Consider the following 63,553-nt stretch of genomic DNA (forward strand, 5'->3'; position numbering starts at 1 on the left):
GTAAATCTATTATGTAAAAGCTTTGCTTAGCTCCCAAATAGCTGATAGTAAACATATTCAGCAATTTATGAATAAAATAGCCCTTTTTCTAAATTTCAATTTTAAATTATTATTTTTTAAACAAATATGTTGAAAAAAAGCTTGCAATTAACCTCAAATTTGAAATTTATAGAAAAAAAAACTTTTTAAAAACCACTGGAATTATTTGGCAAATTAAATTCAGAAAAGATTAATATCTCATGATTTAATTAGATGAAAACTACAGTGCAAATGGACTTTTCTAGTATTACCAGTTTTAAATATATTTACTTGAATGGACAAATTTAATGAGGATACAGTGGACAGTGCAATAAAATATTCAAATGATAGAACTGATAGGAATAGACTAAATCAACTTGAAACCAGCAAGTGAATGAACTTTTAAAATAATGTGACCAGTATTCATGTGGATGGACAGTGCTAGTGGGATATTATACTGATAAGTCCCCCAGATTCACACCACAACCAGGTCTGATGCTTTTACATGCATAAGAAAAGGTAATTTTACATAAGCATATTTTTTATATAAGCAATTATGTTCTTGTTGTGTTAATTTACATGTCTGGAACTATTTTCTTTATTCAACAACATTAGGTAATACACAGAGCACCAAACATATACATTGATTTCTGTTTTAGTGTAGAAAATATGAAGACATTTTCTAAGGAAGCTGCATCCCAAAAATTACTATCCAGAAAATTAGTTTGAGTAACATGAACCCCACCAAAATGGAGGGTTAACATAAGTGCTCCAACAAGAAAAGGAAGGGGGTAGGGCAGTTCCTGTTCTACTAGTAGAAACCATTGTGATAAAATTAATCATAAGTAAAAATTATCTATTTAAAAATAAGTTGTAGTATTATTACCCATGAGACAACTCCACCAGAGACCAAATGATGTAGAAAGTTATCAACTAATAGTCACAGCACAGCCTTCAACTATGGGCAAAACCAATATCGCATAGCAAGCTATAAATGACCTCTAAATGACAAACTTATGTACATAACAATAAATAAAAAACAAATAGCATATACAGTTACATTGAAGACTTGTTAATAGATTTAAAAAAAGACATTTTATCACAATTGTTCCAATTCAAGGGGAGATAGTCATATATTGAAATATGAAACTATTCACAAAAATTATCAATTCTTTATGAATCTTTAAAATAATATTTACATCATATATTTTGAATGCATTGATTATCAAATTATTTTACAATGAATTTTTAATGTTATTAATTTATAGAATATTTACTAACTAAGAATTTGCGAAAAAGTATTTCCTCCAAATTCATCATATAAGTGATCAATGAAACATACATTTAGATGCTGAATATAAGATTCCCCATATATATAGTAATAAGGAGATGTAGAATGATTGCCGATGAGACAACTATCCACCAGAGACCAAAGTTAGCTACCACAATAGTTTCAAGACATATAAATGATCTGTTGACGTTAGATCTAAGGAAAGTAGGACCTGGAAGTATGATTTTACCAACTTTTAAGGTAAGTTAACTCAGTCAAATTAATGATAAAAAATGGATCTAGTTTATTGCTCTTGTTATAATACAATTGATACTGTAAGTGTTAAAATCGTCTGTCTTTCCATTATACTGTTTTGGTTTCTGTTCATCTTGACCAAATTATTTTGAAAGTTTGAAATTTTGATAACCAACATTAATACTAGCAAGTTTTAACTCCTTATTTCCATTTTAGTTTTATGTTGGATAATTTAAGGAAGGAAACATGAGAATTCCTAATTTGAATATATACAATTGTTGACATCTTTGTCCTTTGATTTTAATGGACAAGTGTCTTTGTGACTCGTGCAATCATACCTCATATTCTTATTTTTATAGTGAAAACAATGAATTTTTTTTTTAGTATTGAGGTAAGGGGTATTCATCAATATGACTGCAACCCAATGACAAAACAATACCCAAAATGCTAGAGGTTGATTATTTCATAATGTTATTTGGTCAGGTAATCTATTTTGAAGCCCATTAATTTTTAATGTATTTTTCAGCACATACAGTATGATAGAGACATTCAGGTTAGTAATTTTCATATTAAATCTTTTTAATAGAAAAGTTTTAATTCCCTGCTACCATCAAAAATACATATGTATGTTAACACAAAAACTTCGATGCAAAACTAAAAATGAGAGTCCATACATGGTGGGTGGCATTTCATATTTGAGATGCTTTAAATAAAATGCATTGACTTCTTATGAAAAATTGTTACAGCCTCTGTCTCATGGTTACACTATATATGGATAGGATGTAAATATCTTCTGACATATCAAACATTATACATATAAATTTGTCAATTTAATTTTCATGTTTTAAGTAACATTTTGTTTTCTATTTGTAGGATACTTTGTGCTTCAAAATTTACAAATCAACTGATGCAGAAGAAGGGATTTTGTTGATGGAGGAACTTGGAAACATTTAATGACAAAAATAAATATAGTATAACAATTATGTTTAAACAAAATAGAGAGAGAGAGAGTCAGTTGTAAAGATTTATTCTTTTTAACCAGACATATTGATTACATTAGAAATTCACAGGCCTAAAGTCCTCCCTTAAATGATCACAGTTAATACATGTAGTGTTTTGAGTAGTTTAATATGACTTTGGTGTGACCCATGAGAACAAGTGAGAACAATGCGACAGTTACCCTTGGTTGAATCCTTTTTTCTGAAATATGTTTCTATGTGGAAACAAGACAGGTATTAGATATTACTAAAATGTAAATTGAGCAGAGTCAGTTAAAAAAGAATAAATCTGAGTGGAATGAAGAAAAAATTGTAATATTTTATCTTGAACTTTGTACAATTTCATCTGGCAATCCTGAATACATTTAGGTTCACTATAAGATAAGAGTAATTATGTTCATGTAATAAAAAGTGACTATAGATAAGTATAATAAGTATATTAAACATTTATATATTTCCATCAAGCTATATTGAATATATTTTCTACGAATGAAGGACAAACAGGGAAAAAAAGTCTGGAATCTGATGTTCAGTAGTTGTCGTTTGTTGATGTGGTTCATAAGTGTTTCTCGTTTCTCGTTTTTTATATAGATTATACCATTGGTTTTCCCGTTTGAATGGTTTTACACTAGTAATTTTGGGGCCCTTTATAGCTTTTTGTTCGGTGTGAGCCAAGGCTTCGTGTTGAAGACCATACATTGACCTATAATGGTTTACTTTTATAAATTTTGACTTGGATGGAGAGTTGTCTCATTGGCACTCATACCACATCTTCTTATATCTAAAAGCTGCTAATTTATTAACTAAAAAATTGTATTTATGTACATTTCTTGATTGTTTTGTTGCAGAGGGTCAACTAAGTATTCAGCATAGTACAAAATTCAAAACTGTTTAGGCAGTACTGCAAGTGTATATTATCACTATAGTTATCATCACAAACATGTCCCATTTAGATGTACAGCACTTTTTTTTATAGTGTTTTGTAAATTTTTGAAAATGTTCATATCAGATGTATAAATTTTGTCGAGTTGTTATTTGGAGCTCTGTTTAAAAGAAAAAAAGAAAGAACAAAAAAAAAAGAAAGAAAAGAAAATAAATAATGTAAACTGAGTTCTAGGTAATAACTGGGTGGTATAAATTGTGGGTTATCATTTTCTGGTATATTTACAATGGCATTTTTTTTTTTAAATGCATCTGATATTTTTTTTTGTGTATGAAATGTTTTGTTTGTATTTTACAGCATTGCTTTAGTGGCCTTAAATTACATGAACATCAGTTTTAAAGAACGGAGAGACTAGCAGGCTGAGATTTAGGGGTAAGGGGAGGGACTACCCCTGCTTATCTCTTCATACTGATTAGTTCTGTCACTGCATGGAAGGCCAATAATTTAGAATCTATTAGTTCTTTTGTTGTGTATTTTTTGTTAGATAAGTTATATCAGATGTATATAATGTAAGATGAAAAGTATTATTTAGAGCTCTGTAAAAAAAAAAGCTTGTAAACAGAGGTCTAGATAATGCAATAAGGGGTTTGGTCTGACATGGAGATTTCAAATTTTATTTACAAGTCATCATCTACAAAAATGCATCTGATATTATATGCCCCCTTTCCCTTTTTGTGTGTCCTGTCAAATATAATGACTAGAGAATAATGGGTCATGTCATGATAGCTTGGTCAACACCTTATTTTTAAAGTTTTTGATTGAGCCCCCCCCCCTTTTCCTCCATTTTATAATTAATTATAATACAGTGTTGACATTTGGTATAGAAATGCATCCTATCTTCTTTTTTATATCATAATTGTATGCAATATATGAGGCCTTGTCTCTTTAGTCCAGGGACTTTAAAATTTAATTGTTAAGGCTTCAGATTGGGAGTATTGATTTGATTGATTGTTGATTGCAGCTTCACCTGGTGGGATTATGAAATTTCAATAATATAGAGTTATATAAATTTTTAGTGCTAACATAAGTTATCTCCCATAATTGAATGTACTTTTGATGAAGGTTCGTCAAGCCCAAAATGTTTTTACTATATTATAGTTAGTCTTTAATATATGCAAAGAGGAGACCGCTCACATTTTTGAGAATTAACTTTGTTTTGCATTTAATTGTTAATTACCAGACTATTCAATAGCTGTTAAAACAATATTTTAACCCCTCTCTGTCCAGGAAATTGATTAAAGTGAACATTACCCATCTTGATTTTAGTCAGTTATTTCTTTTAAAGAATATTGCAAAAGTTTAAAGGTAATGTCAAATAGTATTATTGTAATGCATTAAAAGAAAAGGTATATTTTATGGAATGCTACTATTGTTTAAATTGTACATTTAATAGTCACAAAAAATGTAAAATATTATTATTTGTTTTACTTTTTATTAAGTAGAATTACATAAACTAATTTCCCTGTTGGTTAGTTCATGATAATTGTAAAGTTGAAATTTCTGTCACAATTACACACCCATGCTTTTTCCCAATAAAATATTAGGGTTTTTTAATGCAGGGTGCATGTTTTTCAATCTTGCCATATTTTATGTCACATATATATATGTAGTATAAGTCAATAGCTACATAATTAATCTTCTCTTTTTAATAAATAACAATTTATTTGAAATTGTTTTTGTTTTCTTAAAAATACAAAAACTCAATGAATAGTCCATTTTTGAAGATACAAGTTTGCTTCCAAGTTATCTTGGCCCAAGTGTAAGAGTTTTGAGTTTCGATAACTGACTTGAACAACAACTTAAGACTAAAAACTGGTATTTGCTGCTTATCTTCCAAAAACACACCATTTAGTAGCATGAACAAAGACTGGTTGGCTTGGAGTCAGAATAATATTTTAAGGTATGGTGATCCCTGTCGATTTTGAGGTTAACTTGTTGAAGGCCAGAGAATGATATTTCAAGCTATGGTGATCTCTGTTAATTTTGAGGTTAACTTGAAGGCCAGAGAATAATATTTCAAGCTATGGTGATCTCTGTTGATTTTGAGGTTAAATTGTTGAAGGCCAGAGACGTCAGGAGCCTGTAATTAAGTGGTGGTTGTTCCTGTATATAATGTTTTTCGTTGAATGAATCAAGTGGTCGGTTTTCTTGTTTGCCTTTTATTACTTGCTATGGGTTATGAGTTCTGCTCATTGTTGAAGGCTATAAGCTAACCTATAGTTGCTAACATTTTTTGTTATTTGGTCTTTGTTGGATAGTTGTCTCGTCTGCAATCATACCACATCTGTCTAATCCTGGCCAGGTCAAACCAAGACTTTAAAATTGGTATTTGCTGCTTCTCCCTATAAATGACATGACGTCCTGCAGAATGTTACTTTATAAACTAGCATGTTAAAATTCCAGCTCAGTGTGTTGGTCTAGTACAAAGAGGGATATATTTTTTGGTGAACTTTAGAAATTTTACAGTAATTTGAATCAAATTTTGATATTTGGTTGTTTAATGAGGAAGATCCTATTTAATTTGAAGTCGACAGGTCTAAGTTGAAGGTCATATATAATGAAAATAGACCAGAAACAGTGCAGAGAGTTGGGGTGCTGTTACTGGCGATGTCAACAATGTATTAGTTTGTGATTAGGTAAGGTTTATGGGGAACCATGAATGGCAGGTCAATAATATTGGTACGCAGTTGTATTATCATTGGCACTTCTGTTTCAATGGATTTTTTTTTACCCAGCTCCCTCAGTCATGGTCTATTGACATTTAAAGTTTTGTCTATAGTTTACATTTAAAAGTTTGTGATTAGGTCAGTTCAATGGGAACCATTAATGGTAGGTCATGGATATCTGGTATGCTGGTGTATTAGCATTGGCTCATTTCATTTCCATGGAGATTATATGGCATCGCTTCTCAGTCATGGTCTAATGACCTCAAACATTTTGCATAGTTTACATAATAAAGTTTGTAATTAAGAACAAGATGTTTAGTCAATGGTATGCAGTTGTATAAGCATTTGCTAGTCTCATTTCCATTCAGATCATATGAGGGTATGTATAGGGTGGCTTTCAATTCTTTAATTTTTTAAGCCATTTTTCTCTATTCTTTATCAATTTTGGCCTGATTCTTCTCTATTCTTTATATTTTAGCACTCCATTATTCTCTATTCTTTATATTTTAGCACCCCATTATTCTCTATTTTTTATTTCTTTCGCTTGATTTTCACTAGTCTTTATTTTTTGGCCCATTTTTCTGTATTCTTTAAACCCCATATACACCATTTAGTAAGAACATGGTGCAATGACTTTGAAATTTTTGCATAGTTAAAAAGTTAAAAGTTTGTGTTTAGGTTAGTTTAAAGAAAACCAATAATGATAAGTCAATGATATTTGGTATGCAGTTTTATAAGCATTGACATTTTTTATTTTCATTGTGGTTTTATGACCCTGCACCTTCAGTCATGGTTCATGACTTTGAATGTTTTGCATAGTTTACATGTTTAATCATTGTCATTTTAATTTCAATGTTTGCATTAAACCATAAAAATTACCAAAAGGGAGACACATGTATGTGTTGACAATTTATTTGTTTTTGTTATTTTTTTGATAGAATTTCATTACAATTTATTTATTCAGGTATGATATGGTATTACAAATTGATTCTGAAGATTCATATTTTGCCCCCCCCCCCCCCCAAAAAAAAAGAGAGATTTTTTTTTATTGTGTAGGCTTTAAAAGAAAATTGATCTGAAGGTTTTGTAACTATTCAAACTTGATTTCATTTGTCAAAATTAAAAAAAATATTTTGGTAGAGTGTCAAAAATTCACAATTTTCTAGAAACTCACTATTGTGCTAGGATTGCAATGGAAGTTGGTATGTATTCCAAATTGATCCTCTTTCAGTTTGAAAAGACAACATGAGTTACCACCCCTGAAGTTATGCTTCAGTTTTAGGGAGCATATCAGGATCAATCCATTTTGTCGTGCTTCAGTGACTTCACAATTTTTAAATTGTTCAAGTGTAATTTTTTCTTATTAGTTTTCATGAAACATTTATACTTGATTTGATATTTGGCATACATTTTCCATGCAATTTAACTTTGAGGTGAATATGAGGCACCAACCACATTATATATTCTTCAATGACTTTAGATTTTTTTTGTTGAAAAGTTTTAAGTTATCTAGTAAGATATGTGAAAGAAGAATTATCATTTTTTATGGGGTTTGTGTTGCTCAGTCTTTAGTTTTCTACCCTTATTGTGTTTGTATACTGTTGTTTGTCTTTTGGTCTTTTTCTTTTTTTGCTATGGCATTGTAAGTTTTTGTTTCAACTTATGAGTTTGAATGTCCCTTTGGTATCTTTCACAGTCAGTCAGTGCTTCTGTCTTACAATAAGTCAAGATTGCCACCACTGATTTAAAAAAAAATGTATGCACAGTGTTTATACCTAGAGAAGGAAGGCCCATTTAGAGTAAAATTTTGACAAAAATTGTTGTAAAAAACTTGTTTTTTTTTTAAGTTATAATTTTAAGAAACATCTTTTTGTCCTAGAATTCCAACTAATTTGACACATAGGTTATGACATGTTATTCAAAATTGATTCTCAATGACAGAACTTATTTTTGTGATAATTTTTGGTTTAAAATAAATATTTGAAAAATTGTAAAAACTTAAATTTTGTTAAAAAAAAATTGGAATCATTTTTAGTTTTAGGATTTCCAAAAAAGTTTATTTAGTAAAGATATGATAAGCTATATCTATTCAAAACTGATTCCAAATGTCTAAAAAAATGTGGTAAAAACTTTCTTTTTTTTTTAAACACAAATTTTGAGAAACATCTTTTTGTACTTGGATTTCAACAAATATTGATATTCAATATTATTTCCTGCCATAAAACTAAAGTTGTATTAAGATTGGGAAAACAGATTGGTGTAAAATAACACTTTGTTGAAAATTCTCAAATTTTGAGAAATATCTTGTTTGCTCCCATTTCAACAAAAATTAACGTGAATGTATACCATTCCAAATTTGCAGTCAAATTGGAGGATACATATCGTGAAAATTACTTGGGGGGGGGGGGGGGGGGGGATGTAAAATTTTGAGAAACATCTTCTTATGCTAGGATTTAAACAATAATTCATATGTTTGAAGGTGCCTACAATATAAAAAATGGTAACAAAAAATTAATACATTTTTGTCTCCCCTGCGACGAAAGTTGCATGATACATAAGGATTACTATCCGTCGCCGGTGGCGGCAATGTAAACTTTTTGTATAAAGTTTTATATTTCAGAATATTGAAGACTTGAGGCTCTTTTCACAAAAAAAATAGTTATACGGAAATGTTCATGACTTCATCTGAAATTGACCTCATTTTCAAGGTTCATTGGTCGATGTTGAATTTTCATGGTTTTGTCTGTTTATCAGATACTATAAGCAATAGGTCAACTATATTTGGTGTGTGGAATGATTGTAACGTGTAAATGTCGGTGTGGCAGGGTTCATCTGACCTTGAGCTCATTTTTTCATGGTTCATTGGTCAATGTTAAGGCTCTATGGTAATGTCCGTGTATAGGATACTAAGCAATAGGTCACCTATATTTGGTTGATGGAATTATTGCATGATGTACATGTTGTCTGACAGGGTTCATGACCTTGACCTTTTTTACATTGATCATTCATAATGTTACATCTATGAATATAAAGCGCCAAGCGCAGCGAGGCGAATTTTTTGTTTTTTGGCGATTTTATGCTAAACAATGATATATTTTCCAATCAAAAGGAATACGCCATCTACGCCCCCTCCCCATTTCCATGAATCCGTCACTGGCAAGGGGTCTACAACGCGAAAAAGAATGTTGCACTCTCCATACACAAGGCATCGGATTTAATGTCCCTATATTCCAACCGTTTAGGCGTTGCGTTAGACATATGCACCTTACGCGTGACAGCCACACCGAGGCTCCTCTTTAACCTGGGTACTGCGGTCAAATAGTTCTTGTTTATGACAAATCAAGATTTTTGAAATTTTTATCATGAAATAATATTATTTCTTATTCTATTTAAAATTTTTTATTCTCGGTTTTTTAATATACAAATACCGATCTTGTCACTAAGATAAAATCGATCATCATGTCAGCTTCACAGTTCTAACTTCTTGTTTGAATCAGTGTTTATTTACAAAGTAATATTTGTACGTTCCTTAAATAAAATATTTGTACCTACGGTGGTCATTTAAATGAAACAGAGTTGTACTAATTCTTTTACTCTGTCTTTAAGTAAATAATGTGGAATACGAGTGGAAAGGGTAGAGCAGTCAACTGTTTGGAACCATCTTTACTCTATACTATGGAATATACACGCTGTAAATCTCTCTTTATCCTTTTATAATTCTTCTTGGTGAAAAAATCTGGTGAGGCATTTACCCCATTACCTCAATGGAAGATACGCCACTGAAATAAACAGGAAATGCGAAAAAACAAATACAATTACAATATATATATATATATATTCCCTTAAACTAAGTCCCTGAGGTACGTTTACCGTAATTTTAATACATTTTAAATGTCATGGTTCTACTCATGAACACAGCAATAATGCAAGGTGTGTGAACATTTTTTAAGCAAGGATTAATAACTCTATAATATACGTCCTTGTTTAAACTAAACAATTCTCTGGATGACACAAAAGCCGAACCATACGTAATCTCGCCGTTAAAAACTAGTTGAACTGACGATCAGACTACGTTATAGATCAGACTACTATAGTTATTTCAGATTATAGGACGCACTGAGCTTACGACGCCATACAAAATTTTGTCCCTATTCCGAACGGACGTGGCTACGTATTTATGCATCCAGCACAGTCAAAATGCGCCTCTTTAATTAGCAGTCTACTGGGTGGAAGAATTCTAGGTGGACTGGCTTTGCTTTCACTACACGTGTGAACTCCTCAATAAATCAAGCCTAGGAACAGTAACTAAGCAAATAAACATGTTAAATAAATATCTTCTTTCGGCCTGCAATGTACACTGTTTTGTAATGTTTGCAACTAAATCAGTTATTCTGAAGTCTCGTGCCATAGAACACTTTAAGGTCACAAATTAGTAAAAAAAAACCAAAAAAAAAAACGCATCAGTGGTCCCGTTGTAGCTTGGACTTGAGGTCGTGGATTCAATTCATGACTAGGTCAAATAAGTGGCATGAAAAATGGTATTCCAGGCTGGAGTAAGAATAACGTGTTTGGGTATGGTGACATGTCTTTCCGCTCACTGTTACCTTGTCAACAAGCTTCTAAATAATCGGGCTCAGAGTTTCAGTCAAGTTCATATTCATATTAATCTATTCACCGATCCATCCATCTATTCATCCATCCATCCATCAAGCCATCAGTGAGTAAGTTGTCGCCAATGACTTAATCCGACTAAATCATATATCTATCTAGGCCTGGACCCTGTTCCTGCCAAACACTTGCGTGTGCACTGCACACAAGACCACGTTTCGCATTTTAACATGAAGTATAATAACAACAAATAACACATGGCCTAGATAGTATTACTTAGTACAGGCACAAATGTGGTGGGGTTATACCTCTACTTTTTCTGTCTGGACCATATTTCCTAAAACTTAAACACGCAACATACTTGTATTTAGGTGTTAAGAACTTTTACGATTCATAAAAAGTAAAACTGTACATCATGATCATGCACACATCAAGCATTATTTGAAATTTAAGTTAACAACAAACATGACAAAAGCATGTAATATTCAGAGAACTGTAAGGGTACCTGGACAGCAAATGAAGTGGCATGTAAACCGCTGATCACATTGGCTATACAGATATCTTTAATGGTAGCTCTGCAGCAACTTAGAACACAGAAAAAAGATTGAGCACATATAAGATTTAATCATAAAATAGACATATTGTCATGCCAGGGCCTTTCATAGCTTGCTATGCGGATTGGTTTTGTTCATTGCTCGTTAGTTGGTCTCTGGTTGATATCATTGCATTGGCAATCATCCCATCTTATTTTATTTTGAAAGCTATAAAAGGACATTTTGAAAAATTATAATTAAAAGCAAAAAACATAAAACCATAGTATTAAGACAAGCCTAGTTAAGCATGTTACCATATATTCTGTTTTAATTCTTAGTTTGTTTTTATCTCAGTCAATTATTAATATCAAATTACTTTTAGCCTATGTGCATTTATTCTAAATATTCTATGAACTTTTCATTGGGAGTAATGTTTATTATCCTCAATAATTAGATTGTGGACTAAATATTGCTTTGAATAGTCTATAATAAGTTCTTATTCCCAGTAGTGTGATTTCCCCTTTTTTATCACTTATTTCTTCCAGACGGATAGATATCGTAAAACAATCTTTATTTCCTTTAACATTTTTTTAACAACCATACAATTGTTTACAAGAGTCTAAGGAATTCATAAAATAAAATCCCATTGCATTACTAAGTTCACAACCACGAAATTCAATGAAATTTATTTAAAATTTTATTGATGATAAGACACTCATTAACATTATATGAGGTCTGGATGGGGTTTACAGAATATAGAATAATGGTTAAAAATTGCAAATTAAATGGCAAACAATTAAAGAATAGAGAAACTAGAGGCTCTAAATAGCCTGTCTTGCTCACCTGCATCTTCAACAATGGCCATTTTTAGTAAAAAAGGGAAATAACTCTATTAAGAGTTAACTGACAATTTCAGTCATGTTGCATTATTTGTAGATCTTATCCTGATGATAATTTTTCCTTTTTTAAAGTTTCTGTTTATCTAATATAGTTTTAAAGATAATAGGCACAAAATGCCAAAAAATGTAAAAAAATATCATTAAAGGGCATTAAATCCAATAACGAGTCGGCTGAAGATTTCGACCATATGGCTAATTTGAAGATCTTGTCTTGCTGATCATTTGTGCAATTTAAAGTTTCTATCCATCTATTACAGTTTTCAAGATAAAAGGCGAAAATGGGGAAAAATGGGAAAATCGTCATTAAAGGGCAATAACTTCAATAAGGATATAATCGACTAACGATTTAGGTTATTTAAGGAATAAGGAATGACTGTAATATTTTTTTTCTATCTATGAAGAAATAACATAAAAATGTGGTGCATACTGAATAACCCGCGTAGCGTGTTATTAAAAAATGTGCACCACATTTTTGAAGTTATTTCGAATAGACAGAAAAAATATCACAGTCATATGAGCTGATAGACAAAAAAACTTTGAGCCAATCAGAAGACGTGTTACATCCAAAATTAAATTATGTTGACTTGCTTATTAAAGATTCTATCTATCTATTATAGTTTTAAGATATTAGTCAATAGTTTAATTTATTTGTAGTTTTCAAAATAATATACCCCTATGTTCTATTTTTAGCCATGTCAGCCATTTTGGTTGGCAGGTGGGGTCAGCGGACAGATTTTCTAAACTCTATACCTCAATTATGATTGTGGCCAAGTTTGCTAAAATTTGGTCCGGTAGTTTCAGAAGAGAACATTTTTTGTAAAAGTTATAACGACGACGGACGATGGACTCCAAATGATGAGAAAAGCTCCCTTGGCCCTTTGAGTCAGGTGAGCTAAATATAGGCAAACATAATAAAGAATAGAGAATAATGGTCTATAAACAAATAAGGAATAAGGAAAAATGGTAGAAAAATTTAAAGAATACAGAAATGAAGAACCCCCCCTATCCAGACCCTCGTAAATGGGATGATGTATACTTATTTCATTAAGTTTATTAAAATCTGATGTAATTTATGTTTGAAGTAAAAGCAACATAAACTCTTTTGTTCTATATACAGTGTAAATACGTTGCTATTGGATTTTCGAAGACTTTCTATGACAAAATTGATAGAATTTATATGTATATGATCCATTCAAATAAAACGGGAGAAATAAAAACAATGAAATTGATTTTAAAATCGATTTGCAGACACAGGTAAACTGGTTGTAGAAATGGAAAACGCAATGAAAACGTTGGCAATTTTAAGTTTAACCATCTACACAGTGTGTGCTTTCGGTATTTCAAGCGATTCTAGACAGGACAGTAACACATTCTATACGATTGCAAACATACAATCGCCTTTTGTATGTGGAATGCTTTGCTTACAGGCAGTGAGGTAAGGCAAACGCTTCAATACTGACATGAAGTAATTGATACTTTTAGGGCTGTATATTCCAGTTTATGATCTACCAATGTATGAAAATTAGTTCCTTTAGTATAAATAAAATATGATAATTTATTGACTGGTTGTTTAAATGGCATTTTCTCAGCAATTTTGGTTATAAAATGGCGGTCATTTTTAACTGGATGGGGAAGTCGGAGTTTCAGGAGGAAGCCACCGATCTTCTGCAGGAAAACTGGCAATCAAGTTAACTTGGCCTTAGATGGGTTTGGTTGTATGGTTTTGAAGATTGTTCTCCTGGCCTTTTACCTGTTTTGATATTACTAGGGTGGCTTAGATATTCTAGAGAAAAGGTCCAAATTGTTTTGATGCTCACAAACGTGTTATTATTGATGATGATGATAATTTCTGTTTAAAGTCCATTGGCAAATATCACATGCATGTGAGGAAAAATATTTTTTTGAGAATATGCTGATGCGGATTTTTAACGTGCTAGATCACAAAGTAACAGTCTGCAGACAGGCATGTCACACTACCGGAACTTTATTTGGACTCTTGAGTCAACCATTTTTTGCTCTTACTCCTAAATGCCACGTGCTTAGCGGAGGAACATCAAATGTCAATTTTAAAAGTCTTTGCTTTGACCCTAATCAAAAAAAATTAAAATTCCAAATCAAGTACGAAGTTGAAGAGCTTTGATGACCCGAAATTCCGAAATGTTTTGTCAAATACAGTTAAGGTTATCTATTTCTGGGATAGAAAATCCTTAGTATTTCGAACAATACAAATTTTTGTTAATAGTTGATAATTTATAAAATATGACCATATCAAATATTAGTTATATTAAACCATATTAAACGAGAGAAAGTTTGCGCTTTTATATTGGTATTTATTTTATTTTATAAACTTTCTGTTTAGTAAGTCTCAGAATTAAAACAATTCAATTATTACTGATTAGCAAGATTTGATGTCATATAAAAATAAGGAGATGCGGTATGATTGCCAATGAGACAACTATATCATGTACTTTTCATTTTCAAACATCCATAACTGTTTCAATCTAAAATATTTTACAATCAAATTGATGTTTCTAGACAGGAAATTAACTTCTACATTTGATTTTCATAGATGTGAGGCAGTCAATTTTAGAGCAGCCAACAACACGTGCTTCTTCTTGGACCAAACTAGTACCAGTACTAGGCTACCAGAGACAGGATATGTTTCATCAAATATTTCAAGTTGGAAGCCGGTATGGATACGCTTGAACTTAACCAAGAAACAATTTTTGCATCACATAATTAGATAAATATTGATATGCCATTTAAATTTTAAAAGGATTTGTTTGCATGTTTTGATTTACATTTTAAAACACATTCTCAGTAACAACTCAAATTTTTTTTAACTACTTGAATAACTATATTGATGCAGTTTTAAAGAATTTCTTAATGGTCCAAAATTCCAGTGTAAGAAAGAGACCTAAGTCCCTTAATACTGAATTATAGTACATTTGTACAATTAACTGAATTGATCTTAACTACTTGTTTGATTATTGTTTGTTCTCAGAAGGTAGAAATGGAACTTAGATGAGCAGTGATTAGCGTAGTACCAATATTTTAATTTCAGGAACTAGCTGGACACTGCCAGACAAAACCATGCAACAACAGTTCCCTCTGTGTACCCAACACAAGTAGCTACAACTGTATCACAGCTGGTGAGACAAAACTAGAATTGAATTAAGTCGTATTGATTAATATTATCAGGCATTTACATGTATAAATATAATATTATTCCAAAGATTTGAAAAACCTTGACAGCAAGGAGTTTGTGATCTGTCACATTTGTTGTAAAATCCTTACAAAAAGTATTTCAAGGCCATTGACTAATAAGATTTTCCATAACTTCCTATCAAAAGTATAAATATATTGATCGGCTCACAATAAAGAGATATAAGAAGATGTGGTTTGAGTGCCAATGAGACAACTCTCCATCCAAGTCACAATTTATAAAGTAAACCATTATAGGTCAAACTACGGCCTTCAACAGGGAGCCTTGGCTCACACCGAACAGCAAGCTATAAAGGGCCCCCAAACATGACTAGTGTAAAACCATTCAAACAGGAAAACTAACGGTCTAATCTATATAAAAAACAAGAAACGAGAAACACATATGAACCACATCAACAAACGACAACCACTGAACATTAGGTTCCTGACTTAGGTACATTTAAGCTTCTCACTCTTTTTTGAATCGATCTATACCTACTAATGAAGAACTCTCTCTATAAGGTGCTAACAAGCAAAACGTACTAAATTTGAGGATAGTTTAACAGGTCTTTTGTCAAATTTTCAATACAACTGTTTCCATCGAATATCCTATACTTTGAAATTGAGCAAAACGCTTTATATGAGGGTGTGGATGGGGGTTTACAGAAAAGAGAATAATAGGCAAAAAATATAAAAAATAGAGAAAAATGGACCAAAAAAATAAAGAATAGAGAATAATGAGGTGCTAAAATATAAAAAATAGAGAATAATATGCAAAAAGTATAAAGGATAGAGAAAAATGGCCTAAAAATTTAAAGAATACAGAAATGGAGGACCCCCTTCCCCCATCACGACCCTCTTATATCAACAATACAGTCCTGTTCCATTCTAAAATAATATTAGAAGTTACATTGTACTTTTATTTTTCAGCATGGGCGTACTAGAGTACACGAGATACTATCGATGTGGAAAATCTCTGTAGATGAGAATTAATGTAGTAATTTTCGTTCGAGATACAGTCAACGTCAATTTTCAACGACTTCATGGACACAGTATATATATAATTCACATTTTACGTTTAAACATAATGTAGGATAGAAATTTATGAAAAGCAATTGGAAAGGACTGTATTACAATGTACATGTATTGACAGGAAACTCTCGAATGAATCACACAATATAAATGATATACTCCGATCCGCTTTATAAATATTTCAATCTAAAATCTACAATGTAATGTGTAAATCATCACACTTTGGAAATAAAACCTGTGTGTAGCAATTGTAGAAACAGAAAGCGTGTAAAATAGTGCGAGAGAGAGATTCACAATGGTTAAGGATTACTTGTCCATTATAATATGAATGTGCTCAATATTGTATATGTTATTGTTTTACTACCTGTTAGTTTTCATTATTTAAGCTGTTAAATTTTTTTCAATCAATAAAGTTTTGAAGTGTTGCTGATACCACTGATCCTTAAGTATATTCAGTTTGATGCTCCGCCCAAGCCTAAACAGTATATATTTCCTGTTTCATCTACTGAAATATAAACCTCTAGTACTAGTACATTGTTGATACGTAGAAGACCCAATTTGAAAGTAAAAGAAATCAAGAAGACTGGGTAATGGGTTCGCGGCTATCGACAGTAGATAGATATATACCGATGATGTATTTTTAGAAAATAAGATCGCAAACGGTCAATGAAAGAACGTTTGTAGAGTTTTCATAAATTTAAAGCACCAAATGAAGTTTGTCAATATGATGGATGTTATGCATTCGAAAAGCTATAAAGAAAAGCTAAACAGAATCTTTTCCCATTGCTGCTTTCGTTTTATCAGCTCTTCAACGTTAGTACTAGGTTTTGGATTTTCAAATAATCATGTCTCGCATCACCGGAGAGACAAACACATAGTGTTGCGAATCTGGTGCATACAAATTGATACCGTTGAAGTTGTTCATATATTCTCGGGAACAAATTACTCTCTTTTGCATTTGCGCAATACAGACGGCGGTGTATATAACTTAGAATATGCGAACTCTTTATTTGCGTTTTCTATCACTTGGCATTACATGTTGTTGTCAATGCTTTAAATTTCAGTTTTTAAATGACTTCTTTGTCCATGACTAATATTTTATTGACTATTATTTTACCCCGGTAAGTTGTTTTCTTGATTGTAAACCGAGAACATTGTTCATATACATCTAATGCATAAGTAGTTTTTTTTTTAATTTCATACAGTTAACCAGCATACAGTAATTCATCATTTTTTTTGTGTTTAGAACAGGTCTGGTTGTGTCATTTAAGTCATCTGATGTTCATAAATGCAAGTAACTCATTTCCAAGATAATGCTACATTTTTTTGTAGTTGCTAGTGATTGTTGGAAGATGTTTTGATTCGAGGCACGGTTTGGCAATTTACATTAATAGTTATAATGAAGACAATGTGCTGACCTCTGCATGTGTTTCTGTTTTTTTATGTTGCTGGGAGGCGTTCTCATAAACACCCAACATCTCATTATTTATATTTTTCAAAATATAAGGTCAATTAATGGAGTACAACAGTTATATATGAGTAAGAATGAAGTAAAAAATGAATTGGTAAAACTACATGAAACAAATAAATGTCAAAGAAAACGAATAATTCATAGAGATACAAATAGTAATTGTGCTCGAGTCAATAATTCATGACACAAAATCATTACAGACATAATCAAAGTACTGAAGTACTGAACATCGGATGACCACAAGTTCTTGAGGATGGTTAAAAGCACTTGTCTCAGAAAAAACAACATATCTCTTTACCTAAAACTGAGGTTAATGTACAGAGATATATTTTTTTCTGAGACAAGTTCGTGCGTGGATGATGACTTCAACTTCACCGTAATAACTATTATATTGTAGTGATACAAATCAGTATACACTGAGTTGTTGTTTATATTATATTAAAATAACAGTTACATATATATATGATTTGAATCCATTTGTATATCATTCTATTCTACTATTCTAAAAATAGTGCAATGCAAGTGCATGGTGGACACTTTTCTGTAAAAATTCGATTTTTCTAAGATTGGATACGAGTAGGCATTCATATTTTCCCGCAAAATCAATTACAGAGTTACCGGTCCTTGACGGTATTTTCACAAAACTTTCTTTGAGATATTCTTCCGCATGCTTTAACACAATTTTTCGGTACGTGTGCATTGATATTATCAATGATTTTTTACTTATATATATATATCTAACTACAAAACATTTTCATATTATTAATTTATGTTGTAAACAAAAATATTTTTATCAGTATTCATTGAAGAGATGTATTTATATCAAACGATAAGGAATGTTATTTTGCACTCGTTTATGTGCGCGTATTTATCATGTTTATAGATCGGTTACAAACCCAAAACTAATTTACATAATGGAAATCTAGGCGATAGCAATACATCGGGATGACCTCAAGGTCATCGCGATGTAAAAATTACAAAAAGCAGAGGAGAAGCGCTTTTTATTGTTGTTCTTTGTCTTAATATCTGAAAGTTACTGATAATATTAAATGCTGAGGTAAAGATTTTGTTATCAGTATTGTGTTTTGAAAAGGAAAACAAACAGCGGAATGATTCTTTTACTTAAACAGGTGTTTTTAATTGGTAGGTTTAGAACTTAATATACGTTATGCGACTGACACTACATACATTGTTTGTTGTTGAAGTCCACATCTTGGTAACGTCTTTTTCGTTTTTTTGTTGTGTTAATGTGTTGCCGTCTTATTTACGAACATTGTATACCCTAGGAAGATGGTAACTAACAATACGGTATTTCCCAGGTATGTCACAGATCAGTTATTCAAATTTGTGAGTAAATGACCGATCCTATCACACCATAGAGTACAATGCAATCTTTGTAAATGCCTGCCATCGGAATAATATTTGAACATTCTTAGTGATAGGTAAATAAAGTGGTACAGGTTATCGTCCATCGGTTAGTTTTAAAGAAAACAGTCATTCGTCATTTAGGCTGCAAAAACTGTAAAACGATGCACTGAAGCCTGTCTAATAACCAATATAAACTATTGAATAAAAGCTGTATATTTGTGGATGTTGTTTGAACATTTCTGATCGTGAAAAAGACACTGGTAATCTTTTGCTAAACGCATTACAGTTATTCCTCGTTGGAATCGTAGAGTGTTTAAGTTACGAAGCTACAAACCGTAAACCCGACTACAATTTTCTATTTTGAAAGATTAATATATTAAATACAGTTCAACAATTTTGGACATGTTTTTTCCATTGTTGAATTTTTCTGTCTGTATCATTTGAATAATTGTGAGACATCGTTCATCCAAGTTTAATGCAACTGTGACATTTAAATGTGTATGCATATTGCGAATCTGATAAGATTATGATTTTAGTTTTACCAATTAGCAAAAGACTGCATATTTAAACCATATCTGTAATTGAAAGGGAAAATATTGACAAAAACCACATAGTCCTGTAAAATCAAAGTAATAAGAGAAATTAAATACTGTTTAATGAATGGAGTATTATAATGAATTATGAATATTACAACAATAGTAAACGCTTATAAACAAATACCCTTAGTGTAAACGCATGATAGACCGTAAAAGAAGCTTATTCACATGTAATAGTGTTTATTTGTATACACAACATATAAACAAAAGTGTGATTTAAAAGTTAATTGTGGTAATGATAATTTGTTGAAATGAAAATCTTACAAAATGGGTAGTGGAACCTCGATAGATAACAAGCATGACAAGGTAAGTAAGCATCGATATTGTGTTATTCAAGCTTCATTCAAAAAGTCATTATTTAGATTCATTTTAGTTCATTCCTTTCCTACGAATATTATGTGACACATTCCCCTTAAATTTCAAATCAATTATAGAAAATAGCAAGCGTAATCGTTTTGATTAAAATGACCCCAACCTATTCTGTAAACATTCGAAGTTGAATTGATTGAAGTATCACTTACCTATTCAAACTATACATATTTTTATAGGATTTTATCTTGATTAATGATTCATTGTTTTAAATTAAAAAACAAACAATAAAATAATGCCAAATCACTCACCAGGAGAATTATAGCAGTACAAATTACGGCTAAAAACACACGTGACCAATGAGGAGTGTATCATATATTTGTATTATTACCAAGTAGTCTGTACATCTGTTTGATTGCCAGGCCCAAAGGGTAACATACGCCCAGTAGCAAAATTTTGGTACTGGTATATAATTAAATGATACTTTTTCATGTCAAACCTAGATTTATGGAAAATGTAAAACAAAGTAAAATTAAGGCGTCAATTCCATGATGATAAAGTTATCCCTTGATGGATTTGGCTGTTCTATGTAGACCCTTTTAGTTGTTGATGCTCTCAAACGTTAAATGTATCGGGCTCCGGTAAATATGGGCTCTAGCGTTCCTGATAAATGATTATTCCATAAACACGTCGTAAGCGCACAACTTGGTTGTTATATTTGTTTATCAGAATTACTTAAAAACAAATTTAGACAGTTGGGCTTAATGCAAGTCAATAGGAGTATTGGAAAAAAAACCAACAAAACATGTTATATTGGCATATTGAACAATGTTATTGTTTCATGTTTTTCTAGTATAAAAATAAGAAGATGTGGTATGATTGCCAATGAGACAACACCACACCAGAGACGAAATGGCATAGACGGTTAGCAACTATAGAACAAAAACAAGTACAAGAACATATTTTATTACCAATTAAAGGCCATCAAGGGGCATATAGAACATATTAGGAAAAAGAACATTGATTAGCATAGAAACATAGAATTTAAATACACAATCATAATAAAATCAGACTGTAATAAAGCCTTTCGTTTATAGTATATAACATAGTTACATGACAAATAAATAGATCTAACTCATCTGTTTGTAACTATGTCACCGTACGGCCTTCAACAGTAAGCAAAACCCATACCGCATTCCAAGCTATAAAAGGCACCGAAATGACAAATGAAAAACAATTCAAATGAGAAAACTAACGGCTTGATTTATGTAAAAAAAAATAAAACAAAAAATAACTATGATAAACAGCAACAAACGACAACCACTGAATAGCAGGCTTCTGATTTGTGACAAGCACACACAGACTGTGACGGGTTTAAATATGTTTGCGGGTGCCAACCGTCCCCTAACCTGAAACTGTGCTGTAACAGCACAACATAAGAACAAGATATTAATCAATTTCTTCATAAAATTCAATTTTGATAAAAACTGTTCGGTATATCAAAATATCCTTTATAACATTTGCTTGTTGCTTGTTGCTTGTTGTTTCCCTTTAAATGAATATTGATAAACTTAAATACTGTAAATCTTTATATTTTGCATTATTTAAATGAGCGCATTGCTAGCTAAAGAACTAGGAAAAACAATGCACTACCAATAAACTTTTATTCTGATTGTCAACTCATCCGATACGATGATTGTCTGTTGTCTATACATTATAATTGAAAACAGAATGGAAAGGGAAATATTTATTGATTTCCAATCCATATTTTTCGTTCTACATGCATATAAGTTACACATGGGCAATGTGCTTGTTATATGTAAATGAGTACCTTTATCACACGTATATGTTAAAAAGTTACAATTGACCGTCTAAATGAAAATACCACTTTAGTGTGTCCGAAGAGCTTTTCTGGGCTTATAAACCTTCATAGTCGATTTGCCAATTCCGCAATTAAACCTGTAAATAGAGATTGTACTAGGTGTTAAAGAGAGGCGAAAGATACCCAAGGGACATTCAAACTCATAAGTCGAAAATAAACTGATAACGCCATGGCTAAAAAAGAAAAAGACCAACAGACAAACAATAGTACACAAAACACAACATAGAAAACAAAAGACTGAGCAACAAAAACCCAACCAAAAACTAGGGGTGATTTCAGGTGCCCCGGAAGGGTGATCAGATCCTGCTCCACATGTGTCACCCGTCGTGTTGCTCATGTTAGTACAAACCCGGTAATAAGTCTAAATCGGTAGGTCACATTTGGGAAAAGGGGACGGGATTGTAGTTCCGACATATCCGCTATCATCTGTGAAACGGATATTCCGTAACGGTCAACCAACTCGTGATGACGTCCGTAAAATTTACGAAGGGATTATTTCAACTTCACCACTTTGAACTCTTGGTTTAATAGCTTCCTTATGAGCAGCAACCCTATATCAAGGAAATCATGATAGGAAATACAAGCCCTGGAGTATCGTATCAACTGGGAGATATATACTCCGTATGTAGGCGCTGCTGGAATGTTGCTACATAAAAATGGAAAGTTCACAATTGGGAAGCTGAAATCATCTCTTTTGTCATAAAGTTTTGTTTTCAACCGACCCTCATTGTCAATTTCTAGATGTAAGTCAAGATATGAGGCAGACTTAACTGTATCTGTTGTATCCTTTATCTCAAGTTCGATGGGATAGTTGCGTTCAACATAATCACCAAATTTTGAATTATTTAGTGAGAGAACATCATCTATGTAGCGGAAGGTATACTTTAGGAAGAATATATACATTTTTATTTCCGCCAAGATGTCGTTAAATGAAATTAGATACCTTGCATTTACCATGCTTTTCGATAGCATATGGTCAACTCGCTTAAAGATCCCCCTCTTAATTTTTTGAAAATATCATTCTGCATTGACAATAATATCTTGGTGTAAATTAGATACGCCCATTCGAGCTAACCCCATCAAGGTATATATAATACTAACAATGAAGAACTAGAGAAAAGGGCAAAATATGTGCATTTTTTTTTTTATATAGATTAGACCGTTGGTTTTCCCGTTTGAATGGTTTTACACTAGTAATTTTTGGGGCCCTTTATAGCTTGCTGTTCGGTGTGAGTCAAGGCTCCGTGTTGAAGACCGTACTTTGACCTATAATGGTTTACTTTTATAAATTTTGACTTGGATGCAGAGTTTTCTCATTGGCACTCATACCACATCTTCTTATATCTATATAACGTGTGCGTGACGTGTGTAATATTGAAGTCTATCAAATCTTTTATTTAAATTCAATCTTTAGTTAAGTTAAAAAATCTTTTGATATCAATTGTTATATTTCATAAAAAATTGATTTAAAAAACGTATAAATCACTTTTAATTTAACATACTTTGCATGGACAGCAGCAATTTTTGTCCGGTTTACAAAGAGAAACACATAGTATTTAACGTGTGTTATAACCGAATCTTATCGGTCATTTGAGAATAGACTATTTAATATGTATTGTTTATACATGTAGGTAAATATTTTAATTTTACATTTCTAATGCATGGATATTTAGCTACATACAAAAACGCTTAAATGCTATCATCCCAGCTTGATAATTTAAATGGAAACACTGTTGAAGCAGTAATCGAACTCCCCTTTTGTCACTATCAAAATGTTCTTGTACAGGTTTTTTTTTGGTCAAAGTTTTTGATGGATTTTTTTATAGTGACAACCGTAATTCGAACTCGCCTTTTGTTACTATCAAAATTTTCTTGTACAGGTTTTTTTTTTGTCAAAGTTTTTGATGAATTTTTTTATAGTGACAACCGTCAAAGAAAATTTTGATCAAAAACGTTGACGGACTTGGATGGAATAGATACTCATCCTATTTTTCTTGAAACGTTGATGGGCTTGGACGGGATTTATCCAATCACAGTGCAGTTTTTTTCTTTGACGAAGTTTTGATGAAAAACTTTGATAGTTGATATTAGTTGTCGTTTGTTGCTGTGTATCATATTTGTTTTTCGTTCATTATTTTGAACATAGATTAGGCCGTTAGTTTTCTCGTTTGAATTGTTTTACATTTGTCATTTCGGGGCCTTTTATAGCTGACTATGTGGTATGGGTTTTGCTCATTGTTGAAGGCCGTACGGTGACCTATAGTTGTTAATTTCTGTGTCATTTGGTCTCTTGTGGAGAGTAGTCTCATTGGCAATCATACCACATCTTCTTATTTTTATATAAAAGTCATATTATGATAGGAAGTACGATTCTTTATGGTTGATTAAAACTCGAAACAGTGGCATTAACCACTGGTGGTAACATTTTGTTGTTGTTCTATAACCTATAACCTTCAACCTCTCTTACTTCAAAACTCTTCTCACAGTGTGGTTTCAGTTTTCAAGTAAAAAAAATAAATTAATGCCTACTGCGTGGTCTTATACGATGAGCGGGAACTGCGAAAAAGATAGGAAGGTGTTAAATGTTTTGCCATTACAATGCCAATAAATTTAAGTCAATAATACTGTTGAAAGTTCCAAATAATATCTCAGCTTCCTGTAAAATTCAATGCAATTGATCAAAATGAAATTCAATCAATATTATATTTCTACCAGGAAGCTAACGTTTAATCATTAAAAGTGTTATTATTAATATAGAAATATCTATTATTCAAAACCTACAGTCTGGTTTAATTTATTTTCAACAAAACCTATAGGAGGATTATCCAACGTATATCAATTATGTCAAATTCTTAAATCTCGTGGCAGAATTGATTATATGACTTTCGACGTCTAGGTATTGTGTATTGGAGATCCCAAAGTAAACAAAATATACATGGAATCGTTAATCATTTAATCTTCCGTAAATTTAAATAGTAAATGAAATTTGAGTCTATTCTCACCTGCTGTACGTCATTATTAAAATTATTAATCTTAAACTTGCATGTACTGATTCGTTCCTTTTAAAATTGTTATGTAGTCCAGGCCATATACCAACTCAACACAAATATCAGATTCGGAATCAAAATTAATGATTTATTATATTGTTACATACCAATATAAAATTGAGAATGGAAATGGGGAATGTGTCAAAGAGACAACAACCCGACCATAGAACAGACAACAGCAGAAGGTCACCAACAGGTCTTCAATGCAGCGAGAAATTCCCGCATTCGGAGGCGTCCTTCAGCTGGCCCCTAAACAAATATATATACTAGTTCAGTGATAATGAACGCCATACTAAATTCCAAATTGTACACAAGAAACTAAAATTAAAAATTATACAAGACTAACAAAGGCTAGAGGCTCCTGACTTGGGACAGGCGCAAAAATGCGGCGGGGTTAAACATGTTTATGAGATCTCAACCCTCCCCCTATACCTCTAGCCAATGTAGAAAAGTAAACGCATAACAATACGCACATTACAATTCAGTTCAAGAGAAGTCCGAGTCTGATGTCAGAAGATGTAACCAAAGAAAATAAACAAAATGACAATAATACATAAATAACAACAGACTACTAGCAGTTAACTGACATGCCAGCTCCAGACTTCAATTAAACTGATTGAAAGATTATGTCTTCATCATATGAATATCAGGCACAATCCTTCCCGTTAGGGGTTTAGTATCATACCATCATAACATATATGAGAAGAACATAACCCGTGTCATGCCAACAACTGGTTTTTAAATAAATGTGTTTAGTGCCGATGCAAAGACCCTATAAGTGAATCAATATTAACGCCAAAATATGCAATCTTTAATGACCTGACAACAGTATCGTAACTATATCCCTTCTTAATAAGTCTATTTAAAGGTTTTGTTAGCTTCAGAGGTGAATACTGACATTTTTGTGCTTTATAAAGAATATTTCCATAAAAAATTGGATGTGAAATAACTGAACGTATAAGAAGTCTGCATGTTGAGCTATATTTACGAATGATGTCCTTATACCGATGATAAAATTTAGTTAATGTTTTGACTAGTTTGTGATATCGAAAACCCTGGTATTATAATTTTTCAGTAATACATAAATTTCTCTCGTTAAAATCTAAAACATTGTTACATACACGAGCGAATCGTACAAGTTGAGATATATAAACACCGTAAGATGGTGACAAGGGAACGTCACCATCTAAAAATGGATAATTAACGATAGGAAATGAAAAATATCATACATGTACATCTCTTTAAGCGTATAAAATATAATATAGGTACAATATGACTTTGATACACTTTCAATATGAACATAAACATAATGTATCATAGCAGAATAGTTTATGTCGTAGATAAAATATGCTATGCCCATTTTTGATAAAAACGTTTGTGCGTTGTCCTTTCAAATATAGAAATATGCTCATTCTCGGTATTTTACGTTGAATGGCAAGGAAAAAGTCAAACATTAATACTATCTACGAATGATCTAGTTACCGGTTTCCTTCTAAAATATTGTAGTATCAAACAGGGAACCAAATGAGATTCATTTCGGACCAAAAGTGTACGGAATTATCCGGACCGACTCTAATAACATTGTAATTGTCTTATATGTTTCACTGTTTAAACATCTGTGACAGTATACTATTATCAGAAACACACGCAGCCAATTTATTTTGTTCATTTTTCAAACACTGTTGATGCAACTACCGAGGCAAAGACCTTAGACGATTTCAGTGGTTCAAAAATTCAAAATAGTTTATTTGTTTTCCAGGCTTAATTCCCCAACAAATCTTATTCAGACATTTTTCATATTTTACAAGAAAACGTCATGGTTTTTTCAAAGATTTTCTTCTCATTTCGTGTTCATTCCGTTTAAGCTCTCTTTTTATACAGCTTCAAATGCAGTTATTCCTGATGAACTCAATGTTAATTCTAATCGTGCACGAGAGTACCTAAAATGGTTATTTCAGAATCACGAGTTGTGCGCACACAAATCAAGTTGTTATCTTGATTGATATATTTGTGGAAAAAATATGCAATATTATTTTTAAAATCTTATATGTTTATAAATAAACTCATCATAGATACCAGGATTAAAATTTTGTACGCCATACGCGCGTTTTGTCTACAAAAGACTCACCAGTGACGCTCAAATAAAAAAAGTCTGAACAAGACCAAATGAAGAACACCTTCATTGAGGACTCAAATTCCGAAAGGTTTTATCAAATATAGCAAAGGTAATCTAATCGTGGAATAGAAAATTCTTAGAATTTCGAAAAATTCACTTTCTTGAAGATATAGAGGCACATAAAAAATAGTTAGACAAAATTAATAAACGAGAATATTATTATAATTGGTAGGTTGTGCAATTTAAAAAATGTTTGTTTTTCTTAAACGTATAATATCATAAAATGAATAAACAGAAAATGATGAATATGATTCACCTGAAAACATTTGAAGCTTTACTTTTTTATAAAAATATCGTTAAGAATATCACATCTTAATATATAGAAGTTGTGGTCTTTTAAGGTCTACTGAATAGTTTATACTTGTCATAATGCTGCATTGCTGCAAGATTGTCGTTTAAATTATAATTGCTGAAAAGACTATACATATTATGGGTTGATATAGATATAGGATTTTCGATGCAAGCGTGTGACAAATATAGATTATAACATGGCATTTTTCTTATCAGACCCCTTATTAGCCCTAGGTCATGATATCAGCCCGAGAGCCGACAGACTCGAGGGATGATTTTGACCATGGGTTGATAAGGGGTCTGATATGAAAAATGACATGTTAATAATAATATATTCTTTTTATCATATACTTCAGCAGAAGACATACAAACTAAAACTATTTTCAAAACTTTGAAACAATGCATTTGTTTTGCATTTTTTAATAATTACATATTTGCCTGATTCCTAATATTTTTTTTATATCCAACTTTGTTAGGTTTTACACAAGAAAACATGTACCATTGAGGTGTATTTTCCGGAATTTGCCGAATGACGTCGAAATGTCATGCGATAACGTTGCAGAAAAGCATGCGTCAATAACCGGAAGCAGTTGATATAAAACGGAAGCAGATGATTTAAACCGGAAACAGTTGATTACAAAAGTCATATCACACGGCTAAAGCAATTCTTCAAATTTAATGAATAAATATATGTACAAATTAGTTTTATCATGGGGTACAGTTATACCATTATTTTCTACTAGTATATGATAAACAAAGAGGTAACTCGTTTTGACCGTAAGATATTTAGATGGTCCAATATCTATGCCTGTCCTGGGTTCACAATGTTATTGTTTTTCCTTTCTCTGTACATTAGCTATTATTCATCTCTTTACAACATCTTCTGCTCACCCAAGACGAATAGTTATACCATTCATGACAATGCAGGGTACTTCGACACAATTAAAACAGTTTAAATTACAGTTTTTTTTCCTATAGCAACGTTCGCCATTTGGTCAAGATTATTTGTTTTTGACTGATGTTCTTGAAGATGCAGATGCACATAAACAGACGACTTCGACACAATTTGTAGCAGTTTAAACTACAGTTTTCCCCACAGCAACATTTGTCATCAAACAATATTTGCCATGTATAATCAAGATTTCTACGTTTTCCATCTTATTTCTGCAAGTTTTGTCTTTTCAGAATTTTCTAGAAGACGTAGAGGCACAGAAGCAAAATGGAACTGTAAAGTCTGGTTCCCAGAAGGTATTACTGTATAAGAATAAATTGAAGTTAAATTATCTTGATTGAGTCGGAACAATTGTTTATCAAAATGTACAATTTCATTTTTTCGACAATCAGTTTTAATGTGTACATTGTGTATTTCTAGCTTTTCAAATACCCACCCTATAAGTTACCGGCTATGATTACGTCAGGCACAATGTGATCCAGATGCCATTCAAAACACTTGTTTTGCTATTTAATTGATTAACAGTAAATTTGTGTCTGCCATTCCTATTGCTTTTGCAATACACTGAATTTAGCAATTGTGTGAATCAGAACTTGATCTGTATTACCTGTTGTATCTGTAGTATTGACGGTATATAGTAATAGGTATTACCTGTTGTATCTGTAGTATTGACGGTATATAGTAATAGGTATTACCTGTTGTATCTGTAGTATTGACGGTATATAGTAATAGGTATTACCTGTTGTATCTGTAGTATTGACGGTATATAGTAATAGGTATTACCTGTTGTATCTGTAGTATTGACGGTATATAGTAATAGGTATTACCTGTTGTATCTGTAGTATTGACGGTATATAGTAATAGGTATTACCTGTTGTATCTGTAATATTGACGGTATATAGTAATAGGGTGTGAAATAGCTGTCCGTCATGTCTGGAATGATATACACAATACAAAAATAAGAAGATGTGGTTTGGTTGTCAATGAGACAAGTCTCCACAAGAGACCACATATCATAGAAGTCAACAACCATAGGTTACCGTACAACCTTCAACAATGAGCAAAACACATACTCTGTTTGTCAGCAGGACAGGTAGCAGGATGGCAATTATGTTCACAAAATGAATGCTATTTATGGTATTTAAATAAATCACTATGTATGTTATGAATCAGATTGTAACCAAAATAGTTTAAGTGACGACTGGTTTTTAAATTACTGATAGACATCGAAATATTTTAATTGTTGTTAATGTCATCACGTAGCTTGCTTGTGTAACGAGGAATTTGGTTGGACAATAAAGCGGAAGAAAAATATGACTAGAAGGAAGACTAATATATACATATTACATAAAAGCAAAACTTCAAATGAACAAACTTTACAAAGATTCACTACATAATATTTAATCCCATGTGTTCATCATAGATAATCTTCTTTGCATGACTTTATAAAGAATTGGACCTATAATGGTAAGACATGTGGTAAGACGAAATGTAAATGTACATATAGTTATTCGTGTATTTAACTCGAATCATGTTTATATAAAAGGTGTAACTGCGTGACTTCAACCAGAAATCGAAGTTTTGTTCTTTGGTTCTTAATTTGATGTCTTTAAAAAAACTAATCCTAACAATAGTATACAAGTAGTTACATTTTTGTGTACGAGAAAATGTTAATGTGTCAAAGTATATTTGCTCCTCCTAACAGAGGTTCCTGTGGAAACTTATAAGAATTGCTTTAATATCTGTTCCTGTTGGAACAAATGTTCTATACCTTTCATTCCGACAGGAACAAATACTGTTATATTTCTTCTAGTGCAAATAATATTCCAGAATATGTCTTCCACATTTGGAACTAATATTATAAAGGAACTTCTGTTCCATTACATATGTTCCTGTTTCATGCAAGTAGCCTCGTCAGTAGTTAATGTTTGTTGAATCTTTGTGTTTTTGCCCTATAAGCACTTTTTTTTTATCTTTGGGAGACCTCTTGATTTTTTTTAATTCAGGGCGGGCTAAGACACTTGTCTATTGGTCATTGTTCAAACTATGTTTGTCCTATATAAGTATTTTGTGCGTGTCGTGTTGTTGGGTCGCTGTTTCATTGACGTATACGTCACATACCTTTGATTCATAAAAAAAATAAATTTGATTTTAAAATTTTCATTGGATGATTTTCTGATAAAGCAAAATTTTGTTGTTATAAAATCACGGATGACTGCTCATCACATATCACTTGATCTTTATTATTCGTCTATACTTACATTTGTAAACGATAAACACTGGTTTCGATAAAGTTAAGGTAAACCCCGTCAATAACAACTTTATTTTCTATTAAAAAAGTATGTACACCGGTTAAATTACATGCATTGTATGTGTACCTCTATGCACACCTAGCAATTTAAACTTTTTGAAGGAGGTTCTAGTTGTTTATATTCAGATAAAAGGTGTAACAAAATCTACACGATTTTTACAGGGGAAAAAAAAGGATGAATAATTCACCGCATGTGGGAGCTGTCATTATTCGAAACTGTGTGTGTTGTTTTTAAAAAACATTGGTTTTTAAATTGAGTAACATTTCAGGTCGATAAATAGGTCAAAAACATTGAATTTGTTAGGAATAAAGTTGTAATTACGTGATATTTAAACAATTAAAATACCATAATTTGAACTTTATGTTTGATACTTCAATTATATTTCACAAATTAGAACATTTTTCCATTTAATTTTGTTCCTTTAAGAATATCGGAGCAATAATGATACAATAAATTTTAACTAAAATACCTGTTTTTAAAATCAGACAATGAGAAAAGTATTTAAAAATCAATATTTACACAAAACGCGATATTGATAAGAGGTATGAATACACAATTTTGAAGTGAATTAAACATTCAAGTATTCTCTTATCAACATCAAGTTTTCTTAAAGGCGAACATTGAGAATATGGCTAGGGTGACAGAACAGTGTTAATATTTGATTTAGGACTTCTCGTTTTTGACATGTTAAAGATTAATTCAAATAACATTCAATGATGAAATCGAAGGTATGTTAGTTATTGTTAGTTGTAAAAGAGAACTATAATTTGCATAAACATATGTCCTCGCTTGACAAAATATAATGAAAGAATCATACTTGACCGCGGATGCTCTGTACACAATTACATAGTCATTGGTACAAGACCATGGATGCGTAATGAGGGTGAGACCCAAATTCTGAAAGTTCGGTTCACTATACCCATGTTGCTTACTATTTAATTTGAATTTGGCTATAGAATCACGCCTAGGATGACAATCGTTTTATAAGTAAAAAGAACAACTTGTGCTTTCCAAAATTTGATAAAACAAATTCCGGAAGTAAACGTTTATACTGATTTCTATTGGAATGCCCTGGTAGTCTTAGCAAAGTATATCCTCTACATGAACTGCGGCTGCGTAAATTGGTCGGTTTCAGATAAAACAGTTCTTACTTCTATTAGAATCGTTTTAGCACAATTTTGCATAAACGAATGGGTTATGGTGCGACAATAATGCACATGCAGAGTTAATGAATATGTCGATAGTGATCAGAATAATTGATGATACTGAAAATAGTATCAGGATCTTGCATATATGCTATCCTTATAGTGGCCATACTTTTAACTTCCTATATGTTATATCTGTAGTGAAAATATGAATATGTCCGACCCTTCATAAGGTCTTTATAACAAATACTTTAAACGCGATTGTAATGTCCTTTTCAATTACTGGACAATTTCATAATATGATTTTGATAGTGTTATTTTCTGCATTCTGATGAACTCACCGCTTGTCTTGAATCTTTGAACATTTTGAAAAAGGGGATGTATTTAGTGAATGAAGTGTTTCACTCCCGGATATCCTTTGTTTTATGAAACATATAGTAAGCTAGCTTAAGTTAATTTTCAAAGGTGTTATACATTCCAAAAAGTGTCATTTCTATTGGAAGTATCGACCCTTCAAGTTGACAGTTTATATTACCAATCAAGTATTGTGTGATGCTAATCACTTGATATAGCTTATCAACGTATTTAATATGAGTAACACGATGGGTCTCGCATGTGGAGCAGGATCTGTGTAACCTTCCGGAGCACCTGAGATCACACCCGGTGCTTGTTAGGATTTGTGTTGATCAGTCTTTAGTATTGATATACTGTAGTTTGTCTTTTCGTCATTTTTCGTTTTTTGCCATGGCATTGTCAGTTTATATTCGACTAAAGAGCTTGAATATTCCTTTCGGAATCTCTCGCCTCTCTTTTTTTCGGACGAAAAAAGGTGCAATTTTTATTGGTTTTATTTGGCATTAAATGTCAATCGATCAATCAATAAATTAATTAAATAAATTCGTCAAATCGTTGTCAATAGCATAAACGCAATAGTTTTGATTTCATGTTGTTTAATATTGATTGTACCTGTACATTGTATATTGCGAGAACGACAATTATTTCAAGGCCAGATTCGTGTTTATGAGATTGAGTTTTCAACACCTTTTTTATAACAAAACAAACATTTATTCTGAACATTTACATACAAACAATCAGCAACAACAATGAAAAATAAAAATTGTAGATGTATTATTACACTATCGTTTAAAGATCACATTCGACAAGTAAAGAGAACAATATGGGTTTTATACTAAAACCTATCGCCCAGGATTTACCTTTTGACCGAATTAAACATGATCAAGAATCCGAAGAAAGCACTGCTGTTTTACATTAAAGAATTAAGATCAGATTAAGTGTTGTTATAAACTTTAATCTAGTTCTGTGAAAGTTTGATATACATATATAATTTATTTAATGGCCGCAATCGTACATTGGCTTAAATGAAAATTCAAAAATGCCTGTAAGTAATTTTTTTATATGACATTTATAAAAACAAGGATATTGATAAATATTTATCTAATTTATCAATTCCATAGGCAAGAATATTTGCCGTTAACCTTTTAAACGCCAATGAGGTTGATTTAGCTAAATATATACGCGATTCAACTATTATGAAATTGATTGTGAAATGAGAATGATTGTGGGAAAGTAAACATGTTAATATTTGGATAATTTACCAATGTTAACTAAACTTGAACAAATTTATCTCGAAACTTTTTTTTAACGAAAAGACAACTTTTGTAAACTATATATACAAGAATGACAGGACAAGGATAGACAACATGATCTAAAGATATAAAAAAAAGTATTTTCAAAGAAAACTTAAGATTAAGTTACAGGACCCCGTCTAAAACGAGATTAAACTCCGACGTCCCGGGATGTTTTGGAGGAGGGGAACGGAGAATAAGCATTTTCTCCTTATCCACTGGTAGCATCTGTTGTATTGTTATGAAAAGAAGTTCCTTTATAAATAAAAAACTTCGAAATGGTAAAAATATTCTAGAATATTAATTCTACGGTAAGAAATATAACAGAATTTTTTTCCTGACGAAAAATAAAGTGTAAAAAATATTGTGCTACTAGGAACAGATATTATAGAACTGTTTATAACAAATTTTCCAGAGGAATTTCTATAAGGAGGAACAAATATACGTTGACAGTGTTATTTATTTTTTATGATAAGGCACATGGACCAAACAAAAGCAGTTAAATGTAACGGTCAAAGCTTAGAGAATGTGCTGGGCATAGCAAATGAAGAGTTAATTTTAGGTTTACAAACTTGTAGACTTCTTGTCCATTAAAATATGTTCAGAAATTCCTAAAACTGCCTAGAAACATAGGCGACTTATCAGAATTAAACCTGTCCTCAGTATTGACCGTAACTGACAAGTGAAATCTTCAAATAGGTTTAGAATAACTTATCAAAAATAAACATTACTTATCATGTATAATCAAATAGTTCAGATTACTTAATATCTATTTGATTTGAAGTTTTAAATGACTTACTCTCATGTAGAGAGATAGAAAAGATAGATGTCATATCTCAATAACGTTTTATCCTTGGGAATGTAAGCACTGTGGTCATTATATCAAATTTAAGTCATAATGTTTGTAATAACTAAATCCTGGTTTATAGTTAGCTAGTAGAGCAAAGGCACTCCAACTTCTTTTCGATAAAGATTTTACTTTTAATTGCTTGTTTATAATTTTAAAGTCAAAATATTTATATTTATAGGTATATATGTACCTCTAAATGTCATTATATTTCACGTGTCGTTAGCTTGCATATATCCCACATCTTTTTACTCACATCTTTACTATGACGGGTGTAACTAGTGGAGTAGGTTCTGTTGATCCAACAGAGCATAAATGATCCCCCCTCCCCAATTTTTGATGTGTTCGTGGTGCTAAAGCTTCAGTTCTGTGTAATGTTTTATTATTGCTGTTTCTAATTACGCGTTCTCCTTTTAGCTCATGGTTTTGTCTGTTTTCATTGAGTGTCCCCTCTCTTTTCTCTCTCTCTCTCTCTCTCTATTAATGTTTCAGGTTAGACTCCGTTATATCTTAAAGTAGAACCATCTTATTGAAGCATCTCTACATACCCTATTACCGGCTATCGGTTCTGCTGATGCAATAGGTAAAACAAATCAAAATATGCTGTACACGATGGCAAAATCCATTGTATTGAAATCCGGGCAATCGGAACGACAGACACAAATCTGCCGTGCACGAAAGCAGTAGTTTTTAATGGCAATCGGAAACACAGAACCGACTGAATCTACCGTGTTGATAGCCAGTCATGGGTTGTTTTCTGTCACCTGACCTGAGCAATATTGATTTTAGAACCTATTAATATTTTAATAACTGGTGATATATTTATCTGATCAGTTGCACGTAGTTTGATCAGTATGATTCATGGAGTAAAATGTATAGTCAAACCTAATACTATAGAATACTATTGGATGGTTGATTTTTGCTTGTTTAACGTCAACTGGCAATTTGTTCATGCATGTCCATGACGTGAACAAATAAAAAAATAAAAACAATATAGATATAGTTTCTGCAAGATAGGATGATCGGGATGAAGGGCGAGAAATTTGGACCGCAACTTGAAAATGAGGGTATTCTATGTTGGATAAGGGCAGAACTTTGCATAGGAACAGACCACCTATCAACTCCTCAACTGTTGTTGCAAGGGTTATTTAACATGCAGAGCGCGTGATACTTCCATACACTCCATTCCGATAGGACGTGGCTGCGTATGTATACATACCGCATGGTCAACAAACCCTCCTCTTTAGAAATAGACTGCCGGAATGGGAAAAGTCAAGGTGACCACATTTCTATACCCAAGTCAACTCTGGGGGTCAATAATACTATTGAGCATCCATTGATTTTCTGTTAATTTGACATAACATCCTAATAGAATATTTACAAAATATTTTACTTATAATATCCTATCTATTGTAGGTTGCACCAGATTTAGGAAGACTGCTTGCCACCTATCAACTGGTTCCAACATTTGAAAGATCAGACCGTCACCATTGTTTTATAGATAGTCTTGAGAATATAGATAACCTTCCTGCACCAGTACCTCCACCAACAACAAAGCAGCAAATTTTTGACGTCAACAAGTATTCCCATGTAGACGATAGGGCACTGAAGGTAAAATGTTAAAAGAGGAAATAACAATAAAAGGGTCGTAAAAGGGGGTATGTGCACGGACGAACTGGTCATTTCAAAGTGAAAGAAAAATGAAAAAATAGCATACACATTGCTTTAGTACAAAATTGCACGAAACACGATATATGATGAGCTTCAAGCACGAATACACGTGAAATAAAAATTGCAAACACATTCAACGAAAATAACTCTTTAACACCCGCCACTTACTTTTAGTATACCATCAAAAATACACAATATTAGACAAAAAATCTTAGAAATTCAAATCAACCTTTTCTCAAATGTGAACCTAACATTGCATCATAATGCAATATTTACATTTCTAATTATTGGCAATCAATTATAATTCAATTGGACAATACTGACAATTGTAGCTAACACTACACAGATCAAGGTATTATTTGCCTTTTATTAAAGACCGCAAATATAGTCGCCATCTCCGTGAGTGTATATAATATGTATTTAATTTAGTTTCATATGCAAGACCAAGACATATATACAAGCAAGCTAGCCACCACGTGCACCTTTCTGTTCTAATTGCTTAATCTTTAGTTTTCTATGTTGTGTTTTGTATACTGTTCGTTTGTCTTTTGGTCTTTTTCTTTTTTTTTTCCATGACATTGTCAGCGGTTTATTTTCGGCCTTTGAGTTTAAATGTCCCTTTGGTATCTTTCGCCTCTCTTTGTCAAGTGACGGGGAGATCGTATTGACACTTGTGTATTGTTGGCAATCATCTGTTGACCTCGAGCTCGTAGATGTCGTTTGGAATTTGTGTCATTGGGCTCCTATCTGTTTCACGTTTACATCACAACTTTATTCAGATATGTCTCTTCGACTGTTACCCTTGACATTAGTAATGAAAGTAGAAATCTACATATTTTAGTCTTAGATACATGATTTATTTTTATTAGTTGTTATTGGCTTTGAACTAGCTGTCAGTAACTGCGAGTACTCTCAGATCTGTACTTAGTGTCTTTTTGTTGTGGGGATGTATAATTACCTGTCCACATCCAGTCTATGTTTTTATTAAATGTATTTATATTTGTATCTATCTGATGAGTTAAGCCTTTTTCAACTGATTTTTATAGTTTGTTCTTATATGTACTGTTACACCACTGTCCCAGGTTAGGGGAAGGGTTGAGCGCTCACAAACATGTTTAACCCCGCCACATTCTTTATGTGCCTGCCCAAAGTCAGGAGCCTGTAGTTCAGTGGTTGTCGTTGGTTCATGTCTGTCATATTTGTTTTTCGTAAATTGTGTTGTTATAGATTAGGCCGTTAGTTTTCTCAATTGAATAGTTTCATATTTTTCATGTCGGGGCCTTTTATAGCCGACTATACGGTATGGGTTTTTCTCATTGTTGAAGGCCGTATGGTTGCCTATAATAGCTTACATCCACTATATTTGAACTTTGGTGGATAGTTGTCTCATTGGCAATCATACTTCATCTCCTTATTTTTATATTAATGAGATGTTTGTGTTTTCCTAGGCACCAAAAGGCTTACACAAACAACCACTGTCCGCATTGGTAGAATATCTGATTAACGGGTACAACGACGATCTATCAAAAGTCCGAGTGATTTACAGATGGATAACAGCTCAGCCAATAGATCAACTGAACATACCGAAGAAAGAACCTTCGCAATCACACACACTATTCCAGTTATGGCGGATAAAACACAGAAAAGGGAATTATGCTCAGTTAGTCAGTTTACTATGCCGGTAAGAGCTGATAATAATAATCATGATATACTAATCTTTCAAAGTTTATAATCTAAATTTAATGTTAAAAAAGGAAGAGAATAAAACTATTGTGAAAACAAAACTGGGACTACTATGCTCAGTTAGTCAGAATACTCAAAGGTAAGAGCTGATCCATCAAAGCTTATAATCTGAATTTTCAAAAGAATGAATAAAATTACAGTGAACACACATTTTGAAATACATTTACGTAGTATACTATCAGCTATCAAACATTTGAAAGGTGAATATAAAAGGGTGAATCAATACTCTTACAATTAAATGTTATTGATGAAATGTATTGAAAGGAACGACAACATTATAAGAATGAATAAGAATAAGAGTAAGAATAAGAATATCGTAAGAGGAATACTGATATTTCAATTCAACTTTATATAATTACGTCACAGAAACCATGAGCATACTTAGTCTAGTAGTTTTAGTGTATGTGCTACCAAAACGAACATAACAGGTGATAAAAGTCTTTATTGATCTTTTGATATATTGTAGGTTTGCACAATTACCATGCATCATAATACACGGTAAATTAAAAGGGTCCACATACGATGTAGGAGAACATCTAGACGACGAACAGCATTATGGTGAATGGAATGCTGTCTTGGTGGACGGATATTGGCGTTTCATCAATGCATACTGGGGAACGTGCGCAGAGGGAGGGTCCGATGAAACGCAATGGGAATGTGTTGATAAGGGTGATGAGGTCAAAGGTGATTCTTTGAATAAACAGCTGTTTTATGCTTGTGATGAGAATTATTTCTTGACGGAACCTGATCAGATGATCAGCACACATTTTCCAACGGAACCTGCATGGCAGCTTAAGAAAGATGTTGTAACTGAGGAACAATTTCAAACACAAGCCTTTCTAAAGGACCGTTTCTATAATCTCCAAATGAAATTAGAATTTCCAAAAATATGTATAGTGAAATCTGCAGGAGAAGAAATCGAATTACAATTTCAACTGCCAAAGGATCGAGCAATAAATCTAGATTTTCAGTATCTACTTTTTAGATTAAAATCTGCATCATCAGGGAATTTACCAAGGTAAATAATGATCACAATACTTGTATTAGTAAGATAGATTAATAATTCTGACTCAGATAATCACATATACGAATAGATCCACAGTAATATATTCCTTCTTGGGAATTCATATACACATGTATGCATGTACAAATATTCTGTGAATTCTAACATTTTTGCAATCTTTTATCAATGAGAAAAATGCAACATTTAAGAGTCATTGCTCTAATTAGCACTCACAAGGCTTACAAAATAGGACCTAGGATTCAAAATTCCTAGAACCTTATTTCTAAAGAACAATTCCTAAACCTCTTATACTTTAGCATACGTTTCCGGGCACTATTTTCAATATAAATGCACTTGACGATATATAATACTTTCTTAATTTATACTTCTTATTTCAAAGTATGAATTAAAATTTACGATGGCAAATAATATTCACTATGAATTGTTACGATGATTATTTCTTCATTTCGGAAATAACATATTAAAATAAAATACAGCAGACAAGAATGAACAAAAAAGGATGAGCTCTTTCAGTGTTATAAAGCCGCTTTTCCCGCTTCTATTCGTGTTATCCTAAGTGTGCTGTGTACATCTATAGTTGACATCCTACAGTAATACATATACCGACAAATGAAAATGAAAACATTATTTGACAGATACTTTTCTTGATTTTCTTCATCTCGACATAAACAGGTTGGGGCCAATTACAAAACTGGGTTATAATACTAGTATCCCATTTGGGGTATTATAATCCAAATGGGATATTAAAAAAAACAGTGCAAACAATCTTTATTTTTTAAATTAGCAAAAATATTGAATAAGGCATTTTCTTAGGTCAGTATTAGAAACGTTGGAAAATTGAATAAGTTGCTATAGGTTGATCTCCTTGAAAACAACACCATTCAAGGGATCAAACTCATAAAAAACTAGCTATTCAGAAAAGCTACTAACCAAAAGTTGTATCCTCTAATGTAATCAATTGAACTTTGTAATAATTTCCCTTGAATCCAAAAACACTTTTATGCACAGTTAATTTATATCCAATTTGGATGATTTGTCCCAACCTGATGAAACAGTTCACACGGGAAACACGATAATAGACTGATTGTTTTTGTTAATTTTCATCAATGATCACACTAATGCAATAAAAATCTGGCAAAGTTTTTTTTACCTTGCCTGTTATAGTTGAAATTGTTTGATATTACCCAGTATTTTTCTAGCTTCAGTGCACTAATATAGCGTTGTCAACGCTAGCAAAGACTTCGGTTTAAGGAGATGATAAGTCTTGAACTTGCACAAAGGTGTGAGCTTTTGATCCGTGCTATATGTATCTCTGTGACTCTGAGATGAAAACACAATGACAGAACCACACAATAAAAATAGTTTACAAAATACACTTCAACAAAACAAAAGAAAAGAAAATCACTGATTAGCAAAATTCCAAATTAAGCAGGAGACTCTTTAACTAAAGTTTGTGTTAATACACACGTTCTGCTCATGTATGCGACAAGTTCAGCAAGTATAACCGGGCATAATAAACATATCATTGCTGTTGTGTTTTATGTTCTATGATACCGTAAATATATATGAATATACTGTACTGACATTAGATGTGTTTATTTAGAATGTATATATTATAAACTGATATTTTTGTAGTGTTACCGATCTGTAAGTCTATAGTCATAACAGCATGATGCATGTTTTTTCAACATGATAATATACTAGTATTTTTTCTATATTTTTACTTTATATGCTAGACTTTTAATAATCTGCTTTTAATGCTTTATATATTGCTATTGATTTTCGATTTAAATATTAGTAGTTATTTAATTTCACATTAACCAATATTGCATGACAGACATGATTTCAACATGATTATTTGCACGCAACAAGGAAATTGTACTGACCCAGTAACTGCAGAATCGGACAATTTGTGCATCCATACTATGTACTGATTTGAATAGTAGTTACAGAAATATTTCATTGAATGTCCCTCATCTGTCAGACATTAACGAAAAAGATCACTCGTGCTCACTATTTTTTGTGTACCATTTTGAAATGTTTTTTTTTAATTCGTTCAAACGAACTGTTTACCTATACAAATTTTTCAAGTCAATACTCAAGGGAATTACCTTGAAACCATTTCATAAAATTCTTTGATAACCTCAGGATAATACATAATGAGAAAATAACGGAATGTTTTAAGTGCCAGTCTTTGTAAGAATAGGCAATTAAGAAAAAATTCAAAACATGGCCCCAAAAAACCCACCGACCTAACCACCCTATTATGAAGGTACCCTCATCCTGAGTTAGATATTTCTCGAATTACCAGACATGGTAGGTCTTTCGTTTCTGCGTGTCTGGTAATTCGAGAAATATCTAAATAACTTTTGGTTAGAATGATAGCAAATTACGGAGTTATCTCCCCTTATTTGTTAATTTCTAGTACATTTCAACCAAATTATATCTTGAATTACTAGAACAGGGAAAGGAAAGGAATGGTATATGCATGCACCATTATACATTCTGAACTTAAATTAATGTAAAGCTGAGTGGGTTTTTGTTTGTCATGTTTTCACCACTGCCTGATTCTTATGCAGATTGGTACTTAAGGCATACTAATTGTTTACGAAATAGCTCTCGTGTTTTTCGGCATTAATCTTTGTCACTTATAAAAAACTAACATTAATTTTACTTACACATATACACGTTTACAAAGTAGAGAACACGAAGACATTCAATATTTTACTTGCATGTTGTTTTTTTAAATAAACACCAAACATTTAACTCTTTTGTTCTATTAAAATAAGCTGAAACTGTATATATGCTACATGTATGCTTAAACGTCTTTAAAATTTGCAATTTCTGCAGTTTTTTCGAATGTTTAATTTATATGTCCTATTTAATGCTTATTGGTCTGTCTCCTTTTTTATCGGTGATATAATTTGTACGTACAGATATTGGTCTAGATCCGCCCTCTTCTTAATCTCAGATATGCAGTAAAAAAGTTTATCTAAATTTTTAGTGAAATTGTGTTTTAAAAAGTACGACTAGTTAGTTTACGTATAACCATTCAATAATTTATAAGTTGAGAAAAAAGAAACCAATTACTAATAAAATGAACGTCCTGGCAACAAATAAAGATATCCGATTCGATAGTATTGCCGCTGAAATTATTCGCAATCATTCGAACAAGATTCAGTTATGATATAACCAACATGAATGTCTGAGTTCAAATGGTTAAAACAAAACATGGGCTTTGATACAATATTTTAGTGTGCTCGCATTTTATACATCAGAAAATAAAAATTTACATATAAAACACACTATACAACATAAAATAATGATTCAAAACAAAAAATATTACAGCTTATTTAGCTACAATACATACCAGTTATTTTGTGTATGGTACAAATTATTAAATTGCTGTTAGATATAGCTAGTTATTCGTCAAGGTTGTGGGTTAGAGGTATTCTTAGACAAGGCAACACACATTATAGATATGTATCTTGATGACTAATATAAATAAAGTGCAATTTTAGCAAGAATATGATAATAAGATTAACGTACTTGCAATAGTTTCGGGTTTATTTTGAATTGCAATAAAGATTTCACAAGTAAGAGGCTATTGCATCTAATTAAGGATTATGTTTCAAATCACATAATTGTTATCAAAACAAACAATTTATTTCTTGGTTATCATCAACTATTTACTTGCAGGTATGATCGGTATGTCTTTTTACAAAGAAAGAAACCCGACATCTTACACATTCGAGTACGATCTCCTGTGAAAGACATATTTCGATTCGAACTGGTAGGAAAGGATGTAACAATAAACGAACCTGGTTATGATTACGACTGGGTAGCAGTCTATAAATTTGATTTCACTGGAAGTACTGCCACAGATGTTGATGCTTTCCCAGAATGTCCTGTGATTGGTTGGGGTCCTGGACGTGCTGCAGTGGAATGTGGAATGGCACCTATGAGTCATTTTGGTGGGGAAATTCTTCCCGCGAATGATGGAAAGTTAGAAATCAAATTCAGTACAGTAAATGGACAGGATTGGAATAAAATGGATATAAAAGGACAGTTAATCCGTGGTGGTAGCACACCTGAAGAAGTTTCAGACCACATTGTTCATAGAGTGGAAAATGGAGACATAATATTCAACTTGACGACACCAAAGAAGGGGGAATATGCATTTAAAGTGTACGCAAACGAAGAAGGAGATAGGGAGCCGAAAAACGTTTGCAATTATTTAATTACTTCAAATCAAAAGCAAGACAATACTCCTTTCCCAAGGAATTTCTCGGAATGCCTTGGAGAAAAAGAGGCATTCCGTGCTATGGGACTTAAAGCATTAACCCATGAATCAGGGTACATAGAAACTGGAGAGGAAGAACTAGAAATAGCTTTCCAGAAGATAGGTGACATTGACTTATCGCTCAATTTATCAGGCAGTTTGATACATGCTGAAATGGCCAAAAGATTAATTTCCGAAGAGGTTAATGGGAATAAAATCACATATAAAATTCGATTCCCAGGTAATGGAAATTATGGCCTGAGGTTAATGGGTAACAGAGGCCAAGGAAATGAAGTTATGTACGAATATGTTGTTAATTATAAACAGAAAAAACAAAAACCGAAACCGAAAGAAGAGAAACCACCACCTGAACCAGAACCTACAAAACAACCAATTTCTATTAGTCAAGGTATGCTAAAACAACCAATTATTATTAGTCACGGTATCCCAAAACAACCAATTATTATTAGTCAAGGTATGATTGCTATTACAATTATAAATAAGAAAAATACCTTCTTCTCATATGACAGATAACAACAAGCATGGAGATTGTAATATAAAAAAGATAGTATGCATTTTATCCTCTTATGGGCTAAAAATCCAGGAACACGCATACAAACATTAGTGGAAAAACTGAAGAACGTTTTGAGACCATGTGGTGCTTTTCATAAATACACCCAGAAGTTTAACAGAAGACTCCTTTAATTAAACCAATGGTTTAGAGGGGTACTGTACATATGGCTGTTATAGGGATGGTTAAACCAATGCTTTAGAGGGGTACTATACATATGGCTGTGAGGGATGCATTTATACGCAGTCATGTTCATTCGGATATAAGACTTTAATCCGAAAGCTCATGTAGGTAGAGTACAAAGCTCTCATTACGAAAAAAATACCCTTTGAACATGTCTAAATTTCCAATCCTTTTATATACCAATTGAGGAAGTTCGTTGTCAATTTATTATGATCTTGCATAAACATGAAATATTTGTCAATGGATGTTAAGCAAACAACAATCAACAATCAAGATTTAAATTGTTCAATATGTTTAATTTTTTAAAGACAAAAGTGTTCTAAAAGTATGAACAACTAAAAAAAAAATATCATTTCTTTATGAATTGTATAGCTTTGTTAGCAAATACATACAACTTTGACAGCACTAAGAGCCCAACATATCACGTTAGCAAAATGGCTTGCACAAATGTATTCAATTTTAAAACCTTTTTTGTCTACCAGTATAATAACTAGTACTGAAACTGTACGTATTGAATTGTGTTACTGTTTAAACTACATTACTAGTAATTGTTCCCAATCTTCCATTTTGCGTTTGGTTTTCAAAAATGCGTTTCTTTATCTGAGCACTTCCACTGCATGGTTGATATAGAAAACTCAAAAGAACGGAAACATACTTAGTGGGAAATTAGGGATTTTGATAAGTACGCGCATCTGAAAATGACAAGCCCCCCAAAAAAAAGTTTGCATCCCCCAGTTTTTAAAGTATGAGGAGGAACAACTGCCACCCTTGACTCCGGATCTTACGCCCCTGAAGAAACTGACAAAAATATTTTTCTATCCTTTGTTTTTAGATGTTCCCAATGACTTAAGAAAAAAAATAAAGCGATCTATTGATGACCAGAATGATGTTGAACTTGAAATGGCAATAGAAGATTTAAAAAGCCTTGGTCTTCCGACAGCACAAAAAGATATTGAAACAGCAGAAATCGAATTAGGTGTTATGAAAACAAGGAGAGGTATTATATGAATTTTGTCCTTTTTAATTATCAACTGGTTATACGCTTTGAAATAGACAATAGTTAAATTAGATAGTTTCCATTTGATTAAGTTTTTGATATCGTTTATTACATGTATATTTAAAAGTGTTTTTGACGTACTAAACAATTGCAAGATAAACAGCTGAAATAAAATTTGAGCAATATAGCACTCATGGTGTCAAATTACCGAAGTCACCGATAACGTGGGAATGATTCAACCGACAATCCGATGCACATCAGATGCGTCAATAGTAGAAGCCTGTTATGCTACCGTCAATAGTAGAAGCCTGTTATGCTACCGAGAATTATTGATACTTGTGTTATTTACATGTATGTCTGTAGTCAGCCGAAACCTTCAACTAGTTCGAGGTTACAGAACATACTAATACGAGAGAAACAATTGATAATTTTAATTCCTATCTCAAAAACAAGTATTAAGGATCTTTATATTGATGATACTGTTTGAGGGTTGGAGACAATATTTCGTTAAGTTGTACACGAGCCATTCAACTCATTGCCATGGGGCGATTGCATTTTAAAGTGATACAATATCAAGATAGGATTTTGTTTTTGGTTATTTAGAACTTTCAACTTTGTTACCCAACTTAAAAAAAATATCAAATAAAGCAAAATCATTTTCAAAAATGGTATTTCATATAATCAGTGACACTCATACTTTGTGTATCATCCTATTGTTCTTACTAATAAAATGACATCTCGTTATACCATAGAATTGAATGAGGCCACTGAAGTGAGAGATATGGCTTTGATTAAAGAAGCAATGTCAAAAGCAAAACGATGTTCGTATGAAAAGAGACTACCTACAGAAATGGCGTTAGCTAAAGCAATGCTGGAAAGACTCAGAAATATAACAAAACTTATGCATGCAGTTCTCTCCCTTGACCAAAAGACCATTGCAGAAATTAAAGGATACCAAAATCCTCCACCCGCAGTACATAGAGTAATGATGGCTACTTTGTTAATACTGGGTCATTGGGAGGAGGAAACCGAGGTAATGTATAAATAAAAACAAGATACAGTCAGACCTGCATATGAAGGTCACGCTCGGTACCAGGTAAACATTGCCTGTTAAGAAAGGTGACCTCTGGGTTGAAATTGAATATGCATATTTATATGTATATTTATTATACTTCACGTCAAAATGCCAGAATTTGATTGGATAATACGAGGGGAATAATTTATTCTATCCCATGGCTCAACGGGAGTCATTTTTTTGAATGCCACCCTCTCGTGCAGACCAATCAAAAATCGAATAAATTAAAGGACAATGAATTGAATTCACATGAATGAATTAAAGACAGAGCTCAAGATCTACGTTTTGGCCTCATAAGAACTTTTTCATAGATTGTCAAAATGAAAGATAAATTTTCTTGCTTCACTTCTGTTGGTTTTCTGATAATTGTTACGTTGTTGTGTATGTGACGTTAAAATGCAATAATGATTGAACATTCAGTATAATAAATTAAACAGCACATAGCTGAGACGGCGATAGAGTAGATTGATACCCCTCGAAAAAGCATTGTCAACCTCGGCTTCGCCTCAGTTGACAATGTTTTCTCGGGAAAACAATCTGCTCTATCACCCTCCCAGCTATGTGCTATTTATATAATGTATTGCTACAGCTGAAGAAAAATGTGACCTGACAAGACAGGATCGATTAATATGGTTGACCTGTAAAGCAGGTTTGACTGTAGCTGAGCAAATAAATTACTTTGCTCTCATCAAATAGAGCTTAGTAAAGTAGAAAACATCCAAATCCATATTTCTATTATTTTGGCGTGCTGTTCGGTTGCTGTCTCTTTTGTGTAGTTGCATACATAAAACATATTTTAATATCAGTAAAACAAACTAGTAAACTTTCAAATCGAAGATGTCAATTTTTTTCGCGCGTGAAAACTTCATCGAGAACGCAGAGAGCCAAACATTTCAAACGCAAACAAAATCCCAAAAAATATTAAACCCTAGAGCAAGACAAAATGAAGATATTACGTGGAATAAAAGAACTACATGTAGCTGTGATCAAATTTGTTTAAAGGGACCACAGCTCTAGTGTCACGATAAAGTATATAATTTTGAAACTTTGATTATCTATGCTTTTAAAAATGTATGTTAATTAAGTGTCCTCATGTGTTCATAGAATTTTGAAAGATAAAAGGTTTCTTATAAAATCATAATATTTTGGAAGAATTCTTTTATATGTAAAAATACTATAATTCCGCACAATCTGTTCTATGTTCAGAAAATGAAATGCAAACGTGGCCTTCATTGAGGGGCCTTATGGGGGGTCTCATCACGATTCACGAGTTGATTTTTTTGTCAATCACGATTCACAGAAATTAAATTTCCAAGATCACGGATCACGAAAATATAAAAAAAAAAAAAATCTGTAGAAAAACGGATCACGATAGCGAAAATGCGCCGATCACGAAGAACGAAAATAACCCATCAGGCCCCTCTTCATTGAATCATGTCAAAATGAATGTGTACTTTTAGTAAATGAATGTAAAATATGTTTTAAGTTTCTCTTCAACTTGTGAGTTTTCAATTTGAATGTCCTTTGATATCTTCCGCCATTTTGTGTTATAAAAATAATCATATATGATCACAGGAATGGAGGAACGTCCAAATTGCCCTTGGGAAAATGGGAAAAGATGCAATTAAAAGAAAGATACAAGAACTTACAATAGACGATATTCCTGTTGACGTTGCCCTTGGTGCACGAGATCTGATACGAGACTTTACATTGGACCAAGTCAGAATGGTCAGTGCTGGTGGTGCTACATTTTATGTTTGGGTAAGTTTCGTAACCGTTACTATCATACAATGACACACGTTCAAAACATGTTATTGTTGTGGAGATGGAGGGGAAATTATACACTTTAAAGTGTATAAGATTTAAAAAAATATATTCTCAGCAATGGCAATGAATGTTTTTATATATTTCTATATGTTGATATAAAACAAGTGAAGTACATGTACATGTACATGTACGGTAATAATATACACTGTAGATATACGTACCTACAGTCAAAATAAATATTTGGTAACACAACATTAGATTCATATGTCGGCTTTCACTCTTGAAATTTTTGGTGCTTTATAGATAACAACTGAAAAGAAATTCGTTTTTATTTCTATTCAGAAGACAAAAATACATATTCAAAAAAAATCTTCAAATTATGAACTTTTAATGTGTTTGTCGAACATTCAAGATTTTATTATCATTTATATTAATGTGGATTAGATTTTGAATTTTTATTTTTTGTATTTAGGATAAGTTGAATACAATAATTTGTTTTCTTTTAAATGATATTGTAGATCAGAGAGTATACAAAAGAAATTTTGAAATGGAGAAAAATTGGAGTTTCTTATGCATAGTAATTGTATATTTGTTTTCAAGCTAGACTGTATTACTATATATATTTTTCGAGTACTTAGCTAGACATTTTTATTTAGATTTCTTCCACAAAGTTAAAAAAAATATATATTTTAAAACGCTAATTATACAAAATATTGATTTTAAACCGCTAATTTTACAAAATATTGTTATAGTCTATTTTCAAAATTATCGACGCTGTAACAAAAAGTCATGTTAATGTACATCGGAAATATAACGAAGGGATCCATGATGAAATTTGTAAATTCCTAACGTCTTCGGTTTTATATCAACAGAGGTTTTCGTTTATTTTGCACTATAATGTTTATCATTTAATACTTTTCCCGACGGATTTCTTCTTTTTCCTGATTTTTCGAGACCTTTCAAATGAAAACAGATTCTACCAATGCATCTATAGTGTGATATGCTCTTGATCCTCTCTTTACATTTAAAATGACAAATACGAAACGATCGAATTTCGCAATTGGTTTTAAATCAAAAGGAATAGACATAGTTTACCTCTTGTTATCAGTTAAGCGATCATTCACTGACAGAGGTTTAGATCTAAATTATAAAAACTTCACCTGAAAGTTGTGCTGAAGAATGACTCAAATCATCACTTCACAAGTTCTTCGGTTGACATCAGAAATTGGTTAATCGCTACAATGTCACAGTTTCTCAATCCACTTATTTCATATTTTAACTCCGCCATAAATCCCACATGTTAATTCATGTCAACTTGACACTATTTCTGATTTGATGCCATGTTATCGACTTTGGTACTTACTTCTTTGTATAACTTTGAAATCATATGACGGGTGATATATGCAAAGTCCCACATGTCAATTTATATCAATTTGACACTATTTCTGATTTGGTGCCATGTTATCGACTTTGGTACTTACTTCTTTGTATAACGTTGGAATCGTATGACGGGTGACATATACAAAGTCCAACTTGTCAATTTATATCAATTTGACACTATTTCTGATTTGGTGCCATGTTATCGACTTTGGTACTTACTTCTTTGTATAACGTTGGAATCGTATGACGGGTGACATATGCAAAGTCCCACATGGCAATTTATATCAATTTGACACTATTTCTGATTTGGTGCCATGTTATCGACTTTGGTACTTATTTCTTTGTATAACTTTGGAATCGTATGACGGGTGATACATGCAAAGTCCTACATGTCAATTTATATCAAAAATTGGTTAATCGTTACAATTTCACAGTTTCTCAATCCAGTTATTATATATTTCAACTCCGCCATAAATCCAACATGTTAATTCATGTTAACTTGACACTATTACTGAATTCGTGCCATGTTATCCGACTTTGGTACTTACTTCTTTGTATAACTTTGGAATCGTATGACGGGTGATATATTCAAAGCAAGAGATGCTCATGTTGTTGACTCGCCTGAATATATCTCCATTTTGATTTTTTTGAAATTCAGGTTGTTTCACTCCCATTTTTGTCTGTTTTATACAAAGGCTTATAAAGAGAACTTAACATCGGTATGCTACTTTTATGTTTTATCATCGGCTAGCCTACGATAGTTAGCGAGAAAGACGGAGGACACATTGTGTCCGTCCGTTCGTCCGTCCGTCGTACCAATTTCTTCTTAACCGAAGAACGAATTTCAACGAAACATTCAAATAAGCTTTATTACGTAATGTACTTGTTCATCTTCTATTATACGTTTTGATCAGAATTATTTCAGGGGTTTTCCATACTAAAACATGGACTTTGCTCTTTCATATTATATGGGGGAGGGGGACATCCACCATCCTTCTAACCAGTTAATGGATTTCAAAGAACTTTCAAGGATTCTCAATGACATGATGTCAGAGTGCAACTCCTGTTTTACTTTTTGATCAGACTGATGTCTGGGTATTCCAATACAACAACAAGGCATTTGCCCTTTCATACAAAGATTATTGCATCCATCATCCGCAAATCCTTCTAAACCAGTGAGTGGATTCCAATTAAACTTTCACGGATTATTCATGACATTATGAAATTGTGCACCTCCTATTTTTCTTTTGGATCCAACTCATATTTGGGATTTTCCTCACCAAAGCATGGATTTTGCCGTTGCTGTTTTTTGGTGTATCTTTTTAGTATCCGCAACTCTTCCTAAACCGCATTTTACAATTTAGTGAACTATTTTCACAAACATTACCATATAATGCTATTGTGCACCTCCTACTTCGGTTTAATCTCATTTATTTGGGGGATTCCCTTAGCAAATTATGGACTTTGCAAGGGATAGGTGTATCCTTTATTGAGCTTTGTTCATAGTCCCTTTAGTTAACTTCCCATTTTTGACGTCTTTAACCTGTAATGTCTTGTTTTAATTTCAGTTGTAAATTTTTTACCATAAAAAACCTGACGATTTTGTTACATCTGTTTTTGTCACCTCATCCACTAATCACAACCGGTGATCTGATCAGGGAACTAAATGTCTAGCATATCATAAATACATTTTGTACAAAAAATGCCAATGACATTTTTCAGACTATGCCCCAGTGTGTATTGTATATCTTGCTCTTGTTTTTTTTACTATACCGTATGCTTTTTATATTAGCATTTTTGCTAGCATTTCTAAAAATTCAGATGTATTAAATCTAATGTACAGTTTAAATCAATTTTATTAAATAGTTTACCTCGAAATGTAACATGTTGTTTAAAGATATGAGAAAATAATAAAGGATAGGTATTGAGTCAATGGAAGGTTTTTGTTTCTTAAATGTGAAGATATTTCAAAGTACGCAATTCGCACGTTTCGTTTAAACACGAAGAAACAGGATGTACTTTTTAAAAATGTGTACCCACGTTATAATGATTTATTTCATTGTAAATAACTGACATTATGTTGTTTTAGGTGAAGGGGTTAACAGAAGAAATATGTCAAAGGAACAAGGAAATAATTAAGGACATCAGACCAAGAACAAGTCGTCGACGCAGGAGTACAATGATGTCAGAAAAATCTTTCTATTCTGAAAGAACAATGCCATATGATTAATTCAAAACATAAATGTATTTATACATTAGTATTCCGCTTCTTATTCCAAATCAAAACAATTGCAAACAAATTATTCCGACTATCAACTGTGATGCAAAGCTGTCTGATATAAATTTTACCGAACTGACTTGATTTATATTCCGTCCTATTTTAATCTAATATGTATTTATTTAATGTTAACAAATACCATGATTAAATTGTCAAAAATAATTGGTGATATGTAATTTAATTTATATGCCTACTTTTCCATTTAGTCTAACGTTGTTTTATAACAATATGAAGATGTGGTATTATTGCCAATGAGACAACTATCCACCAGGGTCCAAATGGAGTGGATGTAAGCGACTACAGGCCACTGTATGGCCTTCAACATTGAGAAAAACTCATACCTTACAGTCAGCTTTAAAAGGCCATGACATGACAAAATATGAAACAATGCAAACGAGTAAACAAACGGCCTGATTTATGAAATATTCTAATATGACGTGCTTCTTTCGCTTTGTAAAGAACACCATGATAAAATTCTCGATATATCTATACTTAGAACATACTCAGAGATGTACATAATAATGGCTGTTACAATATACCTCCCACCACTGAATTACAGGCTTCTGACTTTGGAAAGTGGTAGTTCAGAACAATAACCTTTAATAGTTGACACTAGACGTTAAGCAAACAATACTTGACCAATCTATAACTGTTCATTACTTCATTCATTTGGAATTTTATGCGACTGTCATACAAGTGAGAGGTTTAACTAGCTATAAAACCAGGTTTAATCCACCATTTTCTTCATAAGAAAATGTCTGTATCAAGTCAGGAATATGACAGTTGTTATCCATTCGTTTGATACGTTTGAGCTTTTGGTTTTGCCATTTGATTACGGACTTTCCATTTTGAACTTTCCTCGGAGTTCGGTAATTTTGTTATTTTACTTTTTAGAATGACATCATCATTTTGATTTAGTTGTTGTTACGAGGTCAGACATGAAAGGAAAGGAATTTTAGTTGTTTGTTCAATTGAAATTTACGTGCTTATTTGGCGTCATTGCAACCAAACATGTATAACCCCTTAACAAGAAATGGTGAATATTTGTGTGAAAGTATTCCAAATATGTGTATCCGACTAGAACAGAGTTATTGTAAGTTAAGAGAGAAGCTTGGAAACTGACCAGCAATGCTGTAACTAAATGTACATCCGTAATAAACATCTATAATATAAACGAATCTTTCCAATGTAGTTAACATGTAGAACATATGAGCAACACGACGGATACCACATGTGGAACAGGATCTGCTTACCCTTCCGAAGCACATGAAATCGCCCCAGCTTTTGGTGAGGTTCGTGTTGCTCAGTCTTTAGTTTTCTATGTTGTGTTTTGTGTACTTTTGTTTGTTTGTCTTTTTCTTTTTGGCCATGGCGTTGTCAGTTTATTTTCGAATTGTGAGTTTGAATGTCCCTTTGGTATTCTTCGCCTCTCTTTTGTGTCAATAATAAAAGAGACATCACTGATTTACTTTTTTTTAATACAAAATAGGCTGTTAAAATCATAAACTTTCGTTTCCTCTTTCTACATAAATATTACAGGTTACATATTTGCACCTATTAATGACATAATTATAGTAATATACATGTAGGTAATTAAAGTAATCTTCAAACATTAAATAATTAAGTAAAATGGTAACCTATTACATATTCCATAAGGTAACAATTGCTATGTACATCGTATTTTCAAGCAAGTCATATTCACAACTGTTTGTTTTTTACAGGATACATGTTAAATAAGGTAAGATAAATCCAATACGTCCAAGGACACAGTTATCGTCCTTTGGTTTTCGTTTTCGTTGTCTACGAATATAGTCCCTAGTGTGAACAGTGTATAACTTGCATTTTTTTTTGATACACTTTCCCAATTTATTTCTTGATGTTTTATGCATGATATATTAAGTAAGGGGATGAAATTACATGTTAAAAAAATTTGGGTGCTGAATCTTTATGTTAAGTAGTTCTTTGGTTCAGTTAAAAAAAGGTCAAACATTAGAATGTCTGAAGCTGTCAAACTGAATTTTAGCCCCCCTTAACACAGAATTGTCAATATTTTGAGTTAGAGCTGGTAGAAGTTTCTATAATTTTGATATTATTTGTATCAATAGTAGAACACTACACTGTAAAAATCTTTTTGAGATAGAGCAGGTGCGATTTTTTTAATTTGAATTTATTGTCTAAAAGAAATGCACTACGAAATAACTGTGTTCTCGGGCCAATACGTCATTTCAGTTTTTATCGATATGTTGGGTTACTTATGTTCCATTGACATATATCATACATCTCCTTAAGTCCTAAATTGATTATCAGATTGACATAATCTTAAATCATACTCATGTCAAAAGGATGGCACTGTGTACAACATAAATACAGGAAATCCATTGACTTAAAATATTCCAAATATTCCAAATTCGCAAAAATGATGTCAAATATTCAATTATGTTCAATAATTTTTTAATATTGTTTAAAAACAAAACAGTTATCATATCATCATGAAATCAATTACAAGCGTACGGTTAATACTTGAATAGTCTGCAGCATACCAATAAATGGCTACAGTTCTGCGACTTCCTGTAATGACATATTATATACCATTATCAATTTATTAATGTTCTCAGTTTATCCAGTTTCTGTTAGAAACATTGTTAGCATTCATAGTAAAGTTTGTGTTGTTTTGTCAATACTTAGATGACACCATTCTTTAACCCAACTGTCTTCAACACTTTTGTCATTATTACAAAAATAAAACAATGGATGGCCAATTGTTTTAGTTGTGTTCAGAATTTTAGCTGATTTTATCATTAAATTGTAATATATTTGCTTTTGATATATTGTATCACTGCATTCATGTTGAGATAATTTTATAATGATAAAAGTATTTGTACCTTCTATGCCGATGCTTGTTGATGTTGACGTAATTTGAAATATTATTGTGAAATGTAAAATTTGCGCTCCGTCCCAAGTGAACTACTAAACCTTCAATTTGAAAATTTTACTAAAAATATAGTTTCTTCAACATTTGCATTGCCTTATACTCTTTCCTTAGACTGAAGGTGTAAAAGAAGGAGATAATAATCTTTATCAAGTCATCATTTCAAAATCTAATGCATTACGGGTTTCCTTTTGAAAAGTTACAAAAGCGAACATCAAAAAGTTATTTGTTTCACATTTTTCATGTCGGGGCCTTTTATAGCCGACTATACGGTATTGGGTTTTTCCTCATTGTTGAAGGCCGTACGGTGGCCTATGATTGCTTGCATCAATTTATTTGAACTCTATTGGATAGCTGATTCATTGGCAACCAAACCACATCTCCGTATTTTAGAATGATAGATTAACAACTTCACTAATAAAAACATACTGTCCTTGGATGAAGGTGTTTGGGTAGATTAACACACGAGGAAAAAAAATATCACCCAAGACGAAATAAGAATCGGTACTACCTAAACTTCTCGCATGATCAAATCCGCTTTCTTTTGATACCTTAAGGGGCAAAAATTTTCCTGTCCAGCTTTAGCAAGGGAGAAATAAAAAATATAAATTGGATATTGTGGAGCTGCAATGCATTTTCCTTAATTTACTTCAACTTTTTTAAAAGTCTACAGGAATATACTAGTTCGTATAGTTGCAAAGTTAGAATTGTCATTCCAATGGTATTATCACAAAATCCAACTCTTAAAAATCGTTACTTCCTTTGCTTTTCATTGGGCATTGACATGTAAATGCTATACACTACTAGGGTTATTCACGGAAGGAAATCCCTTTCTATTTACATAACTGATGAAAAGGTATCATGTTTTTGTATTTGATAATAAGAATAAGTTATCAAGCTTTCAATAAAAAAGGTTGAATGACCAAAATGACTCTAAAATTAGAATAGATATACATGTTTTTAAGTGCAGATAACACTGTAAACTTCCTGTTCTTTTTTAAGTGAAAATTGAAAACTTATTTATAGCTACTGTAGCTCTTTCCAGAGCAGGCGAATTTACCTAGAAGCAAGTATTTTTCAAAAGACCAGATAAAAATCTGTGAAATTCGTACAGTTTTGATTATCTGAAATGTCCATGTATCATGCCTACATGGGGTTGTCAGTTTGTTTTCGATCTATGAGTTTGACTGTCCCTCTGGTATCTTTCGTCCCTCTTTTATACACATGACTTGATTTTAAGTTTTTCATGTTGAGATATGGCATTTGTTTTTTTTTCATTTTTTTTTGGTAGAAATTTTGTATTATGTTATAATGCCACTTTATGTTTTTATTACATTACAAACTTAAGAAAATTCTAATTCCAATGACATCTAAGTTTTATAAAATCTATATATAAACAATGCCACCACTAAGGGGCCACTTTAACATGGTTCCTCAAAATATAACGTTATGCATATAAAAAAAACCACTGTTGATTGCAACTAAAACATTTGAAATCAAGCTTAAATGTGAGTTTAATAAAACCTCTTTAACTGTATCTATCACAACTGGACTTACTTAAGATTACCCACTACGATGAAATGTGATTTTAATCAAACCTCTTTCACTGCCTCGGATAATACTCTTCTAATTTCCCCCTCTATTGTCGTTGGTAAGGTTTTGTCAGTATTAGCAGCAGCTGAGATTACAAGCGTCGAGCGTTGAGGAACATCATGATGGCAAACCTGTCTAAATCTTGGCTTCAGTTCTCCACCTTATAAATTTAAAAATTGACTTAAAATAAAATTGCTTTTATCATTTGACAATGCTCTTCAACTTCGTTCTTTGTTTGGTCTTTCAACTGTGTTGTTCGAACGTCACCGGCGAGTCTTTTGCGGGTCTGGCGTACATATCTTAGTTACCTACAGTTATGTCAATATTTAAGATATAACAGTATTGTGTTCTTGCAATTGCCATTGTCAATTTGTAAATTGGGTATATGACGTTCGAAAAGACAACTTTACTGGCGAAGCGGAACTGAGCCAATAAATCAGATGTTTGCAACCGTTTAGATTTAAAACTGGCGGTGTTTACTCTATCAACACAGTTCAGTTATTTATATTCTAGTACAAATGACTAGAAAATGTTCTAAATAAAGCATTTAAATATTTCCAGAAACGTTTACAACGATTGCGCTGTATTGTTACCAATGGCAAAGACGGTCAGACGTGGAATTATCAATAAAATAAAGTCTAAAATAACAGGGTAAACATCTCTTCAAACAGTTTTGGAAAAAATCTGATGTGTCATGCATCATGGTAGTCCAGATCGGTGAACAAGTCAGTTGTGAAGAAGAATACTAATAACTACCCAGTATGCTTTAATAATAAAAACAAAAACAAAACACGACTTTATATTTAACGGAAAATACATTTTACATCTGATAAAAATACTTACCAAAGAAAGAAAATCGTTTGGTCACTTCTTTATTTCCTACATTTTTCACTAACAGTTTATCATATGCTGATCTGTTAAGTATAATCAACTGGATGTATTGTAAATAGCGACATCTATCTCCTTCACAAGTAGTGTCTCTGATAATCTTTGCTTGGCTCATGTATGACAAAGAATCTATGAGTTAAAAGTACATAAAAAAGTTAGACTTTATTATTCCACCAAGAAAACAATTTTACAATAATATTTTGGAAAAAAGGCAATTGATTTGGGTATCATTACAATCTGTTATTGTAAAATTTGTTTATCGCAGAGACCACATGTTACTAAAGCCTTTGATGGATTTTTATATTGTTCAGTTTCTTGTTGCACTAGAAGTTTTAAATTTTAATATTATTCAGTTTCTTGATTTAGATTTCTACAAGTTTGGTGGTATTTGGTTGTAACCGTCTTTTTATGTGAATATAATAAGACATGCGTTTTATACGTTGATGTTGCAATAACAACGATACAAGCAACAGTTATCAAGAGATAATGGTTTATTTTATTTAAGCTATGGTGTAGTATATCCTCCACAATACTATTTTTCATTGGTCACGTGGTAACATCTTTTCTTTTGTATGGTTTTGTTAGTTTACATGACCATTTTAAAATACTTATCATGTTAAACATAATGTGGTATTAACATGTGGACTTCTCATTTCTAATTCATTTCATCATAACCAATTCAGTTATACTAGTACCTTATTGAAACTAAAACACATAGTAAAATTAAGAATGGAAATGGGGAATGTTTCAAAGAGACAACAACCCGACCATAGAGCAGACAATAGCCGAAGGCCACCAATGGGTCTTCAATGCAGCGAGAAAATCCCGCACCCGGAGACGTCCTTCAGCTGGCCCCTAAACAAAAATGTATACTAGTTCAGTGATAATGGACGTCATACTAATTAGTGATTGTTATATTTGGATGATTAAGAACACTGTACATTTCTGCTTATATGTCAAAGAAAGTTGTTTTGGTAATGTTGCATCAAATTGATAATTAATTTCATTTAATATTTTACCTATTTCATCCATCAACCTTATAGCAAGGGAGGAAACTCTTTCTAAGACTGTCATTTCTAATGCCTTCTTCACTGCTTTCTTGAAATGATTTTCGCTGCCATCGGAAAATATCCTGAAACGCTTTCCATGACATTCAGTATAACTATTTCTACTGTTATCAGGAACTAATGATCCAAGATTTTCTAAACCAAACACAAATAAATCATTTATTTATACATTTTTCTACGGAAGCGTATTAGCGCCACACGTTTTTTTTTTTATATTTCTTCCTATGTTTGCGTTATAACCCAAACTTTTGCGTTATAACGCAAACCTTTGCGAAATAACGCAAACATTTGCGTTATAACGCAAACCTTTGCGAAATAACGCAAACATTTTGATTTTAATTATTCATCAAGTTTTGAATATTTAATAATAAAAAACTATATATAATATTAAATTTACATTTTATGTTTATTATATAATTTGAAAGCAGTGTTTTGTAAATGTCGGCATTTGCATGTCCGTCTGTCATCAAATTTCGGTTGTGATTTAGTTAAGAGAAGAACCATGAACACAAGGCCAAATCATTATAATAAATATGCATACAAATAAAGGAATACTAGAAGTACAATTATACACAAATTAATAAATGGTTTATGATAGTTTATGCATCAAAAGATTATATAAATTTAACAAGTAAATAGATATGGTATAGGCAAATTTTAAATTGAAAGGCCAAGATTTTGAAAATTTTGAATAACGGAAAGTGGTAAACTAGATAAGAGCAAAAATAATGTCATACAATTGTGAAACTATAAGTCAAATAGACAAAATGATCTTTCTGCTTTGAAATTTATTATTCAGAAAAAAACATTTTTTTTAAATTTTGATGTAAGAAATCGTTTGTTGAAATCTCAGAATATGATAAAGATTCTTTAAAAAAAATCATTGAATTTTAATTTCAATCTAGTGAGGTAGCTATTTAAGATGCTTGGGTAGCAATTTGAATGTAGAGAACATAATTATAATAAAATAACATCTTCATCTTATACATTTACGGAAAAGGGGTAGCTTGTTTGAATCTAACCAACCTTACACAATGCTCAAACGAGCGCTTACTTTGGAAGTATACTTAAATTCGGCTACTCTAGCGGGGTTGATTGTTTTTATTTTTTTCGGTATATTAACTTCAATTTACTCAATGTTCTTTGTAATATATATATATATATATATACATGTATTATCCTGCTCATTATTATCCCATGATGTGTGCTAAACACTCAAGTATTTTACATTGCAATGAGTACAAAGGGTGATAAATTTTAATATATGCAGCCTCCTCCATTTACAGCTGCTTCCTTTGAAACTTAAATAAGAAATAAAATAAAACAAATGTTTGCGTTATTTCGCAAAGGTTTGCGTTATATCGCAAAGGTTTGCGTTATTTCGCAAAGGTTTGCGTTATATCGCAAAGGTTTGCGTTATTTCGCAAAGGTTTGCGTTTTAACGCAAAAGGTTTGCGTTATAACGCAAATGTTTGCGTTATTTCGCAAAGGTTTGCGTTATTTCGCAAAGGTTTGCGTTATAACGCAAACATAGGAAGAAATATAAAAAAAAAAAACGTGTGGCGCTAATACGCTTCCGTATCTTTCAGACTGAATTTTTGTTAATAAAATTTAGTCTTTAAAAGCACCGTGATGTCAGTGCATGATTATGCGGCGAATGACTAAACCGTGTTGTTTTCGAGTGTGTGTTCTACTAGTATTTCTTTGTGTTTCATTTGAGAAATTGTTGAGGTTTTGAAATGTATTTATGTATTCTAAACGTTTCAAGACAACCTTGTTTTTCTTTCATTTTGTTTCGTGCACTAACCTTAGTTATGGCCTCTAGTTAAGTTTATGCATGCAATTTATATGATTATTTGGTCCTTTGTCGGAACTATAAACAATTGTCATACAAGTGGGAGGTTTAGCTAGCTATAAAACCAGGTTACACCCGCCAATTTCTTCGGAAAATATCTGTACCAAGTCAGGAATATGACAGTAATTTTCCATGCGGGTATATATAGTCCAACGTTTTTGTCAGATTTCATGGACTTCCCCTTTTTTTAATTTACCTTGGAATTAACTTTTGTTAATACTGTTTTGTTTGCCGACATATAACAAGAAATTACTTTACAAAAGTTCCTTACATTTTTTATTTCTTTCGAAAATGTTTATTACGTTACATGCCTGTAGTTGATATCAATGAATAAATGCTAGCATCTATTTTGATCTTGCTGTAAGATTTATATTGTTTTTCTTCTAACAACGTTTAGATGATGAACAATAATAATTCTTTTTTATGTGTGCCACATGTAGAGCAGGACCTGTTTACCCTACAGGAGCATATGATATCACCCCGGTATTTGTGTTTTTTACTATGGCGTTGTCAGTTTGTCTTCGACTTAAAGGTTAGAATATCCCTTTTGTATCTTCCGCCCCTCTTTTGAAATATTGATTATTTACTGTATGTTTGTTCTATACAATACCTTCGTCTCATTCGTTCGAAAAAATGTGAATATATTTTATCATGGTGGTAAAACGTGCCTTTTATAACACGAAAAAAATGTTTTATTTTCTTCTAACTTCTAATCTTTTAATTTTAGAGCCGTAAGAAGGTGCTTTGGATTAATTTTTGTCATTAAAACAAAACAGTTTTTTTCAATACAAAATCGCTTTTTGTCGTTTTATTTCTCTTTAAGCAGTATAACTTTGACTGATTTTTGGCATTATGTATCTATTCTGTTATACTAACATTCATTTTCGCCATTTAAATAACATTTCTTTATATTTTTGTTTAAACACTTAGATTCTAAAAGTAAAACAAATATATGTATATACCTTTCCTTGCATGACATATTTCCACACAGCATTCACAATTGTGGAATCGCAGTTCAGACAAAGGTATCAATGAAATGTTAACAGCTTTACATCTGGCTTCAAAAATAAACCTTGGCGGCTCAGTAGGATCTACGAATAAACGGATATATTGTGTAGCACACAACTCAACGTAAATTAACTATAGGTGTCGAACCATAAATTCAAAATCCCTATCTATTCAACCAAATTTTTCAATTTATACAGCTTTCTAAATATTTTACCGTAAGTTTAACTTCATAGAAACCAGATATATCCTGAATTGTACAAGTATTACCTTTCTACATGCCAATTTTCAACCAATGTTTAAAATCTTGTAATGAAATACTACCGTTCGGAAGTCAAATACTACTAAAAATAACCCCTGGTTTTCTATAAATCTTAAATAAGTATACTATGGAGCGCATTAATCCTCATTTTTTAATGCAAACGCATGGACAAGTAAATTTTGGCTCAAAATGGTCTACAGATATTGCTCATTTACCTAAACTTTCATTTTATTAGTTGAAATAAACAATGACATCATAAGCACTATTTTGTCAGGGAAGGGCTACTTTAACATATGTTCTTAATTAAAGTGGGTGAATTTGTGCTCTGGCACCTTTCTACTATGACATCCGCTTGACCTGATACTAACAGTTATTTCAAACCATATCATTTTAGTGTGACTCAATAGCGGGAACACATCGATATCAGTCTAAGTACGGTATAGCACGATCAAATGTGTCATTATTGCATATTATTTTGATTTCTGATTTTAATAAAATGTATACGACTTGAATGTAATTATACCTTTAGCAACCAATTCTACTTTATCAGTAGCATGCACAGTTAAACAGTCTTCAAACATCTGAAAAGTGAATAAAAAAGATGATTCTGAACTGTACCTCACTATAAAAATAAGGAGATGTGGTATGATTGTCAATGAGGCAACTATCCAACAAAAATCAAATGAAGCGGATGCAAGCAATTATAGGCAACCGCTCGGCATTCAACAATGAGAAAAACGCATACCGTATAGTCGGCTATAAAAGGCCCCAACATGAAAAATATGAAACAATTCAATTGAGAAAACTAACGGCCTGATTAACGGGCATAGCGAACGAGTTGTGATATATAAACACTGTATAACGGTGCCAAAGGAACATCACCGTCATGAAAAAGGTCTACAGACGTCATACATATTATGAAAAAAACTCACAAATATAATCATGTCAATGGTTTTGTAAGTAAATTTTACCGGAGGTTTATCGCAGATACAACTGTCTGATTATGTAATAATTTGTATAACATATTATTTCCGTTAGGTTGCTGTCTTATTGACTTTTGTATCCTACATGTCCTTATGTGTAGACACAAACAATTGATTTATTTATTGTTGTATGCTTAACGTCCAGGTGCAAGTAGTTCATGTATATTCATAACGAGAAAAAAAGACAATTAATCCAAAAGGTAGATTATGCAATATGGGTCGACCGCAAATGAAGGGCGGGAATTTTTAGAAAGCTATTTGAAAAAGAGGGAATTTCGGATAGAAGCAGAAATTTTACTATGGACCAAGCCATATACGGTGTCACCAAAGAGTTGTTGCAAAAGTTGATTAACATATACAGAGAGCGTGAAATTCTTACGACCAAACAGACGTGACTCCGTATTCATACATCTAGGACGCCCCTTTAAACACATACATGAAGGTTTTAATGATAGAATATAGAAATAAGAAGATGTGGTGTGAGTGCCAATGAGACAACTCTTCATCGAAGTTCATTTGATCATATATCTTTACCCCAGACAAGCAAGAAAAGACACGTACGAACTGTAAATATTTAAGAGTAAATCATGGGAACTCAAGTTAGCAACAAAAACCGTCAATAATAACAGATGCTTTGTATTAAGCCCAAAATAAAACCCGGCATGCGCCGTATATCCTTTATTAACTTAACGATCAAACTTTATATTTCATACTCCAGCTTACCTCTATGGATTTGGTATTGTCTGGAAATAATACAATCTGGACTACTTCGAGAGTACTATCAAGACACATTCTCCCGAACTTTCTTATCGTATCAACCATTGCACGAGAGACATCCTTCCAAGGATAGTGCAAGGTTCCAGTACCAAGAACAGGAAAAGATATTGTCTTGTACTTTGAGTTTGACGCTAATGACAGGCAATCAAAAACTGCTTTTGCTAGTATCTGGAAAATGTGAATGACAATTTTTCAAATGGAATTTAAATTTGATATGCTAGTTTCTTTCTTTCATATAAGAGTTACTTAATTCATGTCAACGTAAGTTTTTATAATTTACCAACTCGATTTATTAAATCGTCCGTATAGGATACATAAAGCAGTATTATTACCGAAATGTTTTTTTTTATAAATTTAAAACTATATATAATTGAAAGATTTCACCTGTAATGAAAAATTAGCATTTTTTGTCCAATGAGGAACTGAAAAGTGGTAAATAGCTTTGCATTGTAATTTTCCGGGTGTAGTCTGTACAATTTCTCCATAATCAACACCAGTAGGGTGTTGGCGTCTACAGTCAGACATAATTTCATCTCCCCCTTCTTGCAACATGTATATCGATACAGCACCCCTGGTTAGATCAAGATCTCTTCCTACACTGTTTACAAGAACATCCGTCTGAAATGGAATAGTATTTACTTTAATTTGCATAAAATGTTAGCATTAAACTTTTCAAAAACTGTCAATAAATATTGAAGAGTAAGGAGTAAAATCAATGAAACAACAATCTAAAGCACAATTTAACCAAAAAAATG

At 32.1% G+C, this 63,553-nt stretch overlaps 1 protein-coding gene and 1 long non-coding RNA gene across 7 annotated transcripts; both read left to right on the forward strand.

Moving 5' to 3' along the window:
* The first annotated feature begins 13,439 nt into the window (after positions 1–13,439).
* On the forward strand, positions 13,440–16,858 carry LOC127719831 (uncharacterized). The gene is made up of 4 exons (XR_007990496.1): positions 13,440–13,625; positions 14,760–14,880; positions 15,255–15,342; positions 16,325–16,858. It is a non-coding gene; the product is annotated as an uncharacterized LOC127719831 (long non-coding RNA).
* A 3,149-nt stretch (positions 16,859–20,007) lies between these two features.
* On the forward strand, positions 20,008–51,601 carry LOC127719797 (uncharacterized). Of its 6 annotated transcripts, XM_052226069.1 has the most exons (11): positions 20,008–20,167; positions 28,752–28,814; positions 35,885–36,079; positions 37,588–37,820; positions 38,349–38,900; positions 40,542–40,553; positions 42,606–43,597; positions 44,775–44,939; positions 45,692–45,972; positions 47,590–47,775; positions 51,251–51,601. In XM_052226069.1, the coding sequence occupies exons 1-11, from the start codon at positions 20,129–20,131 to the stop codon at positions 51,389–51,391; spliced, it is 2,859 nt and encodes a 952-aa protein (XP_052082029.1). In that variant the 5' UTR covers positions 20,008–20,128; the 3' UTR covers positions 51,392–51,601. The 6 variants fall into 6 exon arrangements, with proteins under 6 accessions (XP_052082029.1, XP_052082030.1, XP_052082032.1 ...); XM_052226070.1 differs by lacking the exon at positions 40,542–40,553; XM_052226072.1 differs by lacking the exons at positions 20,008–20,167; positions 28,752–28,814 and adding an exon at positions 29,807–29,997.
* Positions 51,602–63,553: the final 11,952 nt, after the last annotated feature.

The sequence above is a fragment of the Mytilus californianus genome, unplaced genomic scaffold, assembly GCF_021869535.1.
Source record: "Mytilus californianus isolate M0D057914Y unplaced genomic scaffold, xbMytCali1.0.p SCAF_11, whole genome shotgun sequence".
NCBI lineage: Eukaryota > Metazoa > Mollusca > Bivalvia > Mytilida > Mytilidae > Mytilus > Mytilus californianus.

Bases quoted from the DNA above. Each gene is read 5' to 3' on its own strand.
- LOC127719797 (XM_052226069.1), top strand. From the start codon at position 20,129: ATGGGTAGTGGAACCTCGATAGATAACAAGCATGACAAG. The intron at 43,598-44,774 runs GTATGCTAAAAC...CTTTGTTTTTAG, and splicing joins ACCAATTTCTATTAGTCAAG to ATGTTCCCAATGACTTAAGA. The intron at 44,940-45,691 runs GTATTATATGAA...GTTATACCATAG, and splicing joins TGTTATGAAAACAAGGAGAG to AATTGAATGAGGCCACTGAA.